The sequence below is a fragment of the Medicago truncatula genome, chromosome 7, assembly GCF_003473485.1.
Source record: "Medicago truncatula cultivar Jemalong A17 chromosome 7, MtrunA17r5.0-ANR, whole genome shotgun sequence".
NCBI lineage: Eukaryota > Viridiplantae > Streptophyta > Magnoliopsida > Fabales > Fabaceae > Medicago > Medicago truncatula.
The window spans coordinates 20,873,163-20,943,666 of record NC_053048.1 but is presented as its reverse complement, the minus strand read 5'-3'; the positions used below and the strand labels follow the sequence as shown (position 1 = coordinate 20,943,666).

The following is a 70,504-nucleotide window of genomic DNA, read 5'->3' as shown; positions in this document are numbered from 1 at the left end:
TTGAGGGCTTATGCCCTGGAATGTCTTGTCATTCAAATTGTTGGGGGCTTATGCCACGGAATGCTTAGTCATTCAACACGATGGAATTGGTGCTACCTTGATGTTGTTGTTGTCGTTGTTGTTGATGGAGAATTTGTCGTAGTTGATGTCGTTGTCGATTGATTGTGTTGTTGTCGTTGTTGTAGATGGAGTTGTTGTAATTGTGGTTGTCGTTGAGTGAGTTATTGTTGTTGTTGTTGATTGAGTTGTTGTTGTCGTCGTTAGTTGATTTAGTAAGTGTTTTTAAGGATGAAGAAGTATGAATATTATTGTTGAATATATGATGCTAATTATGTTATTTAATTAAGTTGATGATTTATATATCTACTATTATTGTTTGTGAATCTCACCCCATCTGCTTGGAATTGTTGCCCTTCGTATGAGTAACTTGCAGGTATTAAAGCTTATTAGAAGTGGTGGCTCAAGTGTCTTATGGCTCTAATACGTAACGGGATGGGAAATTGTTGTCGTGTTTTCATTCCTTATGTATCATTATGAAACTGTTGATGTTGAATTTAATCTTTACAGATATTTTGTTGAGGTCGTGTGCCAAGGTTTTATTGAAAGTTGTTTAACGTTGAAAAATACTTTCCGCTGCAATGAACTGATATTTTATCAAAGTTGATTTTAATAAGTAGTACTTTATTCTATTTATGGATTTTTGAAAAGCAGTGTAGCATGCCCGTCAGGTGTTAAACTCTGATTTACTTTTATATTTATGTTGTTGGGAAAACGGGGTGTTACAATTGGTATCAGAGCAGGTTGGTCCGTCCGGCCAAGTAGTAGAGTTGTGTTGAGCCATGTAGTGTAGTGTGTCAACTTTAAACTGTCTTTTGTCGTTCTGATTGTTGTTTGTGGTGCAGGGATATGTTTTCGAGGTATATTTTCGAGGACGAAAATTCTTTAAGTTGGGGAGAGTTGTAACGCCCCAATTTTATTTAATAATTTTTAGTTGATTTAAAGTCCTTTATATGATTTTTAAATGATTTATGTTGATTTTGTGGTGTGGGTATTTTATTAAATGAGTTATTTTACTATTTAATAGAATAAGTGGGAATTAGTAATTATTGGAGTTGTGGGGTTAATTAATAATTAATAGAATTAATTGGGGAGTTAAAATTGAAATAAGTGGGGAGTTAAGAAAAAGGGAGAAGTAGAGAGAAACTGTTTTTCACGTACATCAGTTTTGGGAGAAAACAAGAGAAAGCAAGAGAACCAAGGGAGAGCCAGGTGAAGAGAATCAGATTTGTAGAGCTTTGTTCATCTGAATTAAGGTAAGGGTGAGGCTAACTTGCAATGATTTTAGTTTATATAATTCTGATTCTGTTTGGCAAAAGTTATGAATAAATTTGGTGAATTGGGAATTGGGGGTTAGGTTTTGGGAGTATGATTCTTGAATTGAAAAGTGTAGAAACCATGGCAATTGTGTTAAGAATCGATGTTCAGGTTGTAGAATAAACATAGGTTGAGTTTCCTATCAAATTTGGGGTTTGGGTGGATGAAAAATTGAGTTTTTGGCTGAAAACTGGTCTGTTCCCGTAGAGTTGTTCGTCGCAACTCGCCACAGCGAGTAAACTTACTCGCCTCGCGAGCTGCACAGTGACAGCATCACCTATTTCGCGTTCTTGCGTCTTTTTCACACGTTTCTGTTTTGAATTGCCATTTGGTGTAAACATGAAAGTTGTAGATAATTTTGCTAGCTTTCCAGTGGCTTTGGTTTGACTCGAAAATGATATTTGGTTTAGGAGTTATGATGAAAATACTCCAAGGAGGTCTTAGTGAAATCTTATGAAAATTCAGCACAACCATTTCTAAGTTAATCCAAAACTTATGGGATAATTCCAAGGCTCAAAACTAGAAGTACTATGAGTTCAATTAAGGTGTTTACGAGTATTTAATCCATGTTGTGAGTTGAACTTTGGGATAGCAATGAAAGTTGTATAGGATATTAAGGATGATGTGTGAAGCTGATTGTGATGAATTGAGGTTATTTTTAATATGATATAATTGCATACGCATTACTTGGATTATGTGGGAATTTTAGATAGTGTTGAATTGCAAAGATATTGTTATATCACGCTGTCTGTATACTGTTTGTGTTGCTGTTTATTGATTATGATTGTTAATGATCGTTGGTTTATACTTAACTGCATTCAATTAGAATGTACAATGTGTTGGTTCGAGTTGTAAGTGGCGAGTTGTCGTTTCTAAGTAACGGAGTCATAGGTTGTTGATGTTGACCAAGTTGGGGAGTGAGTGAGTTATTATGCACGATCGTTGTCGTTGCCTATGTTGTTGCTGTCGTAGTTGAGTTGTATGCTGATATACACAAGTTGAGTCCTTTCATGATTAGGAAACCGTTGAGGGCTCATGCCCTGGAATGCTTTGTCATTCAACTGTTGAGGGCTCATGCCCTGGAATGTTAATCATTCAACTGTTGAGGGCTTATGCCCTGGAATGCCTTGTCATTCAAATTGTTGAGGGCTCATGCCCTGGAATGTTAATCATTCAACCGTTGAGGGCTTATGCCCTGGAATGTCTTGTCATTCAAATTGTTGGGGGCTTATGCCACGGAATGCTTAGTCATTCAACACGATGGAATTGGTGCTACCTTGATGTTGTTGTTGTCGTTGTTGTTGATGGAGAATTTGTCGTAGTTGATGTCGTTGTCGATTGATTGTGTTGTTGTCGTTGTTGTAGATGGAGTTGTTGTAATTGTGGTTGTCGTTGAGTGAGTTATTGTTGTTGTTGTTGATTGAGTTGTTGTTGTCGTCGTTGGTTGATTTAGTAAGTGTTTTTAAGGATGAAGAAGTATGAATATTATTGTTGAATATATGATGCTAATTATGTTATTTAATTAAGTTGATGATTTATATATCTACTATTATTGTTTGTGAATCTCACCCCTTCTGCTTGGAATTGTTGCCCTTCGTATGAGTAACTTGCAGGTATTAAAGCTTATTAGAAGTGGTGGCTCAAGTGTCTTATGGCTCTAATACGTAACGGGATGGGAAATTGTTGTCGTGTTTTCATACCTTATGTATCATTATGAAACTGTTGATGTTGAATTTAATCTTTACAGATATTTTGTTGAGGTCGTGTGCCAAGGTTTTATTGAAAGTTGTTTAACGTTGAAAAATACTTTCCGCTGCAATGAACTGATATTTTATCAAAGTTGATTTTAATAAGTAGTACTTTATTCTATTTATGGATTTTTGAAAAGCAGTGTAGCATGCCCGTCAGGTGTTAAACTCTGATTTACTTTTATATTTATGTTGTTGGGAAAACGGGGTGTTACACTCAACACCAATCACGAGTTTTTCTCCATTCCTCCTGCACCTTTTGCTCGAAATGAGAAAGAAGATGGTACACTCGAATTTTATTATTTCAATGCTTTTTGCTTGCCAAAGATCCTACTTCTACAATTGGTAGGTCACCGGGTTATTCAAATAAGTTGTGTTTTATATGGTTTTCCCATGTTACAACTTTCGTACCAATTCGGTCGATCTAGAATGGATCTGTTAAACATTCTATTAGGGTGCCTGGTCTTTACTCTTCTATGTGGTATTCATTCTCGTTTGTCTCTTGGAATCACATCCAACAGTGGTTGGAACAGCTCACAAAATCCAACCACTTCACCTACTTCATTGCCCCCAACCGTATCTCGTACCTCTATTGAATCAGAATGGTTTCATGTTCTTTCATCGATTGGTTTCCAAAAAGATGATATTAGGGTGCTGATATGAGTAACAAGGGTCAAAGAATGTCTAATTCTTTTGGTAAGAATTTCTATCATTTTTTTATTCCTTATTTTGGCATTTCTATTGATTGACGTTGATTCCGATCTTTTGAAAGTAAAGTGGACCTTTTTCAGCAGGTCTCTAAACCTCCTCTTTACTCGGCAACGGTTCGGGAGTCCGGTCTCCTTGGCAATCGTATTTCTTTTGCGAGCACTATTCAGTGCCGAGGAAATCCCTCTTTGGATGTATCCTTCTGGGGCTGATGCTGGCTCAGAAGCAAGCGTAAACCAAGAGCAGCATCAGCCTTCCCGCCCCGGCGGACCCGCCGCTCCTATCCAAAATGGGTCGGCGTCGGCTTCCACTAGTTCCGTGGAGCAGCCAGCTCCGGCCGCGAAACCATACATAGCCCTCCTTCAGCTAGAGGGGGAGCGGAAACGTCTTATCGACGATATTGTAGACTTCGTTGCAAATAAATTGGAAGACCTGGGGCAGCCGCAGGGTCCAATTTATGAGCAAGCGCTACGCCTGGTATGGTATGAACTCGAGATCGATGGCAGTACTAACCAGGACGAACTTCAGCGCTGGCTGGTTTCACTAAGGGAAAACCCCCGACAATACAAATCCATTTTTGGCTTCTATAAGCCCGGGGGGGTTTTTTTTATGAAGGGAATACTCCTCCTGGTTATAAGACCCACTACTAAACTAAGGTGGAAAAGCCAGGATGAGAACTCCAGTACTTAATCTACTGGGGTGGTGATTAGGTCCATTCCGTGGCGCTGCTGGATGCTTCTGATCAATAGAACAGGAAGAGGAGTAAGCCAAAAAGAAATTATAAAGTAATGACCACCAAGATACGCATAGTGATTCGATCTTTTGATCACCCATTTTTGGAAAACCATTTTGGGGGGCTTCCGCCTTACACACGGAAGATTGGATTGCCTGAATCACGAGTCTTATATACTGTGTTACGATCGCCTCATATTGATAAAAAGTCCAGAGAACAATTTGAAATGGAAATCAAGAAAAAATATCTGGTCATAAAAACAGAAAAGCATGAATTGCGAAAGAAGTTTTTTCGGTTAAAACGCCGTGCGACTCGGGGGACATAAGACTTCTTGGTCAAGCCAAAAAGATTGCCGGCAGAATGCTCCTACCCCACCATGCCTGGCCCTTTACCTTACCTTAAGAATAAGGGGGTATGCAGCGTGGGAAAGAATTAAAGAAGTGTCTGATACAACAGGTAACCTTAAGGAGTGGCGGCAAAGCTCTTGATTGATCAACGCGAGTGAACTGTGCTTAGACGCTTCGTAAAACCGCACCGATCTACGAGAGGAGCTGATGGATGAGTAGGCTTCCCCTTTCGATTTACGGAATGTGATCTGGGACACGATGGGGGTTTGCGTGCCTCGGTAGGAAAGAGATCACCGGAGTATAGCACAAGATCGCCTTTTTTTCTTGCTGCCATGGGGTCGACCTGTAAACAAGGTAAACCCAATGGGAACCAAAAACGGGAGGGTACCACATTGACATTGGGCAGAAGACGATCCAAAAAGCGAAGGCTCACCCTGCTGAAGGCGATCGGCAGTGAGGGATGCTTACCTTCTTCTTAGAGAAAGGGGAAAGGGGCAACCTATCTGTCATACCCCAATTTTTGACCTAAGGTCCCACTAACACGTGTCGCTTAACCCTAATCAATCTCTGACGTTTTAGTAAAAATTCGGCAGGGAGCTATTTTAAAATACCTCATTTGATTCCGAGTGGGGCCCTCTTCTCTCAATTTTTTTTTAATTTTATTTTTAAGGTTTCCATCTTTTATTAAATTCTTTTTAATTAATTAACTTTAATTTCGTTTTAAATCTTTTTTATTTTATCTAATCATTTAGTCCTCATCCTTTTATTTTATTATTATTGTTTATTTATTTTTCTTTTGTCCATAAGACGGTCCAAGTTCACGCGCATCAATCCACACAGCCTGTCACACGCCTCAGAGGCGGATCCAATCCCAAACGCGTTTCGTCATCCAAATCCGATTCATTCCAATCCAGATTTCATTCATCCCAATCCTCTGCAAAAACTCAGGAACTGATACGCGTTCCCTTTTTCTCCTCCCCAAGTTACTGATTTTCGGCTCAGCACCAACAAACCCAAGCATCAGCCTTGCCCTATAAATACATAACTTGCACAACACAAGAAACACACGGCAGAACACAAAACACGCACAGAAAGCAGAGAGGAAACACACACAGAAAGTCAGAGACGCGCACAAGAAGCCGGATCACACAGCCGGAGTCCAACCGCAAACCTACCACGCCGTACAACACCAAAACCGTGACACAACAGCACCGGCAGCCGATTCCAACATCAAGGAGACCGTGAAACGCTTCAAAACAAGCCGATTCAACACGTTCAGAAATCCGAATTAAAAAGGTATAAAAAAAATTCTTCCCTTTTTAGATCTAGGTTGAACCGTGCCTGTTTTGAAAATCCTAGACATAAAATTGGAACCAGAAGAAGAAATAGAGTAGGTTTAGAAAAAAATTAAAAAAATAAGGGTTCCGGCACGGTGGCGCCGCCGCCGGAACCCCCTTACCTCCATCGGAGAAGATGAAGAAAATAGGAGAGAGAAGAGAGAAAACGTGTGAGGAGAGAGAAGGAAAGCTGGAAATGAATGAATTCTGTGAACTACAACCTATATATAGGCCTCTTTGATCCCATACGCGTGGGTGTACGGCCTTGCCATGCATCCACGCACCCTGGTCCTTTGATCCTTTGATCCTGTGGTCTATGTTGCTCCTCTGCATGATTGAACCAAAGCTGTCTGATCTTAATCAGACGGCTAATGTTTAACCTTATGACCCACTCCAGTTACCCATAAACCGACCCGGTTCGCTCTGTTCTCTGTGGCCCAGTTTACTGGTTTTGTTTCCACACACCCCATAATACCGCTGCACCCCCACCTTGTGATTGAACCCAATTTTTATTTGCATACATTTTATTTATCTTTTAGCATTGTAATTACCATTTTATATTCTCTCATGCATGTTTATTTATTTATTTCATTTATTTTATTCTTAGAGCAAGGATACTAGAATGTAAACTAGACTTTAATGTAAATATTTTATTTTTATTGTCATTTATTTTCTGCAGACCTTAGAATGTAAACTAGGCTTAATGTAAATCATGCATGTGTGCGTGCGTGTGTGTATGCCTCTCTTATTTGCTTCATAGCCTAGGTCAAAGGTCCTTGTGGTGGTTCAACGCCACCATAAGGTACCTACGCTTTATTTTTATGCTCCGTTAGTTTAATTTTAGTCCAATATTCAAAAACCAAAAAACATGCAAGTAACAAAAACCACAAAAAGATTTTCATAAACAAACCTTGATCCTAAATCAAGTGATCGTCTTTATTTTATTCTTTCATAAATCAAATTGCAATCAACATTAATCATATTTCAAGTCATTTTCTTTTAACATAAAAAATACAAACAAATTCCTATTTGCCACTTGGCTTTTCATTTTAAAATCCTTTTCAAAACCAATAAAAAACACTCAACAAATCAAACGTCAATTTTTATCCCGAACTACGAGGTTTTGATCCTTCACGGGTACGTAGGCAGAGGACCATGTCCTTCCAAATCATAAAAAATGTAGATAAATTAGGTCTCACTTTCTTTTTCATTTTTATCATCACATTCCTTCTTTTCAAAATAAGCAAGCGAGTTATAGCACAAAAAGTAAATAAAATTAAGAGGTTCCCGTAGAGTACTACGGACATAAAGGGTGCTAACACCTTCCCTTTATGTAACTAACCCCCGAACCCTAAATCTTTTCAAATAGAGGTAGTTTGAACTTTTTCCCCCTTTTCTTAATAAAATTAAATGTTCAGTCGTGAAATAAGTTAGTGAGTCAAAAGCTAATCAAATAGCCTTGATCTCCGAAAAATGACGCGACAGAAATGGCGACTTCACTGGGGACCCCCCTTAAAAGAGGGTTGAGCCTAACTTGGCTTTATTTAATTCTTTGTGCTATAACTTGCTAAAAAAACAAAAATAAAGGATGGAAATACGTGTATATATGTTCTTCCTTCTTTCTAAACGTGAGTGGTGAGATAAGTCCTACACCCGGGCTTGAGGGAAACATAAGATAGGATGGTGGTATAACCAAAGTGCCTTTCCGAGAGTCAAGTCTCGTGTTTTGGTTCATGTGGTATAACCCCACTCAATGGAGGGATCTTGGAAGTAATTTATGTTGGCATGAGTAGTCGTGTTGGCATTGTATTTTCAAGCGACCGTCGTTGTTGAGGACCTTTAGTTACCATTAACCCATCATGGCCTTTTAGGACGTAGTGCGGTGGCTAATCAAGAGTAGTCTTAAATTGGTTGATACGCGATACTACACCCAAACGAGACTTTCCTACGAATACTGTTGGAATGGGAGTAGTCCCGTCACCTGATAATATTCGAAAGTGGTTAATGACTTTGGGAACTTGGTAGAGCCCGTGATACAGGTACATCTGAAACCGTAGCCCTTACCAAATGGCGTCTTTACCCTTGACTCCAACACTTAAACCTCACTATGCATTCCATGTTCTTTAGCATAATCATGCATACATGCATTCATTCATAAAAATTTTTTTTTCTCTCATCAAAATATCGAAGGACTTATACAGTTTTTTTTTGCAAATATCATAGATATGGAGAGAAGGAACACTAGGAAGTTTACTTTCAGGAAATTGGATTTGGTGAACTTAAGGGAGCTTGCAGTTAAGGTAGCTAGTCCGGAAGACTTTTGTGATCGTCATGGAAGGTTGCTTGGTATCCTCTGGACAAATGTTGAGAAGGGATGCTTGGAGACCTTGGTCCAGTTCTATGACCCTGCTTACCACTGTTTTACTTTTCCCGACTACCAACTTGTTCCTACCCTCGAAGAATACTCCTACTTGGTTGGCTTGCCAGTGCTTGATAAGGTACCGTTCACTGGCTTTGAACCCATTCCAAAGGCTGCCACTATTGCGGATGCTCTCCACCTCGAAACCTCTCTCATAAAAGCGAAACTCACAATCAAAGGAAATCTTCCAAGCCTGCCTACCAAATTCCTTTACCAACAAGCCTCCGATTTTGCCAAGGTCGACAACGTCGATGCCTTCTACTCTATCCTAGCCTTACTCATTTACGGCCTTGTACTGTTCCCAAATGTTGATAATTATGTTGACATCCATGCCATTCAAATCTTCCTCACAAAGAACCCTGTCCCCACATTGTTAGCCGACATGTATCATTCCATCCACGACCGAAATCAAGTGGGTCGTGGAGCTATCCTTGGATGTGCACCCTTACTATACAAATGGTTTATCTCTCATTTACCTCAAACCCATTCCTTTCAAGCCAATCCAAAAAATCTCTCTTGGTCAAAAAGAATCATGTCCCTTACTCCATCTGACATAGCCTGGTATCACGCTCCTTGTGACTTCAGCAACATCATTGTTAGTTGTGGAGAATACTCAAATGTACCCCTTCTTGGTACGCAAGGAGGAATTAGCTACAACCCTATCCTTGCAAAACGTCAATTTGGATGCCCGATGGAAACTAAGCCGGATAACATCTACTTGGAGGGTGAGTTCTACTTTAACCATGAAGATCCCTCAAATAAAAGAGGGCAATTTGTTCAAGCTTGGCGTGCTATTCACAAACTTAGTAGAAGCCAATTGGCAAAGAAATCAGACTTTTCATATGGGTCTTACACTCAATGGGTCATTGATAGAGCTTCCAATTTGGTTCTACCCTATCACCTACCAAGATACCTATCTTCAACTACCCCAGCACCATCCTTACCCATGGCCCCTGAGACAGTGGAGGAGTGCCAGGAGGAATTGGCCGAATCAAACCGCGTAGGTACTACTTGGAAAAGGAAGTATGATGAAGCTATGCTCAAGATGGAAACTATGGGTGGTAAAATAGAGCAACAGGAGCATGAGATTCGCAAGTATAGGCGACAAATAGTAAAGAAGGATGTTCAAATCCGAGCTCAGAGCACGAGGCTTGCACAATTTATCAGTGCAAGGGAGCGTTGGGAGTTCTTCAATGACGCACATTCAGATTCCGAGGAGTAGCCTACTTCAAGAGCTCAAGCGTTTCCCATTTGTTTTATCTTTTATGTTTTTTAGCTTTGGAGTCTATCCCTTGGCTCAATTTGTTAAAAAGGGAATTATCTTGTTTTAATTTGTAAGTTTATCCCTTGGCTTTGTTTTTAGAAAGGGAATTATCTTGTAAGTACTTTTAATTATTCAATGAAGCTCTCAGTTATAATGTTTACAAAATTGCTTTATAAGTCCTTCGATAAATAAAATATGTCTATCTTTTTGCATAACATCATGCATCATCCTGCATTTCATAGTCTCAAATCAAAGTCTCACACAAATTTTCTTTTCCAGAAAAAAGGTCAACCCATTTCAAAAGGTGGCCCCACGTATCCTCTACAAGTCTACCTGTACTCACTACACTCGAGCAAACGTAAAGAGGAGGATGGATTATCTCGAGCAAGAAAATAAAGTACTCCGGGGAGAAGTGGCATCCATGCAGGCTCAAATAAATGAAATGACTGAAATGATGAAGACAATGAGGGAAGCACAAGCTCAAGCACAAGTTCAAGCCCAGGCTCAATCACAAGCTCTAGCTCAAGCACAAGTTCAAGCCCAGGCTCAATCACAAGCTCTAGCACAAGCCCTAGTACAAGTTCAAGCACGATCACAAGCGCCTCCACCTCCTCCTATCAGTATTCAGGCCGAAGCATCTTCCTCTGCTATCCCTGAATGGACAATATGTGCCGACACTCCGACACACTCTACTCCACAACGTTCCGTGCCTTGGTTCCAGCCACTTACTGCAGGAGAAATATTCCGCCCTATTGCTTGTGAAGCTCAGATGCCTACCCATCAATACATGGCTCATGTTCCCCCGCCTCCCGTAAGAGTTCCTCCAGCCGTTATGACCTACTCAGCACCTGTGATGCATACTATTCCACAAAGTGAAGAACCAATTTTCCATTCAGGGAATATGGAGGCCAACGATAAGGTGAATGACTTACAAGAGAAGTATGAGATGATGAACCAGGAAATGAAAGCTCTCCGTGGGAAAGAGAAGTTTGGGAAGACCGCCTACGATCTCTGTTTAGTGCCGAATGTCCAGATACCCCACATATTCAAAATTCCAGATTTCGAGAAATATAAAGGGAACTCTTGCCCTGAGGAACATCTGAAAATGTATGCAAGAAGGATGTCCGCATATGCCCGGGACGATCAAGTCCTCATTTATTACTTTCAAGAGAGTTTGGCCAGTCCCGCCTCAAAATGGTACACGAATCTAGACAAAACAAAGATCCAAACTTTCCGTGATCTATGTGAAGCTTTTGTGGAGCAATACAGTTATAATGTGGATATGGCTCCAGATCGAAGTGATCTTCAAGCTATGACTCAAGAGAACAAGGAAACATTCAAGGAGTACGCACAGCGATGGAGAGATACCACTGCCCAAGTCAACCCGCGTATAGAGGAAAAGGAGATGACCAAACTCTTCTTAAAAACTCTCAACTCTTTCTACTACGAAAGGATGGTTGGAAGTACGCCCAAGAACTTTGCTGAGATGGTTGGTATGGGTGTGCAGTTGGAAGAAGGGGTCCGAGAAGGACGTTTAGTAAAAGATGCAACTTCTGCCAGTGGAACCAAGAAATTCGGGAGTCACCTCCCAAGAAAGAAAGAACAAGAAGTCAGTATGGTGGCTCATGGAAGACCTCAACAAACTTATCCAATCCATCAACCCGTTGCTGCTATCACACCCGCCGCCCATACTATTCAACCAACAAATAGCCATCCTCAATCCCCACAATATCCTCAAATCCCACAATATCCTCAACAACAATATCCTCAACCACAATATCCTCAACAACAATACCCTCAACAAAATCTCCAACAACCGTACCAACAACGCCCATATCAACAACAACCTTATCAACAACAACAACCTCGACCACCAAAGATGCCGATTGACCCAACCCCTGTCCCCTATGCAGAGCTGCTTCCAGGGTTACTCAAGAAAAATTTGGTCCAAACTAGAGCACCTCCTCCGGTACCAGAAAAATTGCCGTCCTGGTATAGACTTGACCAGACTTGCGATTTCCATCAAGGGGGTCGTGGTCATAATATTGAAACCTGTTATGCCTTTGAAAGCACGGTACAGAGGCTAATCAATGACGGAAAGATAACTTTTACGGACTCAGCACCGAATGTTCAAACAAATCCATTACCAAACCATGGTGCTCCAGCCGTCAACATGGTCGAAGATTGCCAAAGGACTCACCTCATTCTTGACGTCCAACACATCCAAACACCCCTAGTCTCATTACATGCCAAGTTATGCAAAGTGAACCTTTTTGAGCATGATCATGATATCTGCGAAGTGTGCCAGCTAAAATCCGGGGGATGTCAGAAAGTAAGAGGTGATATTCAAGGACTTTTGGACCGAGGAGAACTCATTGTCGAAAGAAGCTGTGATGATTTATGTGTTATAACTCCTGAACAGCCTTTTGAGATATTCTATGATAGTCGGAAGTCAACAGCTACTCTTTTAGTGATCTGCTTGCCTGGTCCAATACCGTATGTATCCGAGAAGGCTATTCCTTACAAATACAATGCCACTATGATAGAAGGTGGTCATGAAGTTCCAATACCGCCTTTGCCTTATGTGAGTAACGTGGCTGGGGACAGTAGAATACTGAGAAATGGGCGTGTTGTTCCTATAGTGTTCCCGAAGAAAGTTAGTGCTCCAATGATTGAGGAAGCTCCGGCTAAGGATCCCCGTGCTGTCAAAGAGGTAAGCCAGTCCAATGGGGCCGATGCAAGTTCAGAGTTCGATGAAATTCTCAAGTTGATAAAGAAGAGTGAATACAGGGTTGTTGACTAACTGATGCAGACTCCGTCAAAAATATCCATAATGTCTTTGTTACTGAATTCTGAGGCTCACAAGGAAGCACTGATGAAGGTCCTGGAACAAGCTTTTGTGGACTATGACGTAACCGTGGGCCAATTTGGTGGGATAGTCGGGAATATCACTGCATGTAACAATTTGAGTTTCAGTGCTGAAGAGCTCCCAGCAGAAGGAAAGAACCATAACTTGGCATTACATATATCGTTGAATTGCAAGACTGACGCTTTGTCAAATGTACTAGTAGACACCGGTTCGGCTCTGAACGTGATGGCCAAGACAACCTATGGCCATCTCTCTTACCAGGGTATTCCTTTGAGACGGAGTGGAGTAATGGTGAAAGCTTTTGATGGTTCAAGGAAGAATGTTCTTGGAGAGGTACTCCTGCCTATTACAATTGGGCCACAAGTTTTCCAGATTAATTTCCAAGTGATGGACATTCAGGCATCATATAGTTGCCTGCTAGGCCGGTCCTGGATCCATGAGGCGGGGGCAGTGACGTCTACACTGAATCAAAAGTTGAAATTCGTGAGGAATGGGAAGCTGGTAACAGTGAATGGTGAAGAGGCTTTGTTGGTGAGCCATTTGTCGTCTTTCTCATTCATCGAGGTTGACAGTGTTGAAGGGACACCTTTTCAAGAATTTTCCATGGAAGAAGAGCGTACCAAGAAGAGTGAGGCATCTATTTCTTCTCTGAAGGATGCTCACAAGGTAATACAAACCGGAGGATCTGCAAGCTGGGGAAAGTTGATAGAACTGCCAGAAAACTAACGCCGAGAAGGGCTGGGTTTCTTTCCATCAGCTGATTCGTCCAAAACAAGAACCGTCGTCGAGCCAATAAAGGGTACTTTCCACAGTTCCGGTTTCATTCATGCAATCATCAAAGATGATCCGGAAGAAGTGCCTCGAAGTTTTGTGACACAGGGAGGGTCTAGCCACAATTGGGTTGTTGTTGATGTTCCTTTTATTACTCACTTGTCCAAGTAATGCACTTATTTTGTCTTTAATGTTTTTACAAAAAAAAAAACCCTTTCGCCCCGCCCCAAGCGAAAGTGAATCTATCTAGGGCTTTTTGCTTCAAGAGATTATCATCAATCAAATAAAAATGTCGTTTTGTTCCCGACTTTTTGTCTCATTTTTCTTTTAAGCTTTTTTCTGAAAAAAATGGTAATACAAAAAACCAAAAATATAAAACAACCTTCGAAAAATCTGCATTTACTAATTTTCTAAAATCATCAATCATATGTGCAGATTGAAAAACAATGAACCCTTTGAGCAACATAGCCCTATGATCTCTCCCAACTTTGAGTTCCCTGTGTATGAGGCGGAAGAAGAAGGGGTTGAAGAGATTCCTGACGAAATCTCTCGGCTGCTCGAACGGGAAAGAAAGACCGTTCAGCCTTTTGGAGAAGAATTAGAAATGATCAATTTGGGCACCGAAGAAGACAAAAAAGAGATCAGGATTGGGGCATCTCGAAGTAAGGGTCAAGAGGCGAGTGATAGAGCTTCTTAAAGAATATAGTGATGTGTTCGCTTGGTCGTACCAAGATATGCCGGGTCTGGATACTGATATTGTGGTGCATCATCTGCCGTTGAAGCCTGAGTGCCCGCCAATCAAGCAGAAATTGAGAAGAACCCGTCCTGACATGGCTCTCAAGATTAAAGAGTAAGTACAGAAACAAATCGACGCAGGGTTTCTGGTCACATCAAAGTACCCTCAATGGCTAGCCAATGTAGTGCCTGTTCCAAAGAAGGATGGTAAAGTCAGAATGTGTGTTGATTACCGGGATCTAAACAAAGCCAGTCCCAAAGATGATTTCCCGCTGCCTCATATTGATGTGTTGGTTGATAGTACTGCAAAATCCAAAGTCTTCTCATTCATGGACGGTTTCTTCGGTTACAATCAGATCAAGATGGCACCCGAAGATAGAGAGAAAACGTCTTTTATTACACCTTGGGGCACTTTTTGTTACAGAGTAATGCCGTTCGGTTTGATCAATGCGGGAGCTACTTATCAGAGGGGTATGACCACTATCTTTCATGACATGATACATAAAGAGATTGAGGTATATGTGGATGACATGATAGTCAAGTCGATTACTGAAGAAGAACATGTCGACTATTTGCTGAAGATGTTCCAGCGGTTAAGAAAGTACAAACTTCGTCTGAATCCCAACAAGTGCACTTTTGGTGTTAGATCCGGGAAGCTTCTAGGCTTCATTGTCAGTCAGAAAGGTATTGAAGTAGATCCCGACAAAGTTAGAGCTATCAGAGAGATGCCTGCTCCGAAGACAGAAAAACAAGTAAGAGGGTTTCTCGGACGACTGAATTACATCTCCCGTTTCATTTCTCATATGACGGCAACGTGCGGGCCGATATTCAAATTACTCCGCAAAGGACAAGGTATTGTGTGGACAGAGGATTGCCAGAAGGCTTTTGACAGCATCAAAGAATACTTGCTAGAGCCTCCGATTCTCATCCCTCCAGTTGAAGGAAGACCACTGATTATGTACCTGACTGTGCTAGAAGATTCTATGTGTTGTGTACTCGGACAACAAGATGAAACTGGAAGAAAGGAGCACGCCATTTATTATCTAAGCAAGAAGTTTACTGACTGTGAATCTCGCTATTCCATGCTTGAGAGGACTTGTTGTGCTCTAGCCTGGGCTGCCAAACGCCTCCGTCATTATATGATTAGTCATACTACTTGGCTGATATCTAAAATGGATCCGATCAAGTACATATTTGAGAAGCCCGCTTTGACAGGAAGGATTTCCTGGTGGCAGATGCTATTATCCGAGTATGATATTGAGTACCATTCTCAGAAAGCAATCAAAGGCAGTATCCTTGCTGATCACCTGGCTCACCAACCACTTGAAGACTACCAGCCTATCAAGTTTGACTTTGTCGATGAAGAGATTATGTATCTGAAGATGAAAGATTGTGACGAACCACTATTCGGAGAAGGTCCTGATCTAGACTCAGAGTGGGGTTTGATATTTGATGGTGTTGTTAACGTCTATGGTAATGGAATAGGGGTAGTAATCCTTACCCCTAAGGGTACTCACGTCAAGACTTCGGTTTGATTGCACGAACAACATTGCAGAATATGAGGCTTGCATCATGGGTATTGAAGAAGCCATTGATTTGAGGATTAAGAATATCAAAATATATGGAGATTCAGCTCTCATGATTAACCAGATCAAAGGAAAATGGGAAACTCTCAACGCTGGACTAATACCTTACAGGGACTATGCGAGACGTTTGTTGACTTTCTTCAACAAGGTGGAGTTGCACCATATCCCTCGGGATGAGAATCAGATGGCGGATGCCCTTGCTACTTTATCTTCAATGATCAAGGTGAACCATGGTAATGACGTGCCACTAATCAATGTCAAATTCCTTGATAGGCCCGCTCATGTGTTTGCTACCGAAATAGTTTTCGATGATAATCCATGGTTTCATGATATTAAGGTGTTCCTTCAAACTCAAGAGTATCCTCCCGGAGCATCCAACAAAGACAAGAAAACTCTAAGAAGACTGTCTGGTAATTTCTTCCTGAACGGGGACATTTTGTATAAAAGAAACTTTGACATGGTCTTACTCAGATGTGTAGACAGATACGAAGCTGATTTATTGATGCATGAAATACACGAAGGATCCTTCGGAACTCATCCTAGTGGGCACACAATGGCTAAAAAGATATTGAGAGCAGGCTATTACTGGATGACGATGGAGGCCGATTGTTACAAGCATGCCAGGAAGTGTCATAAGTGTCAGATATATGCCGATAAAATTCATGTGCCGCCCACTGCACTCAGTGTTCTTTCCTCTCCGTGGCCTTTCTCTATGTGGGGCATTGACATGATTGGAAGGATTGAGCCCAAAGCTTCAAATGGGCACCGCTTCATTCTAGTGGCTATTGACTATTTCACCAAGTGGTTTGAGGCTGCCTCTTATGCTAATGTGACTAAACAAGTGGTGGTCAAGTTTATCAAGAATCATATCATCTGCCGTTATGGTGTCCCCAGTCGGATCATTACAGACAACGGGACGAATTTAAACAACAAGATGATGAGAGAGTTGTGTGATGATTTCAAAATCGAGCACCATAACTCTTCGCCGTACAGACCGCAGATGAATGGTGTTGTCGAAGCTGCAAATAAAAACATAAAGAAGATTGTCCAGAAGATGGTAGTAACTTATAAGGATTGGCATGAGATGCTTCCCTTTGCATTGCATGGATATCGTACTTCGGTACGCACATCCACAGGGGCAACCCCTTTCTCTTTGGTATACGGCATGGAGGCGGTACTTTCGATAGAGGTTGAGATTCCTTCAATGAGAGTTTTAATGGAGGCTGAATTGTCAGAGGCTGAATGGGTTCAAAGTAGGTATGACCAATTGAATCTGATCGAAGAAAAGCGCATGACTTCTCTTTGTCATGGACAACTGTATCAGAAGAGGATGAAACAGGCTTTTGACAAGAAAGTTCGTCCCCGTGAATTTAAAGAAGGTGATCTTGTGCTCAAAAAGATTTTGGCTTTCCAACCTGACTCCAGGGGCAAATGGACGCCTAGCTATGAAGGCCCATATGTTGTCAAGAAAGCCTTCTCAGGTGGTGCCATGACTTTACAAACCATGGATGGTGAGGAACTTCCACGTCCTGTAAACACGGATGCAGTCGAGAAATATTTTGTCTAAAAATCCTACAAGAACAGCTCGGTAAGTCGAAAACCCAAAAGAGGGCGGCTTAGGAAAAAATGAGCGTCTCGGTGGACTGAAAACCCGAAAGGGCGGTCCAGGCAAAAATTAGAGACAATAAACAGAAATCATTATCCTGATAGGCTGAAAACCCGAAAGGGCGGTCTATGCAAAAGATAAGGATCAAAAAGACAAAGTAACTGCATCCGGTCAGGCACAAATTCACTTGGGGCAGGCCTACTATCAGGGTATTTCCCAATCTGAAGCATCGATAACAGCGGATTTCAAAGTTGCTAGGGAGAGTAGGGTTATGAGGCTCAATGTACCACTCCATTTTAAATTACCATTTTTTAAAGTTTTGTAAAAATCCATGAGTTCGTGCCTTTGGCAGAACGTCATTCAATCAATAATATTTGAGCCTTTGCTTTTTTGTTCGAAATTCCCCATTTATTTTATCTCCCAAATTTCTTCTACTTTTTGATGATGAGATCTTGAAGCAAAATTCTAAAAAATAAAAAAAAAAAAATTTCATGTCTCTTAAAAGCATAAACAAATAAGTGCAGCTCAGGACTTGAGAGTGAAAGAAGCATATGCCAACACGTTTCTCGAGAGTGGTTGGACCCCACTAGACAAGCATGGCTAGGCATTGTGGTAAGCCTTCGAAAAAAATATATACAAAAAATCAAGGCTCGCTAAGTTGAAAACCTCAAAAGGCGACTTAGGCAATAGAGAGCGCCCCGGTGGACTGAAAACCAAGAAAAAAAACAAAAAACAAAATGGCACGACGACTAAATGTGTAAATGGAAGGACATTCTGTGTCAGTTTGCAAATGGCGACTTCTTCTAGGTTTTCGATGGACTCTCTCACCACAGGGCACCAATTGTCACTTTGTCTTCAAGGAGGATATCTCCAAAGAAAGTTTGTCGAGGGTGTAGTACTGAAATGTTGGGCCATTTCCCACCTTACAAGCCCTACCTTTGTCTCATCGAGTTTCATCTATCACCTACAAGAGTACAGTCATACAAGTCCCATTCATGCATACATGCATTCATGCATCAATACTTTCAAATATTCATACACATCATATACATTTCGCATCAGTAATCCAAAGTTTTATTTGACAGTGTCTTTCCAGTTCAGCTCTCGTACCATCATTATGTCAAGTGTCAAATTCTAACAGATGAACATCTTGTTTCGCTTTCTTTATCAAAAGTGTCATCCCCAGCATAGCTGTTCCAGAGATGTCACCAATCAAACATTTCAAGTGACCAGTTCCATCCAACGAACAGCTTGCATTTATCCTCTTACCTTATAACAAGTGACAAGTTCCAACCAACGAACAGCTTGTGTTTATCTTTTACCTTCTTTATGTCAAGTGACAAGTTCCAACCAACGAACAGCTTGTGTTTATTCTTTTACCTTTATAACAAGTGAAAAGTTCCAACCAACGAACAACTTGCATTTATCTCTTTACCTTATAAAAGGTGACCGGTTCCAACCAACGAACGGCTTGCATTTACCTCTTTACCTTATCAAAAGTGACCAGTTCCAACCAACGAACAACTTGTGTTTATATTTTACCTTCTTTATGACAAGTGACAAGTTCCAACCAACGAACAGCTTACATTTATCTCTTTACCTTATAACAAGTGACAAGTTCCAACCAACGAACAGCTTGTGTTTATCTTTTACCTTCTTTATAACAAATGGTCAGTTCCAACGAACGAACAACTTACATTTAGCTGTCACCTTGTTTCCAGTCACCAGTTCACCAACGGACGCTTGAGTTTCCTCTTTTATCTCATTTCAAACCGCCAAAACGACGGTGCACAATCTCTTTCCCCAGTGAAAATATATTCGCCTAGTGGAGTCAGATCCCTCCCTCAAAAAATTTGGGTATTCGTTGTCATTTCTCATTCGAGTCAAGTGATCTTTGTCGTCTTGCATTCATAATTACATCATGAGCATTCATAACATCTTAGGTCAAAATTGGTGCACTTTTGTATTTAAGTCTCTTCGGCCCATCGAATCAAAGATTTCATCTCAAAATCTCTGGACGAAGAAACTTAAATAGGGGCATCTGTCATACCCCAATTTTTGACCTAAGGTCCCACTGACACGTGTCGCTTAACCCTAATCAATCTCTGACGTTTTAGTAAAAATTCGGCAGGGAGGTATTTTAAAATACCTCATTTGATTCCGAGTGGGGCCCTCTTCTCTCAATTTTTTTTTTATTTATTTTTAAGGTTTCCATCTTTTATTAAATTCTTTTTAATTAATTAACTTTAATTTCGTTTTAAATCTTTTTTATTTTATCTAATCATTTAGTCCTCATCCTTTTATTTTATTATTATTGTTTATTTATTTTTCTTTTGTCCATAAGACGGTCCAAGTTCACGCGCATCAATCCACACAGCCTGTCACACGCCTCAGAGGCGGATCCAATCCCAAACGCGTTTCGTCATCCAAATCTGATTCATTCCAATCCAGATTTCATTCATCCCAATCCTCTGCAAAAACTCAGGAACTGATACGCGTTCCCTTTTTCTCCTCCCCAAGTTACTGATTTTCGGCTCAGCACCAACAAACCCAAGCATCAGCCTTGCCCTATAAATACATAACCTGCACAACACAAGAAACACACGGCAGAACACAAAACACGCACAAAAAGCAGAGAGGAAACACACACACAGAAAGTCAGAGACGCGCCCAAGAAACCGGATCACACAGCCGGAGTCCAACCGCAAACCTACCACGCCGTACAACACCAAAACCGTGCCACAACAGCACCGGCAGCTGATTCCAACATCAAGGAGACCGTGAAACGCTTCAAAACAAGCCGATTCAACACGTTCAGAAATCCGAATTAAAAAGGTATAAAAAAAATTCTTCCCTTTTTAGATCTAGGTTGAACCGTGCCTGTTTTGAAAATCCCAGACATAAAATTGGAACCAGAAGAAGAAATAGAGTAGGTTTAGAAAAAAATTAAAAAAATAAGGGTTCCGGCACGGCGGCGCCGCCGCACCGGCCGGCCAGCCGCCGCCGGAACCCCCTTACCTCCATCGGAGAAGATGAAGAAAATAGGAGAGAGAAGAGAGAAAACGTGCGAGGAGAGAGAAGGAAAGCTGGAAATGAATGAATTCTGTGAACTACAGCCTATATATAGGCCTCTTTGATCCCATACGCGTGGGTGTACGGCCTTGCCATGCATCCACGCACCCTGGTCCTTTGATCCTGTGGTCTATGTTGCTCCTCTGCATGATTGAACCAAAGCTGTCTGATCTTAATCAGACGGCTAATGTTTAACCTTATGACCCACTCTAGTTACCCATAAACCGACCCGGTTCGCTCTGTTCTCTGTGGCCCAGTTTACTGGTTTTGTTTCCACACACCCCATAATACCGCTGCACCCCCACCTTGTGATCGAACCCAATTTTTATTTGCATACATTTTATTTATCTTTTAGCATTGTAATTACCATTTTATATTCTCTCATGCATGTTTATTTATTTATTTCATTTATTTTATTCTTAGAGCAAGGATACTAGAATGTAAACTAGGCTTTAATGTAAATATTTTATTTTTATTGTCATTTATTTTCTGCAGACCTTAGAATGTAAACTAGGCTTAATGTAAATCATGCATGTGTGCGTGCGTGTGTGTATGCCTCTCTTATTTGCTTCATAGCCTAGGTCAAAGGTCCTTGTGGTGGTTCAACGCCACCATAAGGTACCTACGCTTTATTTTTATGCTCCGTTAGTTTAATTTTAGTCCAATATTCAAAAACAAAAAACATGCAAGTAACAAAAACCACAAAAATATTTTCATAAACAAACCTTGATCCTAAATCAAGTGATCGTCTTTATTTTATTCTTTCATAAATCAAATTGCAATCAACATTAATCATATTTCAAGTCATTTTCTTTTAACATAAAAAATACAAACAAATTCCTATTTGCCACTTGGCTTTTCATTTTAAAATCTTTTTCAAAACCAATAAAAAACACTCAACAAATCAAACGTCAATTTTTATCCCGAACTACGAGGTTTTGATCCTTCACGGGTACGTAGGCAGAGGACCATGTCCTTCCAAATCATAAAAAATGTAGATAAATTAGGTCTCACTTTCTTTTTCATTTTTATCATCACATTCCTTCTTTTCAAAATAAGCAAGCGAGTTATAGCACAAAAAGTAAATAAAATCAAGAGGTTCCCGTAGAGTACTACGGACATAAAGGGTGCTAACACCTTCCCTTTATGTAACTAACCCCCGAACCCTAAATCTTTTCAAATAGGGGTAGTTTGAACTTTTTTTCCCTTTTTCTTAATAAAATTAAATGTTCAGTCGTGAAATAAGTTAGTGAGTCAAAAGCTAATCAAATAGCCTTGATCTCCGAAAAATGACGCGACAGAAATGGCGACTTCACTAGGGACCCCCCTTAAAAGAGGGTTGAGCCTAACTTGGCTTTATTTAATTCTTTGTGCTATAACTTGCTAAAAAAACAAAAATAAAGGATGGAAATACGTGTATATATGTTCTTCCTTCTTCTTCCTTCTTTCTAAACGTGAGTGGTGAGATAAGTCTTACACCCGGGCTTGAGGGAAACATAAGATAGGATGGTGGTATAACCAAAGTGCCTTTCCGAGAGTCAAGTCTCGTGTTTTGGTTCATGTGGTATAACCCCACTCAATGGAGGGATCTTGGAAGTAATTTTTGTTGGCATGAGTAGTCGTGTTGGCATTGTATTTTCAAGCGACCGTCGATGTTGAGGACCTTTAGTTACCATTAACCCATCATGGCCTTTTAGGACGTAGTGCGGTGGCTAATCAAGAGTAGTCTTGAATTGGTTGATACGCGATACTACACCCAAACGAGACTTTCCTACGAATACTGTTGGAATGGGAGTAGTCCCGTCACCTGATAATATTCGAAAGTGGTTAATGACTTTGGGAACTTGGTAGAGCCCGTGATACAGGTACATCTGAAACCGTAGCCCTTACGAAATGGCCCGACCGCGAGGAATCAAGAGATCTTTGCCGGTGCTGACTTGGATCTCGGGTGACGGAAAAAGGCGCCCAGAAGTGACGAGCAGTCGCGGTCGAAGCTTGGCTCTAGGCGATAGGCTAGCAGTAAGCTTCACTACAGTGAAGCGCTTACCAAGCGCGAAGGATTCGTTCCTCTCTCCGGATGCGCGAACCTCCAAGGCTTTCTCTGATAGGGGGTTGCGGGTCGAGCGTCTTCAAACCTTAGCCACTTGAGCCGTATGCGGGGGAACTCGCACGTGCGGTTCTTAGGCGGGGGGGGGGAGAGCTAGTAGGAACCATCCTATCCCAATAGCGTTTATTTGGAGCTCAATATGAAATCCTATTTTATTGCAAGACCCGTTCGGATAAGGGAAAACTCCAGAGATTGCTTCGAAGTAAGATCCTTGCGTTGACCCTTTCCTGAACCAGAACCGGGAGGGGGGAGAGGAAAGAAAAAGGGGATCAAAATTTCCCATCAATAAAGTGAGGGCTTTCCGGACCTTCCCCACCCCCTCTTTTCATTCCTTTTTCAAGAAGGAAGCCCCGCTCCCTAAGAAGGGGCCCCTCTCTGATAAGGAAGGAAACGAAAGAATCTCCATTTTATGACAAATCCGGTCCGATGGCTGTTCTCCACTAACCACAAGGATATAGGGACTCTATATTTCATCTTCGGTGCCATTGCTGGAGTGATGGGCACATGCTTCTCAGTATTGATTCGTATGGAATTAGCACGACCCGGCGATCAAATTCTTGGTGGGAATCATCAACTTTATAATGTTTTAATAACGGCTCACGCTTTTTTAATGATCTTTTTTATGGTTATGCCGGCGATGATAGGTGGATCTGGTAATTGGTCTGTTCCGATTCTTATAGGTGCACCTGACATGGCATTTCCACGATTAAATAATATTTCATTCTGGTTGTTGCCACCAAGTCTCTTGCTCCTATTAAGCTCAGCCTTAGTAGAGGTGGGTAGCGGCACTGGGTGGACGGTCTATCCGCCCTTAAGTGGTATTACCAGCCATTCTGGAGGAGCAGTTGATTCAGCAATTTCTAGTCTTCATCTATCTGGTGTTTCATCCATTTTAGGTTCTATCAATTTTATAACAACTATCTCCAACATGCGTGGACCTGGAATGACTATGCATAGATCACCCCTATTTGTGTGGTCCGTTCCAGTAACAGCATTCCCACTTTTATTATCACTTCCGGTACTGGCAGGGGCAATTACAATGTTATTAACCGATCGAAACTTTAATACAACCTTTTCTGATCCCGCAGGAGGGGGAGACCCCATATTATACCAGCATCTCTTTCGGTTCTTCGGTCATCCAGAGGTGTATATTCCAATTCTGCCTGGATCCGGTATCATAAGTCATATCGTTTCGACTTTTTCGGGAAAACCGGTCTTCGGGTATCTAGGCATGGTTTATGCCATGATCAGTATAGGTGTTCTTGGATTTCTTGTTTGGGCTCATCATATGTTTACTGTGGGCTTAGACGTTGATACCCGTGCCTACTTCACCGCTGCTACCATGATCATAGCTGTCCCCACAAGAATTAAAATATTTAGACTGTCGGGTTGGAAAGCTAAACATTTATCTTTGGGTGGCCGCTTGGTTCTATTAAAATCTGTCCTGTCATCGCTGCCTGTTTATGCCCTTTCTTTCTTCAAGGCTCCGTCAGGTATCATCTCCTCTGCTGAATCTTTTTAAATTTTTTTTTTGGGGGTACTGAGGACCACAAAAAAAAAAACATTGGATTGATTAGAATTATGTCTGTATAAGTAAGGATGTTGGTGGATTGGGGGTCATGAGAATTAGGGAGTTTAATAATGCGTTGCTAGGAAAATGGTGTTCGATATTGTTGGTTGAGAGGGAGAGCTTGTGGTGTAGGGTGTTGTCAGCCCGGTATGGTGTGGTGTGGAGGGCGGCCGTGTGTTGGATGGAGGGCGTGATGCCTCTTCTTGGTGGTGCGTTGTCACTACTTTACGTAGGGAGGGGTGGTTTAGTGACCATGTTAGTCGAGAGGTGGGAAATGGGAAGGGAACAATGTTTTGGTTAGATGTGTTGGCTGGTGGAGTGGCTTTTAGGGACAGGTTTAGCAGACTTTTTGATTTGTCGCTGCTAAAGGAGGTGTCTGTGTTTGAGGCAAGTCAATTAGGTTGGGGGGAGGATGGAGAGGTGTGGAAGTGGAGGCGGGGGCTGTTTACGTGGGAGGAGGAGTTGGTGGGGGAACTATGTTACTTCATAATGTGAATTTACAGGTTGTCAAAGAGGACATGTGGCTTTGGACTTTGGAATCGAGCAAGGATTTCACTGTTCAGAGTGCTTATAAATTTCTTTTGCATCATCATCAGCAAGATACTACGGTTTCTTCGAAGTTTCTCTCGCATAAGGATGTCCCTCTGAAGGTTGTTCTTTTCGCTTGGCGTTTGTTTCGTGACAGGCTGCCAACTAAGGACAACTTGTGCCGTCGTGGAGTTCTAGATCCTGATGCTTGTTTGTGTGTTGGTGGATGTGGGTCGGTGGAAACTTCCCCACATTTATTTTTACATTGCCATTTTTTTGGGGAAGTTTGGCACTTTATTCATCGTTGGTTGGGTGTATGCTCGGTCCTTCCAGATGTACCCGCGGATCATTTCAATCAGTTTGGTCATGTTTGTGGTAACTGTTCTAAGGTGCGGCACTCCATTATGCACTGGATTTGGTATGCTACGGTGTGGACAGTTTGGAAAGAAAGAAACAACAAGATTTTCAATGATAAGATTAAGTCCGTTTCTTTTGTGTGGTTGAAGGTGAAAATCGCAAATCTCTCCTTCAATTACCATGCTTGGTGGCTTAGTCCAATCAGTATGTTGGGCATCGGTTAATGTTGTCTTTCTTTGTATACCTTGTTCTGGTTTTACTGTTTTTTTCTTTGTACATTTATATGTGACTCTGGTTCTTTTTTGGTACACCTTTTACTAGGGAGAACACTTTAATTGGGTAATATAATTTCTTTTTAGTTTTTTCAAAAAAAAAAAAAAACAATTTCCCTTTGTGAAACATGTCTTGATGAAAAATGAAGCACTTTATGATTTTAGAATTTTTTTATTTTTGTTATCCATTAGATGCCCAATTTGAGCTATAAAAAGAAATATCTTCTTTAATTCATCGAATTGGATGCCTTTAGAGTATTAATTGAGGAAACCAAGTATAAATAAGAAAATAAAGAAAAATATCATCTTGATGTAAGTACAGTGACGCTAACACGGTCACGAGTCTCATAAAATATATATATATACAAAATTCATAAGTGGGTGAAACAAAATCAAATGCAAAAGGCTTTTTGGTTTGTACTTTAATTCAATTGGTGGGGATATATTTACTCTAGGAGAAACAATGAGATGATTTACGCTGCTTTAATAATGCTTTTTTTTTTTTTTTAAGAAATCAAAATGAAATATATTACTACAAGGTGTTCCCACTCTCATAAGGCGCGCAAAAAAAGAAACACCACAAATATTTATACAGTTACATCATTTGGTGACAAAAAGCACTATCCAGGAAATACAAAATAGTTACCAAAGAACACCCATACAAAGCAACGAGTTTTTCCACCAATCTAAGTAACTATAAGCGAAACCCACCTGTTTTGATTTCAACCAAAGGAATGAATGAAGCTTTATTCTATCGATGAGCACAAAAGGAGCAGTTACCGTATTTTGGAATAAACGGTTGTTCCTTTCTTTCCAAATCACCCAAAAATTAACCTGAAGTATAAATGAGAAACTCTTGGCATGCCAACCATTTTGGCAAACTGAATAAAATGTGTTCGAAGCTCACCAGAAGACATTGATGGAATACCAAGCCAATTTCTCACAAGAGACCAAAGTGAACAAAAAACGTTGCAATGTAAAAAGAGGTGTGTAGTGGATTCGGAGTCAACGCACCCACATACACATGCCGCATTTGTTGCAAGAAGAACCCCTCGATGCACCAGATTGTCTTTTGTAGGAAGCCTGTTGCGAAGGAGGCGCCACACAAATAGAGAAACCTTTGAAGGAATATGTTTATGCCAAACATCATCAACCAGAGACCTGTCTGAAATATGACCTGTGGAAGTAATGTATCTATAGAAGACTTTCACTGAGTAACCATTCACAGGGTCTAACAACCATCTCCATTTGTCATTGACGTTATCCTGCAAAACAAAGTTATTTAAAAGAATACAACACTCCCTCACACACTCCTCTTCCCACACAAACAGGCGGCGTGTCCACTCCCACGCCCTTCCGTCAACCGTCCACCCCAGCCTCCCCATGTCAGCCCCACCTTACACTCCTTATCCATCGCCAAATCAAGCAGGCGAGGATATTTTAATCTTAACGGAACGTCTCCTGCCCACGTATCATACCAAAAGAAAGCGTCCCTCCCATCTCCAACTACCATACGAATGTTTTCTTCAAACCAGTTCCCCACCCCCTCTCCTACACCTTCACGCACCTTGCATATAGTCTTCCACCACATAGAAGACTGTCTACCACCCTCACAAAGCCACCCCCCTCCTCACCGTATCGAGCTTTTAACACTCGATGCCACAACCCCTCTTTATCCACCAAAAGACGCCAACACCATTTTCCTAACAACGATAAATTAAAAGCTCCCACCCCCAACCCCTTCATCCTTAAGAGAACAAATCGAATCCCAATTAATCCAGGCAATTTTCCTATTATCCTCACCCCCCCCCCCCCCCCCCCCCCCCCCCCGCCCCCCCCCCACTATACTGTCAACAACTGGTTTCCAGAAACTCAACCTCCTCGAATCCTCACAAATAGGTAACCCTAGGTAAACAAATAGGATAGTCCCTCTTCGACAATTCATAACTGTTGCCGCCTTCGTTAACCAAGACTCAGTTATATTAACTCCTGTCAACAAACTCTTATGGAAATTCACCTTTAGGCCCGACACCTCCTCAAACAAAAGCAACACTGCCCTCATAGACCGCACATTCAGCCAACTCTTTTCACCGATGATTAGAGTGTCATCGGCGAACTGAAGATGCGAAAGCCACACCTCACTACATCGGCCAACACAAATGCCGTGGAACAACTGAGCCTCCACCATGGAATTCATTAGGACGTTAAAGCCTTCCACTGCCAACAAAATTAAAAAAAGGCGAGAGCGGATCCCCTTGGCGAAGACCCCTCCCTATAGGAAACTCTTATGTTGGACTACCATTGACAAGAATCGATGTCGTTGTTATCCCAATGCATTCATAAATCCACTTCCGCCATATAGTAGGGAAATTCATGTTTACCATCACCGAGTCAAGGTATTTAAAGTCGACGGAGTCGTAGGCCTTTTCGAAATCGACTTTAAACATAAGAAGTTCCTTACCCATACGTCTCGCTTCATCAACCGCTTCATTGACTATTAAGATACTATCTAAGATTTGTTTCCCTTTAACAAAAGCCGACTGAGAATCATAAACCACACTACCAATCACACCACGCAGCCTATTATTAACGATGAAATTCACTAATCTACTACAGAGGTGTTTATAATAATTTAAAACTATTACTACATCACCGAATAATTTCAAATAGACATATAATAATCTATTCAAAAACATGAATAAATGTCAATTGTTAGATTAGATAGCTACGAAGTTTAGATATATCAGAAAACTTTGTTTACTTAATCATTAATATATAATAATTTAATCAATGGTACAATTAGTTAAATTAATTATTTATAATGACTTAGTAAACAAAATAAATAATAGCAAAGAAATTGCTAAAGCAAATAAATATGTGAAATTGAGAAAAAATTATAAGAGTAACAACATTAGGATGAGAAAGGAAAGGAAAAGACTTAGAGATAATATATAAATAGTTTTACCTCATCCAGCAAGATTGGTCATACATATACCTTCACGGCATGTCAAAATTAGAAAACTTTGTTTGGGATATTTTTTATAACAATCAGCGTCAGTGACACACTCTTTTATCTCTTCTATAATGTAAAATAAGAAGAAGAAAAAATAAAAATATTAGTGATAAGGGGTGAAATATTGTGTATAACATACACAAACAAAAATAAGAATGAGCTCACCTTCAATGTTGGCTACAACAAGAAATAGAAAACTAAAAAGGATCATAGTATAAACAAGGTTGAAAATTTTAACCATTTTTTTTGCCTTTCCAAGTAACATATCAATTTTGTATCATTTTATATAATAAATGTGCCGTGCTATGTATATGTAAATTAATAGTTTTTAATAAAAATATTTTTGCAAGAATTCCTTCATTAATATTAAAATATTTATAAAATGTCTTTTAAGTGCATCGATGTATCAGGTTTTCCCCTTAGGCTCAAGCAAGCAATATAGCTCATATAAAATATTGCTTCTAATTAGAATTCTTTCATTTTCTAATGTATCATGTTTTGCCCTTTAGCTCCTATAGTAGAGCTAACAAAAAAATATTTATTATAATTAGAGTTAATTATTCTTTACTAACATTTAATTATATTTTTATTTCTTATCCAACCTTTCAAAATTTTGATTCATTTGACATAGTTTAATGTTTTCTAGCTCTTGAATTTGATGAAGTATCTACGCTTTCATTTCATTGAATTAAATATGCAAATATAAAGGATCATAATATAAACAAACTAGAAAATTTCAACCATTTCATTCACCATTTCATGTAACTACTATAAATTGTTGTATCATTTTACACAGTAAAAGCCTTATGATACGTGTAAGACTTGTTGCTTAGAAATTGCTAGTCGAGGACATTTACAGTTGAGTTTATTTCAAATGTTATTTATTTATTCGATGTGACTAACTATGTTTTTTAGTTCACAGACAAAAACTCATATTATTTCATTTCTCACAATAGTTTCAATATAAAATGGAATTAAATCAAACTCTTGGTGACGAGCATTCAATCTAGACGCCCTAGCTAACGTATGAGCGACAAAATTAGCTTGTCTCCTAACAAAACTTATCTTAAAGTTTGGATAATGTTTTAAACACGACCGACATTCGGATATGATACCAAACTCCGCTTGATTGCTATTCCTATCAAAAATGCTATCAACCACTAGTTTGCAATCTAGTTCTATAAGCACCTTCGACAGTCCTAATCTTCCAAGCCAAGAGATGAAATCACGCAATCCAACTGCTTCTGCTTCTCGTGGGAGAGGTTTGCCTTCATACCAGATTGCGGCTGCCTTTACGAACATACCTCGATGATTCCGAATGCACATACCTATCCCAAAATAGTTTTGCTCCTCGAACATGGCTGCGTCCACGTTGCATTTAACAAACTTCTCATCTGGTGGCTGCCAAATTGCTACTTGCTGCTGCTGATTTTGCACAGGTTCAGCAGATCTTTTCCTAACTTCTTGCCATTGGAAAAGCTCCTCGCGAGAAAGTTGTATCGCTATGTTGATTGGTTTTAATTCACCGTCCCATACTTTGTCATTCCGACAACGCCATAGGCACCAAAGCATCACAGTCACATCCATACTTTCTGCACTAGATAACCTGCACAGTAAAGAGAAAAAACAATCTGCAAAACTTGCAGCAGCATCGACAGTGTCTTTAATCAACTGCCACAATCCTGCTGTTCGCCAAACCTTTTTTGCTTCTGACCCAATGAAAATATGCCAATCATTTTCATAATTTGTTTCGCAAAAAGGGTAGCTATCCGTGCACGGAACACCTTTATCTTGAAGTCGCATACGCGTGGGGAGTACTCCTCTCAGTGCCCTCCATAAAAATACTTTAATTCTTTGCGGAATCTTCATTTTCCACATTCTTGTACAGTCCCCCGGTACTCGATACTCCTCGTTATCAACAAGTGTTTCCATAGCATACCTATAGGCCGATTTTACTGTGTAGTTTCCTTGATTATTGAACTTCCAGATGAGCTTATCATCCCTATCTCGGTTCAGCAGCACCAATTTCGATATAGCCTCTCGATCTTGCTCATTGAAAATTCCTGCAATCAGCTTCCAATTCCAGCTTGCACCATTTATATCCATTAAATCTGCAACCTTCATACTTTCTGTCCCTTGCACTTTTTCACTTGAAACATATGAGTTCCCATCCTCTCGCAACCATGGATCTGTCCAAATTGCAATGCTTTTGCCATTCCCAATTCTCCACCTTTGACCTCCTCTAACTAATACCTGTGAAGCGATGATACTACGCCAAATATAACTTGGGTTGTGGCCTAGACAAGCCCCCAAAAAATTAGTCTTAGGAAAATATTTAGCTTTGTAAATGCGAGCAACAATAGTATCTTGGTTAGTCAAAAGTCTCCAACCTTGCTTCCCTAGCATAGCCAAATTAAAGCCAAAAAGTGTATGAAACCCATACCTCCATACTCCTTCCTCATCATTAATTTATCCTAATTGAGCCAAATAATCCCTTTTCCTTGCCTCCTATTTGATTCTCACCAGAACGAATTAATCATCCGCTGGATCTCTTCCCCTAAGGTAGTTGGTAAAAAAACGTACTCATACAATATGTTGGGATTGACTGTGCTACAGAATTAATAAGTACTTCGCGCCCAGCTTTTGATAGATTCTTTCCAGACCATTGTTGTATCTTTCTCCATACTAATGTGATCCTAAGATATTCTCCCTTGACAAGAATAATAAAGTCATTATGGAATAAAAGAACCAAATTATTTTGGGTTCAAATTTTTATTTTCGTAGGTCATTATGTATCTGTTTTGTATTCATCATATCTAGAGCTCTACAACTCCGATTGAGGTGATCTTTGAAGCGTTGGAAAGGGTACAAATTCATCTACATTTCATATGTTGGGTTCAGAAGCAAAATCGGCATATATCATGGTGTAAAATGGGATTAAACTGTGATTAAATGAAGGAGCTGAAGCAAAAGAGGTGAAACACAATTAATTTGAGTAGTTGAAGTGCATAATGTGGAGGAGAGAGGAAGCTGAAAATTGTCCAAAAGTAACAGCCATTAGTGTGTAACTTCGAGACTTGATTCAGCCACCTTAAATCAAAACCAATAAATTTGTAACATTTCCTTGCAATAATTAGCCACATAAGAGTTATTTCATTAATCATGATATAATTGTAAGCTTTTCAACATTCTAGCCTATTACCTATATAAAGGGGGCGAAAATAATGAAGAAGGGAAGTAGAATTTTGATAAAAACTACACTATGTGTGTTTTGAGTGAGAGTTTTCTCCTCTTTGAGTTCTTGGATTAGAACTTGTCTATCGAATCTTATCAATGGCTTCCTTACCATTGTGGCGATTCCTCCTGACTTAGCATTCCTTCTTGAATTGGAAGTGAGTGTGACGTCTTCTTTACCATTCCTTACCCCAAATCCATATTTTTATTTTACTTTTTATCCCTATACGATTTTTGCCCTTCATCACATACCCTGTCCCTCAAATAACCAAACATAGCTCTTTTGTTTCGACCTATCATTGAAGGCATTCCCAAGTACTTTCCATTTCCCAAAGTAGCTGTGACTTGAAACACATTTTTTATTTCCTCCATATCCGCCTCTGATGTGACTAACTATATTCGTAATATGTATTATTGATCATTAAATATGTATGTGAGGTGAACATGTGTTTTTTTTGGCTTGATATGTGTGAATTGATTTACCGTTGTAAAATTAATTCCAATTGATTTTTAGTGATGTCACAGAAAAAATCATTTATTTCTTAAACTTAAGAACCTAAAATTTAAACAGAAACTTTATACATCTTCTATAGTCATAATCTTCACTCGTTATGATAATTCGATTTATAGAACAAAATGTCAATCGAAGAAAATAAATTTTGCAAGATAGTGAAATTTATTTTATTGAAGATTTTATATCAGTTGTCTCGAGGGACTTTTAGAAGTGTGAGCAATACTGATGACATTTCATCTAGCGTTATTCTTAGCATGTTTTTCAATCAATTTTAGTAGGTTTTACATCGAGAATAGATGAGTATTGGAGCAATTGCTTATGTTTTTGGGACATTAGTCATGTTTTCTATATTTGAGTCTCTAATTCTATTCTTCCCAAAAGATAGAAATTTAAGCGTGTTTTGTTGTAATTCACGAAGAAATCATGCATATCGGAAGAGAAAGACATCTGAAGATTTGTGAAGACAATGGGAAGATGAAGAATGAAGATTCAACAGTACTAAGAAAAGGTCATTTTCTGACAAAATTTCGGACGGTTTTGGGACGGAATTTAGAGACAATTCCCACGGAATTTGGACGGAAATGTGTTTTCGGACGGATAAGGCGTTGCGCGAAAAGGCCGCGTTGCAAATCATAATTTTGTCCCAAATTCCGTCCAAAAAATGTTTCAGACGAATTTCGCACGATTTTCACACAAACTCTGAAGTTTAAGTTTTTGGGACATTGTAATAGATTTCGGACGCATTCGAACCGAATTAAATATAATTTCCTACGGATTTCGGACGAAATTAAATTTAGGAAATTAAGGAACCTTAAAAAATTTACCACGCTTTTCGAAAGAGATTACAAGCTTTTTTTTTTTTTTTTTACAGAATTGCAACAAAATTAATTTATTTTAATGAGTTTGAGATAAATTCAAATCTTAAAATTCATATTCAATAATACATACTAGATTCAAATAAAAATAAATAATAATTCAAGAGTAAACAAATGCTCATTGTCTAAAACAAAATTAATCAAACTAGATTCATATATGTGCTCAATATTCTAGCAGAATATATCACAAAATAACATGACTAAATTGTTCACTAGTCAATATTCAAAAGTAAATTAACAGAAATTTGAGTAATACTTTGTTCAAAAGATGAGGAAGTATTACTTCAACCAAAAGGTAAAGAGGTTTAAATTATAGAATCGAGAAGATTTAAATTTTACTAAGAAATATATGATATGTGATTAATAGGAATAATAGACTCATTAGCATGATCAGTAAAATGAAGCTTTAAACATGAATGGCTTTTTGCAAAGTAAACATGGGGGAAAGAAAAAAATGCATGAATTCTCAGACAACTACATTTTTATAGGATGTCAAATGATGCATCAAGATGTAAGATTACTTGCAATGGGCGTGTTAGACACTATGATTGAGAACAAAGATGCATTCTTAAGTAAAGATTAAGAACACGAGAGAATTAAAGTTCACGATTCTATCAAGGATTGGAAAAGTTAATGTCAAGGGAGAATAGAAAGAATATAATTGCATAATTACTTACTACGTTGATTTTTGCTGATTAAGATGAGGTAGAAGATCTTGTTGGGAAGACAATGGTTGCTGTCATTGTGCAATTAGACAAAGTTGTGAGAATATTAATTGATAACATAGAAATTCCAAATAACTTATTATAGGCATGCAATATAGCTTTTCTTTATCAGAATATATCATGTTTTAAACAATCAAAATTTCTGCTATGATGTCCTTGTTTAGTTAGATAATTTATCTCAAAGAAATTACATACAAACATCAGCAACAACATTTAAAAACCTAATATTCTGAGCATCATGCCACATACTTATTAATGTAAGAAGAGATATAAAATAATTTAATCAACCTTATGGTTCAGATAGAACATTCATTTAAATCCTTGTACTTGCAATATCTAAGGTTGTGAAGACAAACAAAGGAATCCTGAATTTTGAATCTCTTCTCTAAGAAAACTTAAATCAGCCTTGCCATTTTCTTCACCATTACGACCTTAAATCAAAAAAGTAAAATAGATATTAGGAGAATACAAGAAATACATGCACATTGCATTTTGTGTTAATACTAGGCATGAAAAGTAGTTACCTAACCCAAAGCTTCTGGGTGGGAAGGTATAAATTCTTGTAGGGCAGGTTGATCTTGCACCAATTGGGTCGATAAATTAGTATTCGGCATAACATGTCCACCCAACAGACTATCAACATTGGACAAATCAATTCTTTCTAACACAATAGGTTCGTGATGTATATAATCATCATCATTCTCACCAGTGATTGATCTTCTTATGTTACTATGGTAACCTTCAACTGCATTGTATCATATCAATTACAACACCATTAGTCACAATATGGTAAATTTATAGTTACTCCAAGCCTTAGAAGCATTACTTAGACATAAGCATTGTACTATTTATAGTTACAAATTACTATAATAATCAGACTTAAAAAGATAATTTTAAAAAAAGAAATAAGTTAACAAGAGATGTCGATTGTCGAGTAACAATATTCTAGTGTTAGAACTTACTTCTTGTAAAAGAGCAAGGATTGGGAAGTGGCGTTGTATACTGGTTCTTCGTTACCAAATACTACTCCACTTCCCAATCCTTGATCTTTTACAGGAAGTAAGTTCTAACACTAGAATATTGTTACTCGACAATCGACATATTTTGTTAACTTATTTGTTTTTAAAAAAATATGTTTTTAAGTCTTATTATTATAGTAATTTGTAACTATAAATAGTACGGTGCTTATGTCTAAGTAATGCTTCTAAGGCTTGGAGTAACTATAAATTTACCATATTGTGACTAATGGTGTTGTAATTGATATGAGATAATGTAGTTAAAGGTTACCATAGTAACATAAGAAGATCAATCACTGGTGAGAATGATGATGATTATATACATCACGAACCTATTGTGTTAGAAAGAATTGATTTGTCCAATGTTGATAGTCTGTTGGGTGGACATGTTATGCCGAATACTAATTTATCGACCCAATTAGTGCAAGATCAACCTGCCCTACAAGAATTTATACCTTCCCACCCAGAAGCTTTGGGTTAGGTAACTACTTTTCATGCCTAGTATTAACACAAAATGCAATGTGCATGTATTTCTTGTATTCTCCTAATATCTATTTTACTTTTTTGATTTAAGGTCGTAATGGTGAAGAAAATGGCAAGGCTGATTTAAGTTTTCTCAGAGAAGAGATTCAAAATCTAGGATTCCTTTGTTTCTTTTCACAGCCTAAGACATTGCAGGTACAAGTATTTAAATTAATGTTCTATCTCAAGCATAGGGTTGATTATATGATTTTATATCTCTTCTTACATTAATAAGTATGTGGCATGATGCTCACAATATCAGGTTTTTAAATGTTGTTCATCATGTTTGTATGTTATTTCTTTGATATAAATTATCTAACTAAACAAGCATATCATAGCAGAAATTTTGATTGTTTAAAATATGATATATTGTGATAAAGAAAAGCTATATTGCATGCCTATAATAAGTTATTTAGAATTTCTATGTTGTTAATTAATATTCTCACAACTTTGTCTAATTGCACAATGACAGCAACCATTGTCTTCCCAACAAGATCTTCCCAACCAATCCTTGATAGAATCGTGAACTTTAATTATCTTGTGTTCTTAATCTTTACTTAGGAATGCATCTTTGTTCTCGATCATAGTGTCTAACACGCCCATTGCAACTAATCTTACATCTTGATGCATCATTTGACATCTTATAAAAATGTAGTTGTTTGAGAATTCATGCATTTTTTTATTTTTCCCATGATTACTTTGCAAAAAGTCATTCATGTTTAATGCTTCGTTTTACGGATCATGCTTAAATGAGTCTATTATTGCTATTAATCACGTCTCATGTATTTCTTATTGAAATTTAAATCTTCCCGATTCTGAGATGGTAACAATCACTAGTAAAATTCATAAATATGAGCAATAACATCAAATTACTATAGCTATATGTACCACTGCTATTTCAAAACAGCCCCATGAACAGATAGAAAAGTCACAACAAAATTCTCACATAAAGAAACCAATTGAAGATAACAAAATATGGAACATATTCTGGAAAAGGTGGTTCAAGCTTGTGGAGGATGATGGGTGAGGTTCTTTTCTGTAATTTACTTTAATGTCATGAGTAGAACCAGTAACTAAAAAAGAAAGTAAAACAAGAAATATTAACAAATAAACATTCTAAAAGGTCTTTTAACTCTAAAATTGACCAAATGTTTGAAGAACATCATCACACAGGAGCAGCACAAAACATAACAAAGTTATAATAAAGCTAACTCAAATTGCCACAATTAAGGGCTAGACAATGACAAAACTTGCACACATTGCTATTTTTACTTTTTCAATTTCACTTCATCTTTCAACCCAACATCTCCAAAAAGCATATTATTTATAGTTCCACCAATAAGTTGGCATCCTTATATTTCAACAATGACTCATTTACTTCTCTTTTATGAAACAATAATTCATTTACTAAGTTATAAAGCTGACGTGCAGGGTCTCATAAGTGATGAGTGAAGCTTACCTATACAAGCATTGCATATTTACACACTACACACTTTGACAAAAGTAGGTATTAGCACCATAAAATAAAGGTAAAAGAATATGAAGTGTACATATACCTAAAGTCCATAAAATGAAATTAAAGTTACACTCAAGTTGTTTGACAATTTCAATTAATTCCTCTGAACACACACATGAAATTAAGTGTAAGTAAAGTCTAAGTCTAATTTATCTGAAAGGAGCAAGAGGGTTTGGTGTACGTGGAGTTTTAGACCTTCTAAGCTCTTTACAAACATTATCCAACATTCCCATAAAATCTCTCACAATAACAAATATCCTAAGTGGATTATCCTCTTTACTGACATCTCCATGAAAATATTCTTTTATTTCTTTAACACGTGTTATAACTCTATCTTCATCTCCTCTTAACTTCTTCAAATTTCCATCCACATATTGCAAGAACAACTTTGTAGACATCACAAAATTATGACTCATTCATCCTCATGAAACTCATTTTCCACTAGTTGTTTCAGCCTAACAATTCCATCATATAGATTTGAAACAGAACTAGCAAGAACATCTAAGTCAATTGTTCTGTCTTTTTCACATTGTACAATTCAGTGCTGAGACCATACACTAATTTGAATTTATGCTTCTTAACAATTTTCAGACTGATAAAAATAAATTTCCTAACAAGTTTATGCTTCTTACTGTGTATAAAAGGCCTGATTGTCCAAATCTATGCTTAAAAAAACATAAAAGTCCTAATACAGGTCCAACTTTATTCCAATGGAAACTTATACAATTCACTTTCATTTAGCTCGATGTCAATAAATTGTACAAAATAAACAAAGGCATAAGGAGAAAAACATGTGATAATTCGACAATAAAACTATGTAAAAACAATGTCAGAGCACTCACTTAAACTCAGACCCTATAAAAAAACCCATAAGATAACTAAATGAAAGACCAAAATTTAACAATATATATATTTCAACAATAAACATGAATCCAGGTCTAGGTGGTAAAGGACGCTAAAAACCCTAATAAGTAAAACAAAATAAACCCTAAAATTGAACCAAGAATCAGGTACAAGTTTATGGGAACATGGTTGATTTATTGAAGAGAACACATATTATAATATAGAGAGTGAATGGTAATACCTTAAATAGCTTGAGAAATTAAAAACAAACTGAGAATCCAAACTGAGATCTGAAGAGAAGAGAAGCAAACCTTGAAGAGCTTGAGACGTGATTGAAGAGATTGAAAACGTGATTGAAGAGCTTGAGAACAATTTTGGAAGAAATTGAGAAGTTGATTGTGAAATTGATTTTAGGGTTATGAAAGAGGGAGAGTGGTTTTGAGAGCAAAGCAACACACGCACGAAGGAAATTCTAGGTGAGAAGCGAGATATGAAATTTTCCATATTAAAAAATAAAATTAAAACCCTCAAATATTAGCCGTCCGAAATCCGTCTCAAAATTTCACACGGATTTGGAACAGATTTGTTTTTTTTTTAAGGAAATTTGTGCGAAATTCGTTGGAAAACACCGTGTTTGAACATGCCATAAAAATTTCAGACGATTTTGGAACGAAAATTTTTCTCCTTTAAAACTGTCCCAAATCCGTCCAAAAAATTCAGACAAATCAACTTCCGTCCGAAAATTCCGTCTGAAAACATTATTTTTTTAGTAGTACAAGAGGCCTCAGAAGACGTTACAAAGTGATGAATTATGTTCTCAAGTTCCAAGACATCTTATATGGAAGCAAACACCCATAATGACAAATCTTTCACAATCCAAATCGTATGTTAGATCTATTTCTAAAGTCCGGTTTCTCTAAAGCCTACCAAGGTTTCTCTCGAATTCAATGAGTGTGTTTCAATAACAACCACGCCTATTGTAACACTCTATTTCCCGACGATAATTATTAAATAATAAGAATAAATTTAATAATTAGGATGTTATAAAACTTCACATGATATCACATTATAGTTTAAATTTTCCTTTTAAATAATAATTTCAACAGCAGAAAACAATTCTCAGATATCATTAATAAAATTTCTCTTATCATTCAACATCGAAATATAAATAACTATAGTTCTCAAGATTTAAACTCAAAGATAAATAAATTCATCGTCAACCCCAACCCTGGTGTTACATATCAGAGCTCATATTCTACTACATGTCTAATCATCACTAAAATAAAATTGACGGAAGATAAGTCCCGTCGCAACCTTCTAGGCGTCTCGCGTCCTAAGTATCTGTACCCCACGGGTACAGACACCATAAATACAACAACAATAAAGGGGTAAGAAATCCCGCCATAACATATCATAAGGAAACATTCACTATGAAACATTCACAATATTAAAATATCATAAGAACAATATTTCACCATTACAAGATCATCAACATTTATTATTCTTTCTCAACACGTTGTATATCACACCAACACGTTACACTTCACATTTAAAAATATCAAGAACAAGTACGTCATTTAAATGCATATGGACTCATTCCTAAGACCTATATGAATGTGGTACCACACCTATCATCACTAAGTTTCCAGAGATATGTTACTTGACTTTTCATCACCAAATTGCCAGAGATATATTACTAGACTTTTCATCACCATTTTTCCTAGACTCAATTCTAGTATGCATGCATGGGGACTGACTCGTCAAGTAAATACGCATCAACACATCATTAACACATCATTCATTAATGCACGACTCTCCCTAATATGCAAAACACACAGCATAAACAAGAACTTTACCATAATTAAACATCACCATTTTCATCACCAATTATAAATATTCTCAACCATTTCCTCACCTTACTCTCTAAACATCACCATATATAACCATCACTGCTTACATCACCAAATATTGTTAAACATCTCCAACGTCACCACCGTAATTATTTTGAACCTCTTTATTTTCTTCATCAACTAAAATAAACGTCACCATTATCATCCTTATACTCTTTAAACATCTCCAAGTTCATCACTCATATAAACAAACAACACCTATTCTTATTTCTATGATCTTTAACTTCCTCTCTCCCATCTTTTATTAGAAATAAACTTCACCATTCTCGTCATCATTATAATATAAACATCATCAGTTCTCATATCGTAATATAAACATCATCACTCTCATCATCTTTATGATACAGACCTCATCAACTTTCATCGAATGTATTTATAGGTTTACATAACATTACTCATCATCCTCTTCATTATAGTCCTAAGACTCCTCACCATTTTGTTCCTATCAAGACATTTATATCACCATATTATCCCATCATTAATCCAACCATTACACGCGATTCATTTCTATGTCATTAACCCTCTATTTTATTTTATTATCCATCTCACAGACATATCCTATTCTCTCATCTATTCTAGGATCTATATATACTTTATTATGATATCATACCATATTCCTCATTCTTAGTCTTAAGTTGTTTACTTATTCGTTATCATAACATCTCCTCCCTTTACAACTAGGTTCTACCTAACCATCGTCATTAACTCCTTCATACATATTATCTCATTAATGCACCTTTACATCTTATTACTTCGTCCTCACATTGATCGTCATCTATACGTAAACCATTCTCCTAATTTGAACCTCATTCTAATTTAAAGTTATTATCGCACTTGATCATTACTTTCGACTTCATAAACTTCCCTCACCAAGACTTCATTATAATTCAAGGTTTCATTCTCTCGATACTAGTCATTATTATTATCGTCAAACATTATAACTACTACCTCTTCTCTTCTTTCTTTCCTATTCATCTTAATTGCTCTCTTCTAATCGATTGCCATCTTATTCATCTCTATCATCATTTCTATTATCTTTCATTACTTAATTCACAACTCACTATTCTTCCTTACATTTCGTCTACGATCCCCTAATTCGACTACACTATATTCTTTATTTGTTTTTACACTTCATACGTTCTAATATAACATTCGCCTGAAGTTATTTGATTACCATGACTCTCTCACTCTTCAATTAACAATACTCCTAAGCTCATCGTGGGTTTACGGAGATTAAGTTTGACTTCGTCAGTTACTCGAAAAGCACCTATTTCATATCCTCGCTCATCATCGTCTTTTTCACTTCTTTATATCTTTCCTATTTTATGCTCTCGTAATAGACTTGCCACATTAGACTTTTTTAAATACCCTAAGGGATTACTCTCGTCGTTGTCACTCCGCCATGAACAACCTATCTATACCTCTTCTACCTCCCCTTCTATACTTAAACTACTTCACCGTTTTAGTCATCTATCTTAAACTTCACCCCTGTCCCCCCCCTCTAATCATTGTATTTCGCTCCCTATTGCTAGGCCGTCTTTAGCATCATTAGGTTCTCATAGGTTACTATCTTTGGTTCATATTTAGACTTGCTTTTATCTTGAAACAACCGCTTTCTTTTATGCTCGAACACATTCCCTCGTATAGATATATAGCCTAGGGGTCCTGACTTTTACTTTAAACACTAATGGATTTCTTAAAGTTACTATTGCTGTTATAGGAGTTGAAGAGTCCACTAGAAGAATTGTGCTGAAATTTCATTAACAACGCAGCATGTCCCAGACATGGTGTTTAAATCATAACTCAAGTTATAGAGGGACTAATAGATTCAAACTAATGGGGAATGAAAGCTAACACACACATATACAACTTTCATGAAGACTTCCAAACCTAATTTGGAACATAAAGTGGCAGAAAAATTGACTTTTCCTATGTTTGGGGAAAGAAACGACCCTGCTGACCCCTGTGCACTATTTTCATCATATCTTGAGTTATAGATACTTAAATAGACTCCATCCAAAGGCTAGTGAAAGCTAACATCGATATCTACAACTTTCATGAAGACATAAAAACCTAATTATGAACCAAAAAGTGCCAGATTTTCTTTTTCTTTTTCAGTTACAGAAATTGAAAAGATCACGACCCAGCTGACCTATGTGTAGTATTTTGATCATATCTTGAGTTTTAGATGTTGGAATGAGGTCAAACAAACGCCAAATTAAAGCTAACATTCATATCTACAAATTTTAAGCAGACATCGAAACCTAAGGGACCAGTATTTATTTTGATTTCGGGTACAGAAATCGCAGATTTTCTGCGATTTCGCATCTGCGATTTAGCATTAAGGGACCTTTCCTAACTCCGTTTTCGACCCTAAACTCGCCAAACCCAACCCGAATCTTCACTCCATCATCACCCTATTATTCAAACACTAATTCTTCGTTAACCTGCCAGATTATCCACTCTTTTTAAGACTAAAACTCAATTCAAAAACTTAAACTAGTTTTTCCTCAATTCTCATCTTTCAATTCTTTCATCATCATTTTCTCGTCAAAATTCACATCATACCAGCAACAACATATTAAAATATAACCCTCATATCATAGATTAAGATACCCTAAATGCAAAGATTCTCCCCCTTACCTCGATTCCTTTGAAAATTCCAGCTTTGGCTTGATTCCGTCACAGCTAGGGTTTCTCCTTTTCTCCTCCCCTCTTCTCTATTTTCAACGTTCAGCAAAAGTGACCCTTATAACTCCTAATGTTTCTATTTATAATTGGGTCAATCACTTGTTATAATTTTCTCCTCCTCTGTTCACTATTATTTTACTCATCCCCTCCCCCACTTATTTGAAACTTATATTCTACACCTCCGACACTATTTTATTTTGTTTTGATTCCTCTCCTTATTTAAAATAAATTCTCGTACTACTTATCAATCATCATCAATATTCTATCTTCTTAACAACAAAATAACATTCAAGCTAAAGCAGCATCAATAATAATATTAACCAACACTTCACCTATTAAAATTCATGCAATTAATTAAAAAAAAAAAAAAAATTGGGGTGTTGCACCTATTCTCATGGTTGATCGTTATTGAAACCCATTAACAGCGAAACTTTTAAGGTCTCAAGGTTTAGTAGACTATTCTCATGTTTCGTGAACCTTGTCTAATCTCACATGTCTAATATTAACCTTCTTCTTTCGATACTTTGATTAATATTGTAAATAAGAATTAAGAACGGTGAGATAAGATTAGAAAAATAGATTTACATAAAATTAGGGTCATAGGCTTGGTTTGAATAGGATTAGGTCATTAGACTCATCCAACAATCCCAAGACAAAGAAGTTTACTCACTCATGTTCATCATAGACATAGATATTAAGGAGAAAAAGAAGACGAACATGAAAGTAATAGCTGAAAATAAAAGAACAATAATTTTAAATAAGAAGAAAATAAGAAATTTTATTCAATGGAAATAATTGTCATAGAGAATTCCCAATAATAAAATATGGATTATACAAGCTTGATGGATCCTCTATTTATAGCTAAAGGAACAACATAAAATTGCACTAAATCGGAGCATAAATTTGTACTAAATCGGCGCATAAATTTGCACCAAATCAGAACATATAATTGTACTAAATCTGCACATAAATATGCACCAAATCAGCACATAAATATGGCAGAATTTCCTTCTTTTTAGCTTTCTTCTCAAACAAGCTTTAATCATGCATCTTAATCCACTCTTTTGCTCGAAGACTCGGTCATTCATCATATTTGATCCTGAAATAAAAACAAACAAATTTGAAGTAAAATAGAGCTAAAAAGTAATTAAAAACAATAAAATCTTAATAAAATAAACACTTAAAACTACTAAATTAATGACTTATCAAACTCCCCCATACTTGAATCTTTGCTTGTCCACAAGCAAAAGGCATAAACATCAGCATCATTAACAACATTTAACATATGACAATACAATTAAAGACTTTTGTCTCCCCCAACGCTTTGTTTTCAGCGTACACTAATCACAATTTCAAGTATTTCACATGAATCTATTCAACCCAACAACAAGTTTCAAGTGAGTGTGTGTGTGTGTAGTCCAGCTTTTTCTTGCTCTTGTTTAAGAGATATTATGAGGAATCAGGTTCTAACCTTAACAATAAACCAACCGAGAAAAGTTCTTTCTTCATTTCATATAAGAGAGGTGGGAATCATTTATGATCTTTTGGCAATTACAAGTAAGAAGGAATTACAGAAGCTACTTTTAGTTTTTAAGATGACAACACCTTCCCTGGGAAGCCAGTGAGGGCAGCTCCTACCCACTAAAGTCAATGATGTCTTCTTAAGAGTTTTTCAGGTTAATCAAATCTTCCCTGGGAGGCCAGTGAGGGCAGCTCCTGTAACACCCCATTTTCCCAACTTAAAAATTTCAAACATAAAATCAGAGTAAACAACATAAAACAGGATATCACATTTCTTAAAATCTCAAAATAGATAAATCATAATTTATCCTTCATCATAAAGCAGCGGAATTAATTCAAATTCATAAATAGTCTTGGCACGCAGGCCTCATAATAATCATCTCATAAATTCAGTTTAAGTAACGTGTAAACATAGCATATACGTAAAGGAAAGAGAAATAGCCACTAATGATCCCCTCTCGTTACGTATCAGAGCAACCTAAGACTCAGTGAGGCAAGGCCACTCACGACAGCACAACAACAACCTACTCTGGATTACCTGCAAGTTACTCATACGAAGAGCAACATTTCCAAGCAGAAGGGGTGAGATTTCACAAAACAATAAAATTAAACATATAATTCAACAATTATATTTAGAGAATTGTTGTTCCCACATTTGGTTTGGCTGTGCCACACAAGTAAATTACGCAAATGCCCCTAAAACTGGCGGCAGTTAACTGCCGAAGTATTTAGGAAGCCGGCGGCAATTAACTGCATAGGAGTTTCCAAAACTCCATTGTTGCGTTTTTAATTATCCAAGGTGCGATTTTGAGTCATTTGAAGCCATTACAAGTCAATTTTAATCACAAAAACAAGTAAGTTTTTTGAATCCTATTGTATTATTGCTTTGTGGTCGAATTGTATGTTATTTTTTGTTAAATTTCGATTATATTGATTTGTTGATTTTATGATATGTTAGGATAGTTTAGGTTAGAATGGTTAGAATTGTTAGTATAGGTTAAATTGATCGCCATTTTTCTTTTAATGTAGATATGTCTCAGAATCAGAATCAGGGTAACGTTCACGATGATGAGAAGAAAAAAGAAAAATCACCTATGACGTGGCATGGAATTGTTTGCGATGGTTCCGAAAAAAAGAAGGGTTCGAAGGTGCCAGTGTACAATCACTCGAGGTTGAGGAGGAGCGGGAGGACATGCTATTTCGGTCCTCAACCAAAACAAGGTACCGCAGGGACTGTAGCGGACAAGCCAATTGATTTGTGTGACGAGGAAGAATGAATGTAATGGCTTTTAATGCCTAATTGTTTTGGATTTTTTTATGTTTTATTTTTCTGTCGCGCACATTTTGTTTGACATTATGGTATTTAGAATAAAATTGCATTTGGAATAAATAAATTTGAAAACAAAATAAGATAATTATTGTTCCATTCAAAACAAAATATATGTTATCACATTACATTGCATTACACATTAGATTTCGAAATTTACCTTCCAGCTGCAACAATCATCTTACCACTGAATGGGGCAAATTCAAACTTGTTAAGCAGCAGGACTCCAGTATTCGATAAGCATCTTGAACGCTGGTATTCAAGTGTCAAAAGAATGAGGTGCATTCCTTGACACTTGAATACCATTGTCCAAGATGCTCATCGAATACTGGAGTCCTGCCCCATCCAGGGTAAGACAATTGTTGCAGTTGGAATGTGCATTCCAACCTCAACAATTGTGTTACCTTTGAATGGGATAAATTCAAACCTGCAAAACAACAGGACTCAAGCATTTCGCCGAGCACTTCATGTTTTCCCTTTGAAAAGAATAAATTTTTGTGAGGCTTGCTTTAGATGATGGTATTCAAGTGCCACAGAATTGAGGTTCAATACTTGACACTTAATACCTTCATCTAAACCAGCATAACAAGAATTTAATATTTTCAAAGGAGAAACATGAGGTGCTCGCGAAATGCTCGAGTCCTGTTGTTTGACAGGTTTGAATTACCCCATTCAAAGGAAGACAATTGTTGTAGTTGGAATGCACCTTACCCTAACTAATGACGATCTTCTGGCGGAATCAAACTTTTGATGATATCTTCAGTTGATCTAAGCAACTTCACCCGCATATCGATCCACTGGAACATGCTGTGCTCCCAAAACATGGTCGTCACGTTTTCGTCGTTCGTTAATTCCACCCAAGTGAATGATACTCTCCCATCGTCGAGCGTTGGACGTTTATACCAAACGTGTTCCACCATCCTTGTGTCTCTGGGGTTGACTCTTTCGTTGAATTCAGTCGGTTTATCCTTGAGACGTCTTAACGTTACACCAAGGCATCGAACCTTCAACCTCTGAGGTTCTCCGCCGTTGAATTGCGCATGAACGTCGATCCACCCGGCCATTGTTTTAAATCTACACAATAAGAAACTAAAAACAATCAATGAAAAACTCATTCAAACATTTCATCGAACACTTGATGTGCACATTATACATAGAGTCTAAAATTCATAAAAATAATCCTAAAATTTTAAATCATATACTCTTACTAAAATAAAAAAAATAAGCATATAACATAAACATCATGCAAATATTTTAACAACATTAATAAACTAACATATACCCTAAAAATTAATTATAACATGTAAATCTACTAAAAAATAATAAATGCACTCAAAAAGTAAAAAATAATAACATTTATAACAACTAAAATGTAAGTTAATAGCATTATAATTACTTACTTGTGATTTTGTTGAATAAAGTTGGTTGGATTTGGTTGTGTTTTTTAGAGAGATTTTGAGAGAAATTTGAAGAAATTATTTGGAAGATAAGATGAATAATGGATGAGAGGAGATTCTGCCAGATTTTGTAGGGCAGAAGATCCTCGGCAGTTAACTGCCGAATTATTTGGTTGATTAATGTTGTTAAAATATTTTTTATTTTCAAAATCTCGGCAGTTAACTGCCGAAGAAAACCTCGGTAGTTAACTGCCGAGGAAAACTAAACATCCAAAACTTCACAAAATTCTCAATTTCTCTTCAATCTTCGCCAAATCTTCTTTCACGAATTGCAAGCAAATCAATAGGACACTTATATTATATAGTAGTGTTCAGGTTTGACTAGACAACTAAAACTTTGTCATTAGTAATAAAATACTACTACTACACTCTAGAAAAAAAGTAACAATCACGTCTCATTGAAAATTGCTTATTATCAATACATGAAGTTACAAGAACAAACTTTAATTTTCATGCCGATTAAATCTTCATCATTCTAAAAAACATTACAATATCATTCTAAATTATTTTGAAAGCCGGATTTTTACACAAACGTTTAAAATTCATCATAACGGTTCAAATAGCAAAAAAATATTGGTGCAAATGCACAACTTAATTAAACCAACATTTTTGTACATTAAACAAAGTAAAAAAAGCCCATGAAATTAAAAATAATGTCATCAAAGTAGAAATATACAAATATACATAACTCAATGTGATCAAAAGACTAAAACTAAAAAATAAATCCTAAAAAAGATAAATAGTACTACTGGTCCTGATCGTGCTGATGGTGCCTCCTCCTCGGCCTCTGGGCTCTCCTCCTGGTCAAAATCGGCGCGATCTGCTCCCTCATATGGGTCATGGCCTCAAACCACTGCTGAGGGGTCATGCTCATGACCTCCTCCTGGCCTAACTGCGCATCAGCGTAGGCAACAGCGCCAATAACCATGTCATAGGTGTCAGGCGAGCTTCTCGCCTCATACCGCTCCCACTGATCTGGTCTTCATTTGCAGGCCTCAGAAGATCTCCTGGAATAGGTGGCAAGATCTGAGGGTGAGACACCCTAGTGTACCATATGACATAGCCATCCGCCACCCGCCATGTATCCTCTCCTGCCTGCTCACCCCGATCGTCCGCCTTAAGCGTGTGAGTGCGGAAGTCGACGAACATCTGCACAATGGAAGGCGGTGGGAGGTCCCTAACATCAGTCGGATGTGTAGGGATGGTCTGCACGTATCCGTACTGCCTCAAAACCCTCTCGGGCAAGTGACGGTACACCCTACGGACACCGCACATAATCCATCCAGAATACCAGAAAACCTCCTCGAAGTCCTGGATCTCTCTGTGCTCCTCGTACGGCCTCCAGCATACATCATCTAACTGTATACGATCGAGCAGTGACCGATACGTGATCCCCTCCCCATGACCCTTCCGGAGCTTCCACCTCGCTGCAACCGGATAGTTTTCCAGGTAGTCAGTGTTGAGATCAACACTGAAAAACCCTGGAAAATGCGCCAAAAACCATGCCTGCACAAACCAAACAAATAACATTTATAAATTATTACGCACGGAAAAATATAACAAAAAAATAAAAGTTAACAAAAAAATAAAGTTAACATAAATATAAAATTTAAGTTTTCTTACAGTGAGCAGTGTCACGCTCCCCGCAAGCGTTCTGTGTCCAGGCCTACATGCATCCGCCAACTCGCCGTATAGGTAGGCGAGGGTCATACCTCCTCAGGAATAATTACGCATCCCTGCGTAGCCGTCCGCCATGGTCGTCAAATATATCAGCTCGATGCGCTTGTTGCTTCTATCGCCAAAAACACATATTAAACATATAGAAAAATAAATATGGTTTAAACAAAAACACATATAAAGAAAACAATTAAACATAAAAAATAGAATTAAAAAAATAAACATATAACAGTGTATATAATAATTAAAACAAACACACATTTAAAGAAAATAATTAAACATAAAGAAAAATAATTAAAAAAAAACATATAGAGGTGGATATAATAATTAAAACAGACACACATTTAAAGAAAATAATTAAACATAAAGAAAAAGAATTAAAAAAAACACATATAAAAGTGCATATAATAATTAAACAAACATACATTTAAATTAAAGAAAATATTTTAACATAAAGAAAAACCAATTAAAAAAAACACATATAAAAGTGGATATAATAATTAAACAAACACACATTTAAATTAAAGAAAATATTTTAACATAAAGAAAAAACAATTAAAAAAAATACACTTACATTATTTGAATTATACCAGAGTGGCAACGCCACATGACCGGCATAAGAGTGGAGCAAGGACAAGTCAGCCGGTCCACCAGGAAAGGGAGGGTCCGTAGGTAACACCTCCGGTGCAGCAGCTGCTGCAATGTCATCCTCGTCTCCTGCATCCTGCTGGTGTGGTATATGATCCTGGTCATATCCACCATCCGTCACATCATGCTGTACCTGATCCTGATAGTTCGGGTACTCCACCCCAGTCTGGTCAACAGGCTGTGACGGGTCAACAACCTATGACTCCTCATGCTGTGTAGCCTGAGAGCTTCCTGAGCCATCTCCCCTCCGACCTCTACCCCTCTTTGGGATGTGGCCGCTCTGCCTCTCCTTGCGGTGGCTCTGAGTCATGGCACGCCTACCACCAATCATCTTCGATGGATCAATGGGGTCCTGATCGGCCATATCTACAAAAAATAAAAATAAAAAATTAATATCATTCAACCACTTTATCAAAAACACTAAATCTAAACAAAACCTAGACTTTCACATTCAACCTAAACATAACCTAAACATAACCACTTTCACATTAAACCACTTTACCAAAATAAAGACATTGATTGAACCTAAACATTATCATACACATTATCATTAACATTCAAACGTAAAAAATCAAATGCATTATCATACACATTCAACCTAAACTAAACATAATTCAATATACACATTCAACCTAATTCAATATACACTTTTTCAATATACATTCAACTTAATTCAACATACACTTTTTCGAATTACAATCAAGATCGTATCCAATACCTAAACTAACTAAATAATCAATAAAATTGTCATTGACACATTTTATCAAACACTTTGTGTGCAAAGTATCAAACATACTCAAAATGTGTTCTTTTGCCACCATTCAAAACCACATTATACCCTAACATCATTCAATCATCAATTAAACCAACTACATTCAATTATAAACTACATGCACTCATAAAAAATTCAATTCCTACATCAACCCTAACCACATGAAAACTACCATTTTTTTTTAAAAAAAAAACCTACCCAAACTAACATTATGATTAAAAATGAGTCAAGATACTTACTTGTGATTAAATGGAGATGATGCACTTGATTTTGCTGAAAAATCGAATTTGGAGAAGTTGGATGGTTTGGAAGATTTTTGAAGAATGAAGAAAACTGAGTTTCTGCGTTTCTGCGTTCTGATTATGTTCAGTTTTCCTCGGCAGTTAACTGCCGAGGAAATCCTCGGTAGTAAGCTGCCGCCGGTTTACTAAAAACTTCGGCAGTTAACTGCCGAAGGGCATTTTCGTATTTTACTCGTGTGGTACAGCCATACTATATGTGGGAACAACAATTCTCTTATATTTAACAACATAAATATCATCAATTAATAATAATATAATCAACAACATAAATAATCATCTTATAATAACATAAACATAACATAAGCAACAACGTATTCATCATTATTCCATGGTTGTTATTATCAACAACTTCAACGATCCGTCAACGTAAGAGTACACCACCTCTTATAAACAACAACCTAAGAGTACACCACCTCTTATAAGACGACAACCTAAGAGTACACCACCTCTTATAAGACGACAACCTAAGAGTACACCACCTCTAATAAACAACAACCTAAGAGTACACCACCTCTTATAAGACGACAACCTAAGATTACACCACCTCTTATAAACAACAACCTAAAAGTACACCACCTCTTATAAGACGACAATCTAAGAGTACACCACCTGAACATAAAAAGGTCACCAATAACAACTTCAACTACGACTTCCACAATTTTGACAACATTAACAACTTAAAATTCCAATAATTTGGATCAACATCTTACAAGTTAAACAACTTAGACCAACATTAGCAATCCTAATCACGACAGCAAGGCAGCACCATTAAATAATATGCAGCAAGTTAACATCAACAATAATCATCCAATATAATCATTACAACTCCATATCAACGTCTTTCACAATATATAAATATTTTCACATTTAATCATCAAAGTAAATCATCTTTGCTCATCAATTGATATCTAACCAATTCAATTCTTCATCTAAAACTTTTATTATTTATAACTCTTTATGATTATCACTCTTAAATTAAAATATTAATATATATTCCAAAATAGCGTACGGTAACTCGTAGAAAAATTATTATTTTTGATCATTTCCAATTTCTAAAACAAATTACCTAAATATCTAATTCAGTAATATAAGCCATTTACCAAATCACTTCATAAAATAAGCCATTGACCTTTTCAATAACTCAAATTGAATCTTCTAGAAAATAATGACATATATAATTACTTTCTAATAAACGCATATTTAACATATAGCAGCACAATAGCTCAAATTAAAAGCAAGATCATTGTCATGTCATTGCAATGACAATCGAAAGCGGAACAGAAGCAACAATCAACATATGTTTATATATGGAATATGGCACAAACAGTAGCAATAAGATCATAAAAGAATAATAGAAAACAAAAACCTTTCATTACCCATATATTCATTTAACCCTTACGGTGAATAGAGACTCCCCCTTACATTAATTCAATGAATTAGCTACTATTAAATCAACCAATTACAACTTATAAACCTAATTCCCAAATTTCCAAAACTACAACCTACAACATGTTAAATTCAATTTTCAAAATCATACACTTAGAATTAGTGAAGGTTAATCCCACCCTTAGCTTAATCAAAATCGATCAGCAGCCTTTCCTCTTGGTTCTTCTCTTATCTGGTTTTCTCTCTTTTCTCCAAAGCAACTTGTTTCACGTGCCCACTATTCTGACCTATTTTCTCCTATTTATTTCATCAACCCTCTTTATCTTATTTCCACTTATTCCACCAAACTCTCAAAATTCTCAAAACAGCCCCTCATCTCAATATTATTTTATTTTCAAATCTTATTCTATTTAAATAATAAAATAACACTACTTAATAAATAGCTACACACCACTTAATCAACATAATAATATAAAATCATATATAAAAAGACTTTAAATCAACCAATAATAAATAAATAAAATTGGGGCGTTTCAACTCTCCCCAACTTTAAGAATTTTCGTCCTCGAAAATATACCTCTAGTCAAGCGATCATTCATGCATCATCTGCGTACCAGTCAAAGCAAAAACCTTCCCACCAGTCTGGGCCTTCTTAGGCTTCTTGCACTTTGAACTAATATGACTTTCTTCCTTGCAGTTGTAGCAAACCACATCATCATGATTGCAATCTACCTCATTATGACCCTTTTCACCACAACGGAAACACCGTTTCACTTTACCAGTACATGTGTTACTCTTGTGACCCTTCTCACCACACCTGTAACAAACTATTTCAGCAGGAGTCTCTTCCTTCTTGGGCCTCCTCTCGTCATTCAACCTATGCTCACCCGGGGCACTGTACGGCTTAAGACGACTCTTGTCTTTATTCCTCCGCTCACCCCTAGCTTTATAATGGGCTTTGGTATCATCCTCATAAATTCTACAGCTACTCACCAGCTCAGAAAATTGACGAATCTTCTGATAACCAATGGCCCGCTTAATATCAGCACGCAGACCATTCTCAAACTTTATGCACTTGGAGAACTCAGCAGTCTCAGCGGTGTAATGTGGATAAAACTTAGCAAGCTCCATAAACTTTGCAGCATATTCTGTTACTGACATATCTCCCTGCTTCAGCTCTAGAAATTCTATTTCTTTCTTACCTCGGACATCCTCCGGGAAATATCTGTTCAGAAACTCTCTCCTAAACACAACCCAAGTAACAACAGTACCATCTTGCTCTAGGACGGGTAGAAGACTAATCCACCAGTCATCAGCTTCCTCAGCTAGCATGTGCGTGCCGAACCGCACCTTTTGCACCTCGCTACACTGCATAACTCTGAAGATCCTCTCAATCTCTTTGAGCCACTTCTGAGCTCCATCAGGGTCGTACCTTCCCTTGAATGTTGGTGGATGATTCCTCAGGAAAGTTTCCAACATTCTTACTTCATCGTTACCAGCACCAACTTGTGGATGTTGTCCTACAGCTTGAGCCACAGCTTGCAGTGCAACAGCAATAGCAGCATCGTTCCTTCCAGCCATCTTAGAATTCTACACAGTAAACAACAACTCAGGACAACAACGAGACAATATAAACTGACACACGACTCAACTACTTGCCCGGACGGACCGACCTGCTCTGATACCAATTGTAACACCCTGTTTTCCCAACTTAAAAATTTCAAACATAAAATCAGAGTAAACAACATAAAACGGGATATCACATTTCTTAAAATCTCAAAATAGATAAATCATAATTTATCCTTCATCATAAAGCAGCGGAATTAAATTCAAATTCATAAATAGTCTTGGCACGCAGGCCTCATAATAATCATCTCATAAATTCAGTTTAAGTAACGTGTAAACATAGCATATACGTAAAGGAAAGAGAAATATCCACTAAAGATCCCCTCCCGTTACGTATCAAAGCAACCTAAGACTCAGTGAGGCAAGGCCACTCACGACAGCACAACAGCAACCTACTCTGGATTACCTGCAAGTTACTCATACGAAGAGCAACATTTCCAAGCAGAAGGGGTGAGATTTCACAAAACAATAATATTAAACATATAATTCAACAATTATATTTAATAACATAAATATCATCAATTAATAATAATATAATCAACAACATAAATCATCATCTTATAATAACATAAACATAACATAAGCAACAACGTATTCATCATTATTCCATGGTTGTTATTATCAACAACTTCAACGATCCGTCAACGACAACATCCACCTGACAACACAACTACGTGAGAGTACACCACCTCTTATAAGACGACAACGTAAGAGTGCACCAACTCTTATAATACGGCAATGTAAGAGTACACCACCTCTTATAATACGCCAACGTAAGAGTACACCACCTCTTATAAGACGACAACCTAAGAGTACACCACCTCTTATAAGACGACAACCTAAGAGTACACCACCTCTTATAAAGAGTACACCACCTCTTATAATACGACAACCTAAGAGTACACCACCTCTTATAAACAACAACCTAAGAGTACACCACCTCTTATAAGACGACAATCTAAGAGTACACCATCTGAACATAAAAAGGTCACCAATAACAACTTCAACTACGACTTCCACAATTTTGACAACATTAAAAACTTAAAATTCCAATAATTTGGATCAACATCTTACAACTTAAACAAATTAGACCAACATTAGCAATCCTAATCACGACAGCAAGGCAACACCATTAAATAATATGCAGCAAGTTAACATCAACAATAATCATCCAATATAATCATTACAACTCCATATCAACGTCTTTCACAATATATAAATATTTTCACATTTAATCATCAAAGTAAATCATCTTTGCTCATCAATTGATATCTAACCAATTCAATTCTTCATCTAAAACTTTTATTATTTATAACTCTTTACGATTATCACTCTTAAATTAAAATATTAATATATATTCCAAAATAGCTTACGGTAACTCATAGAAAAATTATTATTTTAGATCATTTCCAATTTCTAAAACAAATTACCTAAATATCTAATTCAGTAATATAAGCCATTTACCAAAGGAAAATGATTAAATGCACGACACAACTGTCGTGTGAATCCCGCGACTGACCTGACATCTTGATGGGGCCGCTCTCTTAAATTCTATTTCATACAAATGTCCAATTCGACCTTAGATCTTTTTGGCTGCAACTATGTGAATCGGTGCAAAGGCAAGGGGAGTAAATCAATCCTGTAACTGCTTGTTTACTTTTTTTTATATATAAAAATCAAGTGTGATTTGACGATTTCAATCTTATAATGAAATGAAACTTGCTGGAAAGTTCATATATGAATGAGGTTATGGAGTAGTAGTTGTATGACGTCTCTCTGTTCGTTAGATTTGAAGACAAACAACTGCGGCAATGAAAACAAGGAATAAAGCAAGATCGGTGGAAGTAACGGCAGAGATGAGTTGCAAGATGTCGATTAGACTCTACAAAGTTCATACAAAATATGTGATCATGACAGCAAATGTGTTATTTTCTCTTATGCACTGATATTTCACTTTTTTATTGTTTATTTTAAATAATTGAATTTAATAAAAAATAAATAAATGACCAATAGAAATTGAGAGTGCACGTGAGGGAGGTGACGTCGTGCGTTTCGTCGCTGCTATATGTCGCACCATATAGCAGTTCTCAGAAAATAATGACATATATAATTACTTTCTAATAAACGCATATTTAACATATAGTAGCACAAAGCACAATAGCTCAAATTAAAAGCAAGATCATTCTCATGTCATTGCAATGGCAATCGAAAACGGAACAGAAGCAACAATCAACATATGTTTATATATGGAATACGGCACAAACAGTAGCAATAAGATCATAAAAGAATAATAGAAAACAAAAACCTTTCATTACCCATATATTCATTTAACCCTTACGGTGAATAGAGACTCCCCCTTACATTAATTCAATGAATTAGCTACTATTAAACCAACCAATTACAACTTATAAACCTAATTCCCAAATTTCCAAAACTACAACCTACAACATGTTAAATTCAATTTTCAAAATCATACACTTAGAATTAGTGAAGGTTAATCCCACCCTTAGCTTAATCAAAATCGATCAGCAGCCTTTCCTCTTGGTTCTTCTCTTCTCTGGTTTTCTCTCTTTTCTCCGAAGCAACTTGTTTCACGTGCCCACTATTCTGACCTATTTTCTCCTATTTATTTCATCAACCCTCTTTATCTTATTTTCACTTATTCCACCAAACTCTCTAAATTCTCAAAACAGCCCCTCATCTCAATATTATTTTATTTTCAAATCTTATTCTATTAAAATAATAAAATAACACTACTTAATAAATAGCTACACACCACTTAATCAACATAATAATATAAAATCATATATAAAAAGACTTTAAATCAACCAATAATAAATAAATAAAATTGGGGCGTTACAGCTCCTACCAACCTAAGTCAATGGTGTCCTCTATTTAGCTACCAACCGTCTTTATAATCAACCAGTTTTAGGCACTTGATCATTTGATTAATGTCTTGTTGACCAACCAATTTTGGGCACGTGGTCACCTTGATCTTTTTATTCCACCACACTAACTTATACTACTTTTACTTTGAAAACTTTTAAGGGCCAATTTACCACTAAAGTTAGAACATGCTCCTTAAAATACCTACCTACACACTTACTCAAAGACTACAACTTTGTACTTTTCTCAAAGAGAATTTTCACAATTAAACATGATGTGGGTATAGAAAGAACACTCAAAACACAAGAAATCATTTTCATGTACAAAAACAGCCATTTTGGAAGAAATTTTTAAAAAAAATTTATGTCACATTACACAATAAAAACAAGCTGCTTACATGCCTTTTGCAACAAAACAAAACAGAAATTTAAATTCAAGGGAGTTCGAAACACTACGACACTTACTAGACTAGACAGTTTATTGAATCCCCCATACTTGGGTTAGACATTGTCTTCAATGAAACAAAAGAATAAGAAAAAAGAAAAGGGAAAGCTCACAATTTCAGTAGTTTTTGGGGGCAGGACTATCGTGCACGGCCGTGTGCTCATAAGCATGGACCGTGCGTAACTCTTTGGTCACAAGGCTTCAAAAAATTTCTTTTCTTTCTCATTTTTGGACAATCCACCTACAAAATAAAATAAAATAACACAAAACAAAACAAAACAAAAGCAATTAAACTCGTGCGTTGCCTCTCACACAACGTTAGCTTGACGATCAAAATTTTTATCTACCCTATACCCAAATTTTCACAAAGGGACAATGGCATCAAATTGACACTTTCTCCTAAGTCACACATGGATTTTTCAATGGTGTCAGATCCTATGACACATGGTATGGAAAAACTCCCTGGATCCTTAAGTTTAGGTGGAAATTTGTTTTGGATTATTGCACTACGTTCTTCCGTAAGGTTCACCGTCTCATCCTTCTCAATTTTTCTTTTGTTATAAGGAACATTAATGTAGAGCTTGTTTAGCATTTCAACAAATTTCCTAAATTTTTCATCTAACTTAGACTTAGTAAACCTTTGTTCGAAAGGAATTTTTGGCTTATATGGTGGTGGTACGTTAGGCTTTTCACTTTCTACCTTGGTTTCCTCACTTTGTGGTTTTTCGCTCTCTATCTCACCCTCAATAGTCTTGGATTTTACAATGGGGTCCTCTAACTACTTACCAACCCTAAGTGTAATAGCATTTATATGGCCTTTGGGGTTGGTTTCAATTAGACCTGGAAATACTCGGAAGGTTTGAGAGAAAGTAGCCACTTGTTGGGCTACTTGAGAGATTTGAGTCTCTAACATTTTATTGTGAGTAGAAATGGAGTCCACTTTTGATGTAAGTTTGGCTCCTCTACTTATAGCTAAAGGAACAACATAAAATTGCATTAAATCGGAGCATAAATTTGTACTAAATCGGCGCATAAATTTGCACCAAATCAGAACATATAATTGTACTAAATCTGCACATAAATATGCACCAAATCAGCACATAAATATGGCATAATTTTCCTCTTTTTAGCTTTCTTCTCAAAAAGCTAAAAAGTGAGATAAGAGTTTAGACGAGTTTGGCTTCTTTTTAGCTTTTAAGTTGGGGAGAGTTGTAATGCCCACTTTTATTTAATTAATTATTTAATCGAGTTTAGACGAGTTATATTATATTTATATAATATATGTGTGAATTTTGTTGATTTATGACGATTTAGATGATTTGGATGATATTGAGATGAGTTATGAGTTTTGATGATTTTGTTGAGATATGAGACTTATTTTATTGTTAAATAAAATAAGATTTGAAAATAAAATAAAATATTTAGTTGAGGGCTGTTTTGAGAGTTTTGGGGGAGAAAGTGAGATAAGATAAGATATTGGGAAGAGATATAAAAAGGAAAGACCTAGGTTGTAGAAAATTTGTACGTACGCCTGTTTTTGGAGAAAAGGAGGAAAAGTCAAGAGAAGAGAGAATCACCTAGGGAAAGCTGCGATTTCTTCATACAAGGTAAGGGTGAGACTAATGATTCAGTAATATTGATTCTTTGAGATTAGGTTGTTCCGGGTTCAATCTCGTTCTAAGTCATCCTCTAATCTTTAATACACATCTAAAGGTACTCAAAAGCATCTAAGGTTCAACTCAAAAGTCCAAAATACGAAAATCAACATGCTCTCTGGTCATGCTCGCTATGGCAAGTAAGGTTGCTCGTTGTGGCGAGCTACGACTTGTAACTCGCGAGGCGAGGGGAAAAGGCTCGCGTGGCGAGCGATGAAGAAATCAATATTACTGAATCATTAGTCTCACCCTTACCTTGTATGAAGAAATCGCAGCTTTCCCTTGGTGATTCTCTCTTCTCTTGACTTTTCCTCCTTTTCTCCAAAAACAGTTGTACGTACAAATTTTCTACAACCTAGGTCTTTCCTTTTTATATCTCTTCCCAATATCTTATCTTATCTCACTTTCTCCCCCAAAACTCTCTAAAATCTCAAAACAGCCCACAACTAAATATTTTATTTTATTTGCAAATCTTATTTTATTTAACAATTAAATAAGTCTCATATCTCAACAAAATCATCAAAACTCATAACTCATCTCAATATCATCCAAATCATCTAAATCGTCATAAATCAACAAAATTCACACATATATTATATAAATATAATATAGCTCGTCTAAACTCGATTAAATAATTAATTAAATAAAAGTGGGCGTTACAACTCTCCCCAACTTAAAAGATTTTTGTCCTCAAAAATTTACCTCAAGCAAACAACTCTAGATAAGACTCCATCATCTTACTTTCAAGCTCCCACGTCAAGCTTTCACCAGTCGCCCCAGCCCAAACGACTCTAACAAGGGGTATTTCCTTGCCTCTCAACGTCTTCACTTTCCGATAATCAATCCTCACCGGTAAGGTCTCTACCGTCAGGTTGTCTCTAACTTGCACATCATCACTCTGGATCACATGAGATGGATCCGGAACATACTTCCGAAGTTGCGACACATGGAAAACATCATGCAAATTCGAAAGATGCGGTGGTAATCCCACTCGATACGCCACCGTTCCAACTCTTTCCGATATCTGATACGGACCAATAAATCTCGGAGTCAACTTCTTTGACTTCAAAGCACGTCCAACACCAGTCACAGGAGTGACTCTCAAAAACACGTGGTCTCCTTCTTGAAACTCAAGATATTTCCTACGCTTATCATGATAACTCTTCTGTCGACTCTGCGACGCTTTCATTTTCTCTTGAATCATCTTAACTTTCTCAGTAGTCTGCTGAACAATCTCTGGTCCTAGGACCACTCTTTCTCCTGACTCAAACCAACACAACGGAGTTCTGCATCTCCGACCATATAAAGCCTCAAAAGGTGCCATTCCAATACTAGAACGATAACTATTATTGTATGTGAACTCAATCAACGGAATATGACTATCCCAAGTTCCTCCTTGCTCAAGAACACACACTCTCAACAAATCCTCTAGCGACTGAATTGTTCTCTCCGACTGACCATCTGTCTGCGGATGATATGCCGAACTCAATCTCAACTTAGAACCCAAAGCCTCTTGCAAACTTTTCCAAAATCTAGAAGTAAATCTTGGATCTCTATCTGATACAATGCTCGAAGGAACACCATGTAACTCCACAATCTCCTTGATATAAATTTCGCCAACTAGGCAACAGGAAAACTAATATTAATCGGTAGGAAATGAGCCGACTTCGTCAATCTATCAAAAATAACCCAGAACGCGTCATTCCCTCTAGGAGTATTCGGAAAACTCGTCACAAAATCCATGGATATACTATCCCATTTCCATTCTGGCACATCTAACGATACCATCATACCAGCAGGTTTCTGATGCTCAATCTTCGACTTCTGACAAACTAAAAAGGAATACACAAACTGTGCCACATCACGTTTCAATCCAGACCACCAGAAGATCTTCTTTAAATCATGATACATCTTTGTAGCTCCCGGATGAATACTCAAGCTACTTCTGTGACTCTCTTCAAGAATCATTTTCTTCATCTCTGCATCGTCAGAAATGCAAATCCGACCTCGGAACCTCAACATACCATGGTCATCAACTTTAAAGTCACCATCTTCAGTCTGATTACTAGCAACGAACAAGTCTACAAACTTGACATCAACTTTCTGTGCCTCTTTAATACTCTTCAAAAATTCACTATCAATCTTCAGCATTCCCAGTTTCACACTCTGAGGTGACCACTCACAAACCAAGCTCATATCTCTAAATTGTTGAAGTAATTCGAACTCTCTAACCATCAAAGCGGACATATGCAATGTCTTCCTGCTCAAAGCATCTGCAACAACATTAGCTTTACCTGGATGATAATTCAAACCAAAGTCATAATCTTTCAGCAATTCTAGCCATCTACGCTGCCTCATATTCAATTCTTTCTGATCGAACAAATACTTTAAGCTCTTGTGATCGCTAAACACCTTAAACCTCGAACCATACAAGTAATGTCTCCATATCTTCAATACAAAGACCACAGCCGCCAACTCTAAATCATGCGTCGGGTAATTCTTCTCATGAATTCTCAACTGTCTTGAAGCATAAGCTACCACTTTACCATCTTGCATAAGTACACCTCCTAAACCCGGCTTGGATGCATTATAGTAAACCACAAAAGGTTCATCGGACTTCGGCAAAATCAAAATCAGAGCTGTCGTCAGCCGCTTCTTCAATTCACTGAAACTATTCTCACAATAAACATCCCACACAAAAGCTTTTCCTTTACAAGTCAACTGCGTTAGCGGAAGTGCTAACTTAGAAAATCCTTCAATAAATCTTCGGTAGTAACCAGCTAAACCCAAGAAGCTTCTAATCTCTGTAACTGACTTAGGAGTCCCCCATTGCGATACCGCTTCTACTTTAGAGGGATCTACAACAATACCATCACCAGAAATAACATGGCCAAGAAAACTTACTTCTTTCAACCAGAACTCACACTTAGAGAATTTAGCATAAAGTTTCTTCTCTTTCAACACTTGCAAGACAATCTTCAGATGCTCAGCATGTTCTTCTTCAGTCTTGGAGTAAATCAAAATGTCATCAATGAAAACAACCAGGAACCGATCCAAAAATGCATGGAAGATGTGATTCATGTACTCCATAAACACTCCAGGTGCATTGGTCACACCGAAAGGCATAACTTTATATTCATAGTGACCATAACGCGTTCTGAAAGCTGTCTTCTGCATATCTTCATCTTTTACTTTAATCTGGTGATAACCTGATCTCAAATCAATCTTGCTGAAAACTTTTGCACCCAATAACTGATCCATCAAATCATCAATTCTCGGTAGTGGATACCTATTCTTGATAGTTACTTTGTTCAACTGACGGTAATCAATACACAATCTCATGCTACCATCTTTCTTCTTCACTAGCAAAGCTGGCGCTCCCCAAGGTGAAACACTTGGTCTGACAAATTTCTTCTCAAGCAAATCTTCTGACTGTTTCTTCAACTCAGCTAACTCGGAAGCAGACATACAATAAGGTGCCATCGACACCGGCTTCGTTCCAGGAACAAGATCAATAGAAAACTCGACTTCTCTCTCTGGAGGCACATCAGGAATCTCATCTGGAAAAACTTCAGGAAAATCGCATACCACTTGTAGTTTATCAATCACTGCCTGATTCTCAATAGATAAAGAAGCCATCAAAGAATACATCAAAATACCATCGCGTTCCAGTTGTTTCAGCTGCTTAGTAGATAAGAACTCTGCACCACTTTCCTCTTCAACGGAAGAGAAATATACTGACTTGCTAAAACAATTGATATGAACATGGTTGTACTCTAACCAATTCATACCAAGAATCACATCCATACCGCTCAAAGGTAGACAAACTAAATCCATTTCAAAATCACGACCAAACATAGAGAAAGGACATCTCAAACATACGAGAGAAGTAGTCACCGAACCCTTAGCTGGAGTTTCGACAACCATCTCTCCATTCATATCAGACAAATCAAGACCCAAAGTAGAAACACAATCGAAAGCAATAAAGCAATGCGTAGCACCAGTATCAATAATAGCAACTAAAGGAGTATTATTAATATAACAAGTACCTCTGATCAAGTGATCCTCATTCTCTGTCTGAGTACCAGCCAGAGCAAAAACTCTACCCGTAGTCAGTGCCCTCTTAGGCTGCTTACACTGGGACCCAATATGACCCTCTTCTTTGCAGTTGAAACACACGATATCACCATCTTTGCAGTCAGCTAATGTGTGACTCTTCTTGTCACACCAGAAACATTTCTTCACCTCCTCTGGACAAACAGTGCTCTTGTGGCCTTTCTCACCACAATTGAAATAAGTAATCTCAGCAGGAACATCCTTTTTCTTAGATCTCTCTCCTAGACCATCCTCTGTTTGCCCTTATCAGCAGGGGTATAACACCCCGTTTCCCAAAATCAATTTAATAATAAATAACATCAGAGTAAATCCCAAAAACGGGCATGTCACACTTCATATTAAAACCTCTTAAATAGAATATAAAACTATTTATTAAAAACATCCTTCATAAACATCATTAACTTGCAGCGGAAATATTTGCATTAAAATAACTCCAACAACCGTTTTAATTCTCCATAAAGTAATCTTGGCATAAAAGCCTCATCATCATAATTCCAATAACTAGATAAAGACTACATCAACATGTTCCAGAAATATGATACATAAGGAATGATAATAAATAAGAAATCCCATCCCAAACGTATCAGAGTCCTAGACACTTGAGCCACCACCAACTACTCAGGATCACCTGCAAGTTACCCATAGGGGTGAGATTCACAACAATAATATAGATAAAGAATGCATCAATTGAATCTAACACCCTATCATATAATTCATCAACAATATATAAATATCATCATTTTCAAATATCATCAACAATGGTAATTAACAACCCCCTCAACGACTCATGCAACTCATCACCACTCCACTAAGACTCCTCTAACAACACCCATGCATGTGGTACCATAATCAGGACCGTAGCCCTCACCGTTGTAGAATGGTTAAAGCATTCATTTTCAGGACATAAGTCCTCACCACTAACACCGCTTTGAGCAACTAGTGCTCCATCACTTTGAACGACAAGGCGTTCCAGAGCTGAAGATCTCCCACTGTTATGCTTATGCAACTGACCCACTTGTGTATATCTACATACAACCCAACCTATGCATATATGTGTATATGACTCACCACTCCAATTTACAACATTCATGTATAACTTAATTAAATAAAAACATACATCTGCTCGCTATGGCGAGCTCAGGAAAAAGGGCACTCGCCATGGCGAGTTCGAGGCGAACTCGAGGCGAACAGAAAAAGGCTGCTCTCGGGAGTTTTGACATTTTTCTCACTAAATCCTCAATTCTAAGCTCCCTATTCATCTTTTTGATCTAAAACTTGCACCAGTCCTCTCTAAAATCATTTAGACACTCAAAACTATCTATATTTCATCTTATAACAACACTTCAAAAATTCAGTTTCCCTCACAGGTACTTGCCATGGCGAGTTGTCTCACTCGCGAGGCGAGCCATGAAGTTGCTCACTCGCCTTGGCGAGCAAAGGCTACTTGCGAGGCGAGCGATGAACTCCTGTACGGGCAGAATGCAGGTTTTTCCCAAAAATTCCATTTTCCTCCAATTCACTCCCCAAATCAGTTTACAGATATGCAATGAAAGGTTATAAGCACTCAGAACCCATTTCTAACATAAAAAGAACAATCCTTACTCTTAAAACCCATTAATTTAACAAAACCTAACTTCTCCGAATTCTCACATAAACCTATTAAAAACAAAATCAGAATTCAGAACCTATACAATTGCAGTAAACCTCACCCTTACCTTAGAATAGCAGAAGAAAAATGCACAGCAAAATGATCCTTGGCTCTACTTGCTCTTCTCTCCCTTTTCTCCCAAAAGTCTTGTTTCTACGTAAAACAGTTTCTCTGGTTTTTCCTTTCTTTAACTCCCAATTGTAACTCCCTAAATTAAGAATTAACAATTAACTCCCCCTTAACTCTATTAATTATAACATAACCCCCAAAACTCTAATCAATTATATTTTCCACTTATTCTAATTATTAATAAAATAAATCATATAATAAAATACACACACCACATAAATCACCAAAAATCACATAAAATCAAATATGAAGCTCCAAATAAATCAAAAATAATTAAATAACGACTAGGGCGTTACAAGGGGCACTATATGGCTTAGGGCGACTCTGCTGGCCCTTAGTCTTCCGCTCATTAACAACCTTGTAATGAGCTCTGGTGTCCTCCTCATAGATCCTACAGCTGTTCACCAAATCTGGAAAAACTCGGATCTGTTGGTATCCAATCGCCCTCTGAATATCAGGCCGCAAACTATTCTCAAACTTGATGCATTTCGAGAACTCAGCAGTCTCAGCAGTATAATGTGGGTAGAACTTTGCCAACTCAACAAACTCGGCAGCATACTCCGTCACGGACATGTTTCCTTGTTTCAGCTCAAGGAACTCGATCTCTTTCTTCCCGCGAACATCTTCCGGAAAGTATCTTCTCAGGAACTCTCTCCTAAACACAGCCCAAGTCACAGCAGCTCCATCTTGCTCAAGGTTAGGTAGAAGGATAACCCACCAGTCATCTGCTTCCTCAGCTAGCTGATGCGTACCGAATCGCACTTTCTGAACCTCAATGCACTGCATCACTCGAAAAATCCTCTCGATCTCCTTAAGCCACGTCTGGGCTCCATCGGGGTCATATCTTCCCTTGAAGGTTGGAGGATGATTCCTCATGAAAGTCTTCAACATTCTTGTCTCAGCATTCACACCAGCATTCGCGTTAGGTTGTTGCCCCACAGCTTGAGCTACAGCTTGTAGTGCAGCAGCTAATGCAGCATCGTTCCTTCCAACCATTCTGATATTCTACAACAAGTAGCAACAACAACATAAGATAGTAATACAAATATTACTAAGACTCAACACGACTCTTCTAATTGGCCGGACGGACCAACCTGCTCTGATACCAATTGTAACACCCCGTTTTCCCAATATAAAAATTTCAAAACAATTATCAGAGTAATCATCAATTAACAGGATATCACATTCAAACATAATCGCAAAATAGTTAAATGACAATTTAACTTTCAATAAAATATCTCAAACATTGTAGCGTAGTTAATTCAAATATCCATAAATCTTTTTGGCACGTAGGCCCCATCAAAATATCTCAAATAAGTTAATCAACATCATAAATATCATAAGTGAGCACGTAAAGGAAAGAAGCATGCATAACATAGACCCCATCCTGTTACGTATCAGAGCGACCTAGACAACTCAGTGAGGCAAGGCCACTCACGACAGCAAACTGCACAATAAGCTCGATCACCTGCAAGTTGCTCATACGAAGAGCAACATTTCCAAGCAGAAGGGGTGAGATTTCACAAAACAATAACATTAATCAATATAATTCAACAATCATAATTAACAACATGAACATCTTAATCATCATTGTATCTTTGATAAACAATTATCAAGTAATCACATCATTCATAACATAACATCTTTTGACTCGACAATGCGACAATGCAAATCTAAACCTCTTATATGCATGTGGTACCAATCAGGGCATGAGCCCCCAACAGTTTAGTATTAATATACTTTCAGGGCATAAGCTCCCAACAATTATTTGAGCAAATGCTCCATCGTGGTGAGGACTAAGCTCCAGGGCATGAGCCCCCAACATATGTATGCTAATGCATGGACTCAATCAATCTAAAACAATCTTAATCAACATCTCAATATGCATCCAATAATTTGGAGCTCAACAACATCTTATTCATCTTATAATGACTCATGCAACTTAGTTAAATAACAAAAGCAGCATATTCAGATCACAACAACATTATAACTTCATAATAACAATTCATTTTCAACAACATCAAGGTTATTCAAGAATAAATCAAGTAATGCATTTAATCATTAAATCACATTACAAACAGCTTAACAATTCATAACAGCTTCACAGATCTCAGTTAACATCTTAAATGGGTCACATTACTACCCTAAGTTCCATTCCTACTCAATTCATTCAACTCAGGTCACGACATTCTCAAAAGCACTCAGTTCTGGAAGTGCTCGCGAGGCGAGAGCATCTGCTCGCCATGGCGAGTACTTGCCAGATTTCCAACTAAGGTTGTTCCGGGTTCAATCTCGTTCTAAGTCATCCTCTAATCTTTAATACACATCTAAAGGTACCCAAAAGCATCTAAGGTTCAACTCAAAAGTCCAAAATACGAAAATCAACATGCTCTATGGTCATGCTTGTAACACCCCGTTTTCCCAATATACAAATTTCTTAAATCATTTATCAGAGTAAGCATCATAAACAACGGGATATCACATAGTACATAATCCAAAATAGTTAAATAATAATTTAACCAAATATCTTAATCATTGCAGCGGAAATTATATCATAGTCATAAAACGTTTTGGCACGCAGGCCCCATCAAAATATTCTCAAAAGAGTTAGTTCAATAACACAATAGCATATTATTCACGTAATAGAACGAAGCATGCATAACATATAGCCCCATCCTGTTACGTATCAGAGCGACCTAAACGACACAGTGAAGGCAAGGCCACTCACGACGGAAACTGCACACTAAACACGATCACCTGCAAGTTACCCATACGAAGGGCAACATTTTCAAGCAGAAGGGGTGAGATTTCATAACAAAATAATGTTAATCAAAGTAATTCAAATCATAATTAACATTAACATTAACATCATAATCAATCTTAAGTAACTTTGCATATTTGATAAACAATTATCACGTAATCACATCATCAATCATAGACAACTTTGCATATTCAATAAACAAGTATCACGAATTCACATATTCAATCGTCATCAACAACATAGCATTATAGAGATGACAATGTGACAATGCTCTTAGACTCCTTATATGCATGTGGTACCAATCGTCATCATAAGTATTAATATACTTTAAAACGTGCGGAGGACAAAGCTCCTAATAAATCGTGCGGAGGACAAAGCTCCTAATAAATCGTGGTGAGGACTAAGCTCAATGAATGCTAATGCATGGACTCTTATGAACAAATCACCGTAATCAACATATCAACATGCATCCAATAATTTGGAGCTAAACGTCATCATTTCATCATATATATAGACCTTACGCACTTAGTTAAATAACAGCAGTAGCACAGCCAAGTCACACAACAACAGGGAGATATCAATATATCAATTGCAATTCAATAGCATCATAACATTTCATTATATCTTACATAATGTTTAATACATTAACTCATGCTCAATTAATATCAACATATCTTAATCAGCTTTACAGACTGCATTAAACGTCATCATTTGTCTCAATTACCATAAGGGGGTTCACTCTTGATCCAAACGTGCGACACAGATCGCACAAACACTCGAGACACTCAAAGTTGGAAATGCTCGCGAGGCGAGTACAAGACAAGTTCCAAACTAATGCTGTTCTGGGTTTAATCTTGTCCTACATTCATCCCTATTCATTACTAGGTATGTTCAGGCACTCAAAGGCACTCAAGGTCCAACTAAAAAGTCGAAATTACAAAATCCAACATGCTCTCTGCCTTAGCTCGCTATGGCGAGTAAGGTTGCTCGCTATGGCGAGCAATACCAAAAGAACTCACGAGGCGAAGGGAAAGGGCTCGCGTGGCGAGCGATGAAGATCATCACTCGCGAGGCGAGGATCATAGCTCGCCGTGGCGAGCGATGAATGTCACTACGGCCAGGCTTCCTATTTTCACAAAAATCTGACGATTCACATGGTTCTAAGCCTAGTATTGATTCCAAAGTTTGTCCTAAACATTATCTAAGGTCCAGGAACACTTTCTACACCAATTTAATCAATTCCTACCGTTTAATCATCAATTTTAGGGATTTGACCTAGTTTTCGTTTTCTCCAATTCAATCCTAATTCTTGCTAACTAATCATCAGAATTACATTCAATTAACAATACAGAGTTATTAGTCTCACCCTTACCTTAATTTGCAGAAATTGCAGCTCTCCCTCTTGGTTTCTCTTCTCTTGGCTTTTTCTCCCTTTTCTCCAAAAACGTACGTGCAACAACGTTTTTCTAAAACTAGGTCTAACTCTTTTATATCTCCTCTTATTTACTTATATTATCTCACTTTTTCCCCCAAAACTATCTAAAATATCAAATCTTCCAAAACTCATAACTTATCTTATTTTCAAATCTTTATTTTATTTAACAATAAAATAAATCCCTTAATCTTATCAAATCTTCCAAAACTCATAACTTATCACAATATCAACCAAACCATCAATATAGTCGTAAATCATTCAAATCATACCAAAATCATGCATATATTATATAAATATAATATAATCGCCTAAACTCGATTAAATAAACAATTAACAAAAGTGGGCGTTACAATGCTCGCTATGGCGAGTAAGGTTGCTCGCTGTGGCGAGCTACGACTTGTAACTCGCGAGGCGAGGGGAAAAGGCTCGCGTGGCGAGCGATGAACTTCATCTCTCGCGAGGATCATCGTTGGCCAGAGCGAGCGATGAATGTTGGCTCGGGCAGAATGCAGTTTTTACGAAAAATACATGATCTCACATGGTTCTAAGCCTAATTTCAATTCCATAATTCATTCTAAACATAATCTAAGGTCAAGGGACGTTTTCTACAACAATCTAACAGCTTATCATCATCGGATCATCAAATTCTCCTATTAACCCTAATCTCAAAAAATTTCTAATTCAATCCTAACTTTGTTAATTGATCATCAGAATCATAAGAATCAATATTACTGAATCATTAGTCTCACCCTTACCTTGTATGAAGAAATCGCAGCTTTCCCTAGGTGATTCTCTCTTCTCTTCACTTTTCCTCCTTTTCTCCAAAAATAGTCGTACGTACAAATTTTCTACAACCTAGGTCTTTCCTTTTTATATCTCTTCCCAATATCTTATCTTATCTCACTTTCTCCCCCAAAACACTCTAACATCTCAAAACAGCCCTCAACTAAATATTTTATTTTATTTAACAATAAAATAAGTCTCATATCTCAACAAAATCATCAAAACTCATAACTCATCTCAATATCATCCAAATCATCTAAATCGTCATAAATCAACAAAATTCACACATATATTATATAAATATAATATAACTCGTCTAAACTCGATTAAATAATTAATTAAATAAAAGTGGGCGTTACATAAGTTTGGCTCCTCTATTTATAGCTAAAGGAATAACATAAAATTGCACTAAATCGGAGCATAAATTTGTACTAAATCTGCGCATAAATTTGCACCAAATCAGAACATATAATTGTACTAAATCTGCCCATAAATATGCACCAAATCAGCACATAAATATGGCATAATTTTCCTCTTTTTAGCTTTCTTCTCAAACAAGCTTTAATCATGCATCTTAATCCATTATTTTGCTCAAATATTCGATCTTTCATCATATTTGATCCTAAAATAAAAACAAACAAATTAGAAGTAAAATAGTTCTGAAAAGTAATTAAAAACAATAAAATCTTAATAAAATAAACACTTAAAACCAATTACTGACTTATCACCTAACCTTCAATTGCTCTAGTTTAGACTTCAATCTCCCCTCTAGTTCCTTAGCTCTAGCTTTTCCCCTCCTTCAAGTTGTCCCCTTTCTATTCTTCTCTCTATCTTCACACTCTCTCTAGCCTCTCTATCAATTGTTGTGAAATATTTTCTAACATTAATTCTCTTAAGAGTTATTAATATATACTCCTCTTTAATGGGATTAGGTACTACAAACCATAATGGACTTAAAGCTCTCGCTACTAAATTCTAAAAAATTACTACCCACTCATTCGTTAAAATATCGAATAATTATTATCTCGAAATAGTTACTTCAACTTGCTGGTAACTTAGTAAAATAACTATTCTCACCAAAACACTAAAAATAACCTTCCCAATAAAATTACTAATTACCCTTACTCACCAAAAGACCAAAATACCCTTAGCCTCCAAAATGACTAAAATACTCTCCTAGACCAAAAATCCACTAATTTCAAATCAAATACACACAAAGACAAACATATAAACACATATGATAAAATAAATAAAATAATCCTAAGTAAAAACAGATATTTACATTTAACAGCGTGCATTTCTAGGTTTCAAATGAACCTAATAACTTATGACCTCTAACGAAGGTGAAAGTGACATCTCATCCAAAAACTCTTAACTAACATTACATGTAGCATTCTAATGGTGGGTCAATTCAATATAAATATTACTCATAATATATATTTATATCTATATGAATATTTGACAACTTTTTATCCATGATCCACAAGACATGATCATCAATCTACCCATATAATGATCTTTGTGCTTCACAATAAACCTTGATTATGGATACTTTAAGAATAGTGTTATAATTAATAAAGTCTCACGATTAAGTCGTACTTATTAGACTTTAATCCCCTAAACGAAGTTTGAATTACACCTTTATCCCCTCTTAAGTTTGCAATGAATT

General features: G+C 37.3%; 3 protein-coding genes and 1 long non-coding RNA gene across 4 annotated transcripts; 2 read left to right on the top strand and 2 right to left on the bottom strand.

Moving 5' to 3' along the window:
- The first annotated feature begins 10,372 nt into the window (after positions 1 to 10,372).
- On the top strand, positions 10,373 to 12,733 carry LOC120577015 (uncharacterized). The gene has a single exon (XM_039827903.1). The coding sequence runs from the start codon at positions 10,373 to 10,375 to the stop codon at positions 12,731 to 12,733; it is 2,361 nt and encodes a 786-aa protein (XP_039683837.1).
- A 10,268-nt stretch (positions 12,734 to 23,001) lies between these two features.
- Positions 23,002 to 24,198, top strand: LOC120577014 (cytochrome c oxidase subunit 1). The gene has a single exon (XM_039827902.1). The coding sequence runs from the start codon at positions 23,086 to 23,088 to the stop codon at positions 24,196 to 24,198; it is 1,113 nt and encodes a 370-aa protein (XP_039683836.1). The 5' UTR covers positions 23,002 to 23,085.
- A 4,066-nt stretch (positions 24,199 to 28,264) lies between these two features.
- LOC120577096 (uncharacterized) lies at positions 28,265 to 28,710 on the bottom strand. Its single transcript, XR_005643107.1, has 2 exons — positions 28,582 to 28,710; positions 28,265 to 28,482 (listed from the first exon to the last, which is right to left on the bottom strand). It is a non-coding gene; the product is annotated as an uncharacterized lncRNA (long non-coding RNA).
- Positions 28,711 to 51,943: 23,233 nt separating this feature from the next.
- Positions 51,944 to 64,429, bottom strand: LOC120577013 (uncharacterized). Its single transcript, XM_039827901.1, has 4 exons — positions 64,252 to 64,429; positions 62,053 to 62,321; positions 52,830 to 52,942; positions 51,944 to 52,595 (listed from the first exon to the last, which is right to left on the bottom strand). Exons 1-4 carry the CDS (start codon positions 64,427 to 64,429, stop codon positions 51,944 to 51,946), a joined length of 1,212 nt encoding a protein of 403 aa, XP_039683835.1.
- Between the last annotated feature and the right edge of the window lie 6,075 nt (positions 64,430 to 70,504).

Excerpts from the sequence above, each read along its gene's own strand:
- LOC120577013 (XM_039827901.1), bottom strand. The coding sequence starts at position 64,429 with ATGTCCGTGACGGAGTATGCTGCCGAGTTTGTTGAGTTGGCAAAGTTC. Across the intron at positions 62,322-64,251 it reads TCCAGATTTGGTGAACAGCT|GGCAAACAGAGGATGGTCTA; the intron begins GTAGGATCTATG and ends CCTGCTGATAAG. Across the intron at positions 52,596-52,829 it reads GGTAACGATGAAGTAAGAAT|GAGAGAGTTTCTGAACAGAT; the intron begins GTTGGAAACTTT and ends GGTTGTGTTTAG.
- LOC120577015 (XM_039827903.1), top strand. The coding sequence starts at position 10,373 with ATGACTGAAATGATGAAGACAATGAGGGAAGCACAAGCTCAAGCACAA.
- LOC120577014 (XM_039827902.1), top strand. The coding sequence starts at position 23,086 with ATGACAAATCCGGTCCGATGGCTGTTCTCCACTAACCACAAGGATATA.